Source organism: Nyctibius grandis, chromosome 20, assembly GCF_013368605.1.
Source record: "Nyctibius grandis isolate bNycGra1 chromosome 20, bNycGra1.pri, whole genome shotgun sequence".
Lineage (NCBI taxonomy): Eukaryota > Metazoa > Chordata > Aves > Nyctibiiformes > Nyctibiidae > Nyctibius > Nyctibius grandis.
The window spans coordinates 9,389,650-9,461,738 of NC_090677.1; positions in this window are offsets into that span (position 1 = coordinate 9,389,650).

The following is a 72,089-nucleotide window of genomic DNA, read 5'->3' on the forward strand; positions in this document are numbered from 1 at the left end:
GTTTTATTTGAATCGTGGGTCACGTTTTGATCTGACTAATGTAGAGGCTGTGTACTGATGAATACTAATTTATAAATTATGGTCTTTTTAATTAGCAGAAAAAATAATTAACATTATACTGACAAAAACAACTCTTTCTTTCTCTCTCTCTCTTTTTTTGTTGCCTACAGAACCCCAAGTCACAATCCCACTGACGAGCACCACGCGTGAAGGCAGACCCTGGGAGGAGGCACTGGGAGATCGTGAGCAGGGAAGGAGCTGCCACGATTTCCACGAGCCCACAGGTCACCTGCTGTTCCCACGCCAGTCCCGCTGGCCCTGGAAGCCCCCTTTGGGTGTGACACTAACCCACTCGAGCACTTTCTCAGGGGCAGGAGCCGTGCCCACTCTGTTTTCCATCACTGCACCACGCTGCACAGGCACTCGTTACTCCTCTCTTCCCATCTCTCTCCCCATCAGCAGCTTTCATACTGCCGGAGAGAGCAGCCAGTCTGTCCAAGGCGCTGATTAAATGATGTGCTGCATGCAAATCTGCATGAAACACCAGTGTATCCAGGGCAGGAACCAGTGTTTGCTCTCCCACGTCACACTCAAAGGCAGGAGCTGTCCCGCTGCTCTGCCACGGAGAGCTGCTGCGGGACATCACGTTCCACGCACAGAAATTAAGAAAGACACAAACAAGGATTTTCATAAGTGTAATTAAAGTGATAACTAGATTTTATCAGCCAAATATAACAATTAGATTGCAATCATTTCCCTAAGTGAACCACATTACATTACTAAGCAATTAAAAGGCAATAAATCGTGCTATTAAATCCAGGCAGGTAGCGTTCCTCTACAGAGCGCTTTTTGCCTCTTTTTCAATCTTTTCCAGTAACATTTTTCATTAAATAACATCCTTATGACCACAACAACTGGAAAAAACACATCTTGCCTGGATAATACGTGACAGGGAGCACAGAGGGACAACTCTTTGCAGCTCCTCACCGCCCGGCGCTGTGCAAGCCCAAGGTCCCACTGCAGGTTCCTCAGGCACCCCGCTCAGCCCGTGGGCAATGGGTCCCAGCGGGTTCTTGGCCGGTGTGTGCAGGCTCCTGCCCTGCAAATAGGAGGTGGATGGCTGGGGCCAGCACTGCTCTGGGAGAGGTGCTGCACGGACCAGCTCTTTGGCCAGGTGCACTTCAAGAAAGATGTTGAGGTGTTGGAGCGAGTCCAGAGGAGGGCGACCAAGCTGGTGAAGGGTCTGGAGGGTCTGACCTACGAGGAACGGCTGAGGGAGCTGGGGGTGTTTAGCCTGGAGAAGAGGAGGCTCAGAGGTGACCTTAGTGCAGTCTACAACTACCTGAAGGGAGGTTGTAGCGCAGTGGGAGTCGGCCTCTTCTCCCAGGCAACCAGCGATAGGACAAGAGGACACAGCCTCAAGCTTTGCCAGGGGAGGTTCAGGTTGGCCATCAGGAAGCATTTCGTCTCAGCAAGGGTCATCAGACACTGGAAGGGGCTGCCCAGGGAGGTGGTGGAGTCACCATCTCTGGAGGGGTTTAAGAAAAGCCTGGACATGGCACTTAGTGCCCTGGTCTAGTTGCCATGGTGGTGTCAGGGCAATGGTTGGACTCGATGATCCCAGAGGGCTCTTCCAACCTGATTGATTCTGTGATTTACCATCATCCTGAAGCCCCCCTCATCCATATTTTATGTGTTTTAAAATTACATGTTTTGATAACTGAGCTCACGGTAAGAAAATAAACCAGAACCACTGAACCCATGCTTTGGGGCTGATCCCCTTCAGCAAACAGAGTAATTCTTGAGGGGAGAAGGCTGCTGTGCAGAGTTTTGGGGGGGTTCAGTACAAGAGAAGCCCCTGGCAGAAAGCACAAAGGTGGCTAGAGCATCTCATGAGTGAAAATGAAGGTGAGCTCAGTGTCTACCAGAAGTGGGGCTGATGTCTTCATCGTGAAGGACTCAAAGGGACGCTTTGGCCATGCCAGCAGTTCAGCACTCCTGGCCGTGAGGCAGGGGCTGTCTCTGCTGCGGGGTTATCCTGCAAAGCCACCTTGCTCTGAGGAGCGGCTGTGAGGGTGGGCAGGGTGCAACGCAGGCTGCAGAATGGGGCCTCGGAGGGCACCCAAGCAGCGCGGGGGAGAGCCTGGACATGGCTTCCAAGAACACAGAAACACAAAAAAGCTAAAATGAGATAAACAAATACCATGCCCAGCAAAGAGATTGGTTTCATATTCCATCTTTCTGTATTTTTTGCTACACTTGTTTGCTTAGTGAACAACTGAACACTCTGTCTTCATCATGGTTGAACAGTTAGAAAAGCTTTGCAGTTAAATTGCCCAAAAAGCCAAACTGTCGTGAACAATGATATTTTGTCATAAAATATTTTCCTGCTTTTTAAATTGTTCTAAAATCCCAATGACTTCTCAGAGGTTTGAAATCCTCTGCTCGTGGGAGGACGGGCAGAGGGGCAGAGATCAGGGGAGCTGTGAGCATGGCTGGTTTGGGACTGAAGGCTGGGAAGTGCCTAGAGGAACACAATGACTGAGGCCAAGGGGCTGCTCAGCCTGTGAGCTGTCATCTGGGAAAACAAATGTGATATGGCCAAGGTTTAGCGAGGAGAGGAGTGACAATTGATGCAGACCCATAGCTGAGGGGTGGGGTAACCATCCCACTCCAACACCCTTGGGTTAGTGCAGGCTTATCCAGATACAGAACCAAACTGGGAATCCCAGTGGCCAACAGCCCGTACTTTGCTTTAAGTTGCTACACAGGTTTTTTCTGCCAGCTCGTTTCCATGGGTTTGCTAGAGAGGAAAATAAAAAGGCATTGTTTGTAGCAGGCTGCCTTGTGCCTTGACATTCCTTCCCCACCTTACCTCTGCGCCTCCCTGAACCATTTCCACAACATTTGAGCTTGCTGCAAGAGCACAGCAGTGAGCTCTTGGGGCACTGTGGGCTGCGGATGTGGCCAGGTGGGTCCTGAGACCCACACCAGAGAGGACAGGCAAGAGGGCACTGGGGGTTTGTCACTGGGAACCTGTGCTCTGGGGTGACCAGATAGTGGTCCCTTCTCACGTGCCAATGCGTGCTGGGCAGGGCAGGTGGCATGGGTCTGCCTGTCCTGGTTCCACCCCGGTGGGCAGCTCACCCCCCCAGCCCTCGCTCAGCCCCCCCAGCCCTCGCTCAGCCCCCCCAGCCACTCCTGCCTCCCATCGCAGGCAGGGGTTCAGCCATCCCCAGGACAGCAGGGCACAGATCCCAAACACAGCCCCATGCCAGCTGCTATGAAGAAAATTAACTCCCTTCCAGCCAAAACCAGTACACTGGAGCAAAATAATATTGAGCATCCATTTGTGCAAGTACCTGACCAAGCACGGTGAACCTACAGGATTTTGGTGGTTGCCCTCAGAGCCGGACCGTGCTGCACTTCCCTGTCAGATGTCACCTGCACAAGAACGTGAGGAGCCCTGTTTGTAGACAACCCTTAGACACTGTGGGCACGGCTGTGCCTGTGAGTAACTGGGAAATGAGGCTATGTTTCCTGAATCCAACAATGGTTTGATGTATTTTAATCCCTCAAAAATCCCTTTAAACACCACTGGATCTAAGCAAGACCATTCTCCAGGGTACATGAGGTGAGCAGCCTGAGCAGCGCTCAGTAAGGACTCGTTCAGCAGTTTTGCCAGGACTGTGATTTAGCTCAGCTCTGGCATAAGGTAGCACAAGCAAAAGTGCTTTTCTGAACAGTGGTAGGCAAAATACTTCAGAGAGACATAGGGACAATACTTCAATAGGACCTAAATTAACAGAAACATCCTCCCTCTTACATACGTGTTTTGATTTAGGTCTTCCCACAGGTCCCGTAGAAATGCACACCAAGGACCACCCTTCACCCACATGGGCCTCTAAAAGGGCTTCCTCAACAGCTATTTTTTTATGTGCCTTATGAGATAACTTCTATGAGAAGTCATATGTTCTTTTTATAGTCCCATATACCCATGTATTGGACTGGGGTGGACTGAGTCCCATATACCCATGTCTTGGGCTGCCCAGGGAGGTGGTGGAGTCCCCATCTCTGGAGGGGTTTAAGAAAAGCCTGGACATGGCACTTAGTGCCCTGGTCTAGTTGCCATGGTGGTGTCAGGGCAATGGCTGGACTCGATGAGCCCAGAGGGCTCTTCCAACCTGGTTGATTCTGTGATTCTGATTCTGTGATTCTGTGGATCCTTAGGTGCAGGGCACCTGAGGGACTCCCAAACCTGACGGATTTATTCCTGCCATCTTGCCAGCGAAACAAGGGAAGCCCAGGACCCACATTGCCTACATGGGGACAGACTGAAACGTTAACTGAGCAACTGCAGCCTGCTCAGGAGCTACTTCTTGTCAGTCCCTCGTTTCACAGCCAGACCATCCTGACGTGCTTACAAAACTCATCGTCTCCAGCTATACAGAGCAGGGAAGACAAGCAGCTTTTCTCAGAGCTGGATCGAGTCTCTGCACATTTTAGCAGCGTGCCTGGGCGTCGTGTGCTCCCACCACAGGAGCACAAGTGTCTGGTCGCGTTAAGTTGCACACAGCCTGACGCAGCTCCCCGGTGGCACTTACAAGCAAGGACTGTTAGTTCCTTTCCTCTGGAAATAATCCCTGTACCTTGTCCTCCATTACATAACCTGGAAGCGCTGATAATTTTAGACACAGGAAGCCAGAGAAGAGTCACTCTGCAGCTCCCACTCAGCTCTGGTGTGCTGCGCCTGCTGTTGGGGTGTCCACAGGTACCTCTGTCCCTAGAGCTCCAACCATGGCTCAGGGGAAGCCCAGCTGAGCTGGCACTTGAAATCACACCTCCTGGGGAGAGGCAGAGGTGGACATTAAATATCTTAAGAGAAGTGTAACTTAGCACATGTCAAACAAGTCTCAGGGTGTTTGCACAGCGTGCCAGGATGACAGCATCCATCCATCCTGCGTGTTGACATGATCTTGTTGTCTCTGAGCCATAGGCACAAACCACAGAACAGCTTGAGTACATCCTTCTATAATTAATGTCCCTCATGAGGTTTTCTGTTCTGGGGATGTATGTAATCTAAGTATGGCAGGTGATTCAGAAGACTTTTAGAACATAAAACACTCCAAATAAGGCAGGTAAATGTTCATTGTGAAGGTTAAGGATGTGAGGAATGATAGGTGGAAAGGAGAAAACTCAGGACTGACGGAGAGTGAGCAATGAAATAACTTGGGATGAGTAGTTGCAGCTGGGAAACCCTGGAAGTGGGAGGGCTGCAACCAGAAGAAAGGGCTGAGAAGGTGAGAGCGGGAAGGAAGAGGAAAGCTGATGTGTTGCATATTGGCTTTGGGATACTGCCCAGATTAAAAATGAATTCCCTGTTTCGTCTTAGCTGCTCCCTGTAGCTGTAAGAGAACGACACAGAGAGTGCACTGCCTGGTCTACGTTAGGCACTCTGCAGTGTTACACAGCTCGTTAATTTTGCAGTGAATTCATTAAAGATAACGGAGTAAAGCATGTGCTAGTGAAAGAAGCAGACCCTCATATTCCTAATTTATGCACATCATGTATCTTGTAGGAAAACACCAATACTGTGACAACAAATTTTGGAGGCATGTTTATGAGAGCAACATAAACAAGGGGCTGTCAGTGCCATTTACCTGCTCAGAGATAACACAAGCATTACAATGCTCCTCGCTGCTATTCAGATGCAAAAGGTGGCATTTGTAACCCGGCCATTATTTTTAATTTCCCTGGCAGACAACAGGTACAGAGCCCACCTCCACTCTCACTTTGACATCTCAGCATCAGCACTGGGTTAGTGTTGGCCTGCCCTCCCAAAGCAGGACGGTTTAAGTGCGAGCTGGTAGATATTTATTAAGTTTGAGATAATATCTAGGAGCCCAGAGCAAACACGATTTACACTTTCATGTGGAACCAGCTGGAAAAAGACCAATAAAAGCACTAATATTAATATTTCTGTCATTCACTGAAAACAACGTTTTGATGTGGATGTCATTGTTAACTCTGCCGACCACTGTCGTAGAGAAATAGACATTGCTTTAGTGAGCACAGACCTGCTCAGGAGAAAGGCCGAGGAGCATCTGTGCACTCGTGTGTGCCCCTGGTCACGTATGGAGGGGAAGGGAGCATCCCCGCTCGGTGCTGTGATTGCTGTGACATCCAGGACAGATGTTCCCCCTCCGTAATTCACTCAGCTAAGCCGTGACTTCTCCCTGCGCTGCTGTGTAATTATTACAAGTGTATCCAGATAGAGACTGTAAAATTGAACATCTCCAGCAAAGATATTATACTTGTAATCTACTCTCACAGTAACACGTGCCCCTTTTTTTTTTTTTCAACTTCATGTTTTTATTTCTAGCCTTAATGAAAGCTCTGGGTTTCAGCTGCTGGCTGTCGTACCAGCTGTGCCCACAGCTGTGGGCAAAATCACACAGTGCTGAATCCTGTGTCCAGTTCTGGGCCCCGCACTTCAAGAAAGATGTTGAGGTGTTGGAGCGAGTCCAGAGAAGGGCGACCAAGCTGGGGAAGGGTCTGGAGGGTCTGACCTCCGAGGAACGGCTGAGGGAGCTGGGGGTGTTTAGCCTGGAGAAGAGGAGGCTCCGAGGTGACCTTAGTGCAGTCTACAACTACCTGAAGGGAGGTTGTAGCGCAGTGGGAGTCGGCCTCTTCTCCCAGGCAACCAGCAATAGGACAAGAGGACACAGCCTCAAGCTTCGCCAGGGGAGGTTCAGGTTGGACATTAGGAAGCATTTCTTCTCAGCAAGGGTCATTAGCCATTGGAAGGGGCTGCCCAGGGAGGTGGTGGAGTCACCATCTCTGGAGGGGTTTAAGAAAAGCCTGGACATGGCACTTAGTGCCATGGTCTAGTTGCCATGGTGGTGTCAGGGCAATGGTTGGACTCGATGATCCCAGAGGGCTCTTCCAACCTCATTGATTCTGTGATTCTGTGAATTGCCTGGAGGGGGTGATGGGCCATGGTGTGCCCTGGGCTTCCCACACCTCATCACCTCCAGCACGGCTCTCCCACCCCAGCTGGGGACACAGCCAGCTCTGCCGCTGGTGGGACAATGCCACGGTGTCCTGCACCTCACGTGCTGCCTGGCCTGGCCCTGCTCCCCCCCGGGGACCCGCCTGCCTCGCAGGGATCTCCGGTGGCTGAGGCACGTGGTCCAGGCAGCGCTGCAGGCAGGTAAGGTGATGAAACACGGAGTGAGGGAGAAAGGGTTGGCTCTGCCCATGAAGAACCCACAGGCGCAGATGGAGGCATTATTTCCAAACCGATCTTTCTTGGTTTTTCTAACATCTCTTCACAGGTGAGGTCAATTAATTTTTCAGTATATTTGATGTGGAAAGCTGTAAACATGCCTTGAGTATCTGCAGAATGAATAAGCAGCAATTTCTGGCTTTACTTTAGGGAGCTGTGGTAATGCATTTTTAATTGATGACTCTTTTGGCAATGCAGAGAGAGTGATCTGCCAGGGTGGGAGGCACAGTTTTGAAAAGGTCAGCAGTTACCAGATGTTGTCCTCAGCAGCAGCTCAGCGTCCCCTGGCACAGCTGGGGCCATGTTTTGCAGCCAGCGTGCTTTTTTTTCCCTCTCCCTCCTTGCGAGGTGCATGATTTATTCCAGAGCCTGGCTGCTGAGCCTGTGCTCTGCTCTGAATGCACAAGAGTCCTTCGGAGCACCTGCCGCTGGTTGCGGGGCCCCATGCCCAGGGCGGCTGCCGCAGCTTCCCGACGCCTCTGCCTCCCCGCTGCAACGGTGACGGGAGGGGATTGATGAGAGCCTTGTGTGGGCAAGGCTACAGCTGTGCAGAAAACTAGAATCAGGAGCGAGAGGGTCTGAAGCCTGGGAGCAGAGAGTAAATCAAACACATTTTGTATTCACAGGCATTTCTGTCACAACAAAATAAGTGGCTACATTTTTGGACCTTTGCGTTTGGGCTTTGCTTTTTTTTTTTGTGACCAGCTCTGCCCTGGCAGAAATGTAGCAAAATACAGAAGGGGTTTGGCTTGTGTGATGCTGCTAATTCCTGCTCCTGTGTATAGGTCTGCCTCTTCGGGTAAACACCAGCAGAGAGAGCTCGGGTCTGCACGGGAGATGCTGAGCCCAACCAGGGAGCACAGACCGTGGTCAGCACAGCTGGTGCTGCCACTGATGTCCCCACAGTGGCTCTTCGGGGGTTCCTTCTGAGCAAGCTCTCACCTGGCCATGTGGGCTGAAAGCCACCAGTGGCTGCAAGACCGTAGAGACAGCCCTGGGGCTCTCCCTCCCAGTTTACCTCCATGAGGAGGAGGGCAGGTCCCCTGGGGAGGAGGATGCCCAGATGTGTCAAGACATAAGTGAGAAATAAGACTCGAAAAGCCACCTGGGGCTGCAGGGGACGATGCTCAGATCACAGGAGGTTTTTTGGTGCTGCACGTACAGAACAAGAGGTGCAGGAAACCCCTGGGAGAACGTGCTTGCTAACCTGCTTAGAAATTCGTGTCTGACAAAAAAACTCATTACAAAACAAAGCTGCCACTTGTTTGTCCTTCTCCAGGAATGTTATACCTCCTACAATGACTTTTCAGATTGGTCTATCATACACTGGCAATGAAGAGTACCTGGGCAGAGCTTAGCATGCTGCACAGCCATTTTATAATGTATATCTCCATTTTTCCACAGATTAAGACACTAGACTATCTCTAGAGGTGAAAAAAAGGATTCATGAGGAGTGAAAGGAAAAGAAATGGCAACGAGCTGCTTTATTACTGCCAAACAGCACCAAAGGTTGTTTGTTAGCTTACACACCAGGAATAGCGATGAAGGCAGCGGGGAGGCTCTCAGCAGTGGCTTCTGCAGCCCCCGGGGCAGCGCACGGTTAGCAGGGGCTGACCCAGCCCCGCGTCCCCCACCCGCTGCCTGCCAGGGTGGAACACACGGATTTCAGACACGTGGATTTCAAACCCAGGTACCAAAGAGCCTGGAGACTGAGCAGGGCTGATGTCTTGAGATAAAGCGTCTGTGTCTATACTAGGGGAGAGCTGTTCCAGCGGCACAGCACCCTCCTTTGCCGCAGAGTTGCCCTGGAGATAGAGCAGAAGCACAAACCTCTTTCATGACCAGAAGACATTCCAGATGGATATTGCATTAAAATTTATTCTGTAAGATTTAAAAGCGAAGTTGAGAATTAACCTGCAGATGAGACTGTGACTGAAAGCAGCAATTCCCGTGGCTCCTGCTGGGAGGCAGAGCCCTTTCCTGGGCTCCCAGCGAGCCCGTGTGTGGGGTCACACACCCCGTGCCACAGCTGAGAGCCACCCACCAACCACCAGCAGTCCCCAGGGCTGCGCTGCGGGGATGCTGGCCTGGGTGCAGATCCTGCTGCGGGACCCTGGACAGGGAGGGAGGAAAACAAATTGGAAAGTGGTAACTGAGTATGGGTTAAAGCAGACACCAGCCAGCTGGAGAGGAACAGAGGAGTACGGGATCAGAGTAAATGGAAAGGAGGAAAGCGAAGTGCTCTGCCCTCCCCTGCAGGTACAGAGAACAGGAGAACGTGCTCATCAGCTGCTTTTAAGATGCTGTGGTCAAAGCAGGTGACTTTGTTCCCAAAGGGAGTTTCTTGCCTTTGGCTGAGGGGAATGAAACGTGTCTCTGCATATTCTGCTCCTGGGACAGGTTGAGCAGGGAGGCACCAGAGCAGCACATTCAATCAGAAATAACTTCCCGGAGATGAAGGTGTAGGCTGTGGACGTGTGTTACCAGCAGTTCCTCTTCCCCCTGCTCAGGGCTGTGGAGAGGAAACCTCCTTTTGTTCAGGCAGAGGTTTTTCTTCAGCTAAAGAGCAGCCAGAAAAAGGAGCATTTTCTTTAAATGGGCCCCCGTGCATTTTGCTTTTCCATCACATATTGCTGGCCCTGCTTTTAGATCTGAGACGAGGGGGCCTAATTGGTCATTTATCCCTTTAGCTTTTTATTTTTCTCCTGGGAGGACTGCACAAACTGTTTGCTGTTCTGTAAGAAATCACTCGGCTGGGGACAATGGCTCTGGATACAGCAACCCTCGCAGCTCAGCTGCCAGCCACTTGCTGTGGCACTGCTGGGAGGAGGCAAGAAGAGATGATGTGGATGCTTTACGCTGTCCTCACTCGTGCTGCCTGGCTTCTCTGCCCAGCTGGCACATCCCTGCGGCAGGCGTGGGGCCAGGGGCTGGACCAGCACTGTGCCACCACGCTCCTCCTGCGCTGCTGCTGGGTTCTGGTGACCTTCTCTGGCCTCCCAAACTGTGCTTCCTGGTGGCTCACCTACACAGAATCATTAACACCTCATATCCAAGTCTAAACAAAAAAAAATAATAGCAATACAAACCAGAAAATCAAAGGAGGTGCATGTGTAGAGATCCTTTATTTTGTGGTGCCAATTTTATCACCGACATGGAAACAGCCTTTAGACACTTGAAGTACAGCGGGTTTTATCTGAGCTCAGGTCATGCAATATTTAGGTTAGAGAGTCATGGGTTTAGTAACTTGTTCCAAACTTTTCTACTCACTAGGAAGTGGCATTAACCCCACTCAGGATTACACACTCTATTTACTTTAACGACTGAGCTTTACAACCCCACACAGAAGTTTTGCCAAGTGATTTTGCTCTAACACAGGCATTTTCTTCTGCAGAAGGAACAGTGAATCGTTAAAGGTGAAAATTCAAGGCTCCTCCAATCTGCAATTCTCCTTTTACCTTCAGCTGAGAATGAAGTAGCTGGAAATCTGGTCCTGTAAATGTCAAACTGATAGTAACCCACCTGAGAAACTCTATTAAGTGTATAATTCCCTCAAAACCACTATTTATTTCTGATGTTAGTATCTTATTATTCAGTGAAAGACTATCTAAGAAATCTTTCATAAATGTAATAAATTGAAGATTTTTTTTCCCTAGGCTTTCTGGAGCTTATACCATTGCTGTATTCATGGGAATGTTCCTGATGCAATGTGTTTCTTATGATGATTACTACTGAAATGAAAGAATCTTTTATATTGATATTTTTATCTTTCATTGAGGACAAACTCTCCAGGAAATCTTGGCGTATTCCTTATTCAGGAGCATGACTTTATGTCCTTTTACCTGGAACAAAAATAGCAGATGTCATACTTAGGTGCAAACAAATTTGGAACAGTCTCTTTTTTTTTTTCTTCTCTAGATCAAAAGTTCTTTAGTAAAAATCTATACCTGGGCAGACCCCGCTGTCCGTGCAAGCTTTGGGCTGTGTACTCTTCTGTGCCCTCTTATTTAATTTGCTCTTGATCTTCCTACTTTTAAAAATCATGCTTCCAGATAAGAAGTTCAGGAGGGTCTCAGGAGTGACGGCGTTGTCCTGCAGCCCTGGAGGCTGAGCGTGGCGGGACGTTGGCTGTGCTGCAGGCAAAGCCTGGCCAAGGTGGGGCTTGGGGCCAGCAGCAGCAGGGTACCCAGTCCCACCCAGGGCATCGCTGTCCCTGGGCTCCGATGAAAGCTCCATCGCTGGAGCAGGATGTCCCTGCTCTGAGCAGCCTTATGGCCGGCATAGAAAAGGCTCTTGGGGAGAACAAGGGCTTGGACCTTTGTTCTGCTCCACCAGACAAGGGAGCTCACGGAGTCACTCCAACACGATTTAGTTCTTTGGATTTCACCGTTGGCTGCTGTAACCCTGAAGCATGGCAACCCAAAGCTTTCTGTCACTCTGGTGCAGAAAATTCATCTCTTCCTCGCTTACCAAGAGGACAATACCTACTGGGAGTAACGGATTTGTCTTCTTAATAACTAGAGATGTTTTCTCTTTTTGCCACATTCTTCATTATAGCCGAGGTTTTAGCTAGAAGAAAAGGTCATTTCTTGGTGAGAGAGAGACTATTGTTAATATAGAAAAAGCAAAAAAGATTTAAACCACATCCTACAGACTTATTCCATGTCGATACAGTAACATAAACTCACTGGAAGAGGCATGAAGAAACTTCAATGTTACTCTGAAAAGATAATTAAAATGCATGATGTATTTACTGTATTCGGTTGTAAACAGTTTGATGCAAGCAGTTCATTAAAAATCTTTTGGGAATACATTTTTCTTGGTTAAGAGCAGAAAAATCCTGATACCTATGATTATTCCAAAAAGACCTACACCCCAAAGTAGGCAAGACGAGGGATTAAAATAAAAAATGCAATTAGAAAGTTTCAGAACTTGACATTTTTATTCCCTGTGAAAATTATTTCAAAATAACTTTTGTTCTGAATCAGAAAGAATACTTGCAAACAGGAATTCGTTTTGGCTCAAACTGGAAGATCAGTTTTCTTTATGATTTTTAGTAAGCTCTGCATTTTTTTTCAGGAACATAAACTTTCTAAAGAAAATTGCATTTTGTCAGAAAATAAACATCATCAGAAACAGCTGACAGAAAATACGTGAGTGGCTCTGTAAATAACCACCCTTAATCACCACCTGTGTCCTCACACACAACACGTGCGATGTGTCAGTGGTTTCTGGTGGCCTGTCCCTGGTGTGCTGGCTACCACACCTGAAACATCTGTGGGCGTCCCCAGATGTGCCACAGCTGCCGGGGCAGGGGTCTGCGGGGGGACGGGCAGGGCTGCGTGCGGCAGAGGGCTCCTCCAACGGCTTCACGGGTGCCATAAAGCCACGACTGATGAGCAGTGCGATAATCTCACGCTGCAGTTCTGGCTGTGACTGCACCCTGCCGTTAATTGCTTCGTTACTCTGCTGCTGATTGATCGTCACGTTGTAATGACACAATGGATGGTCATAAAAGGAGGTCAGGGAACTCCACGTATTGAGGGCGGCCACTAAAGAGGAGTCCTTTCGGAGAGACCTTTGTTGGTGTTGACTGCACACGCCAGCGCTCCGTGGAGCCGCTTTGAAGACGGGAACCCTCCCTGGGCAGGGGGCAGCTGGAAACCAACACTTCCCATGGGCAGGACCCCCGGAGCAAACCCACCCCGCTGCCACCGACCCCAGCTTCTCAGGGCTCCGCACACCCCTGAGCCACCGGCTTAATGCGTTTTTGCATCGAACCGAGTCTGAGAAATTGGATCTCGCAGGTGCATTTCTTATTAATGCTGATGCAGTCCCTGGACACCGACAATCCATTTATCCCTCCTGTGTGCGTGTTCATCTTATTTTAAAAGCAGAGCACCATTAGGTTCACAGTTTAAAGTTGTGGGTAAATTCTAAGATGTATATATTGCACACAAATGCATATATGCAAATATAAATATAAATAAACATTCAAATATATATAATAATTTTTTATTTATTTTTTTTTATTCCGTTGAGTGATTGCAAACACCAGTTGGTTGACCTTAGTGCTATGTGTAATTGCAGAGTGAAACCCCCAGTTATCAATGCTGTGCCTGGGGATCACAAGTGTCTGCATTTAATCTGTCAGCCGTGCACCAAACCCAGCAGCTCGCATTTTACCGACAGCCACCTCGAGGCAGTGCTGCTCTTACCGGGCTGGTTCCATTCCAAAACAGAACAGAATTAAGGACTTAATGAGTCCCTGATTCTACAAACGATTTCAAATTCAGCAGCTCCATGGCACATCCAAAATAAACACTGGAAAGGAAAAAAAAAAATGAAAGAAATCAGAAATCTGCCTTCCAAAAGGCAAAAAAACTGTTGCAAAGTTCTTTCTAGCCTGTGTGAAAATATTTCACATCACTGCTCTGACTCATCAGAAACTCTGGCAGAAAGTTTTCCAATAGCATCCAATTTAACCTTTCAGAAAATGCTGTTTCATCAAAAAAGCATGTGCTGGGGATATGTCAATACAGGCAAAACCATTTGGGGAAAAATACGTGAAACAAACTACTTTGGTAAGAAGGGAATGATACAAATTTATAAATACCATGCAGAATCACAATATCTAAAAATATCAAAAATAGGATTTATCAGGGTCTTTTTCATCTTCCTTTGAGAAGAGTTCTGGGAGACAATCACCTAGTTAAAGAAGGAGCACCCATCTGATGCCTGGGGCGGGCGCGGGGCGGGATGCTCCCTCCTCCCAGCCGGTGTCGGGGTGATGCGGGGCAGGACCGAGCCGTTTACACGGTGGGTTCTTTGGAGCAAACCCATCTCCAGGCTGAGCGCGTCCCCATCCTGCCTGTCCCCTCTCTGTGGGCAGCGGGTGCCTGCCATGGCACATCCTCAGCCTTTGGAGAAGAGCCTGCTGCTGTACCAACAGAGACAGCTAAAGGAGCTCCAAAACATCCTCTTTCACACCAGGTTTCTCTCCATGACTAATGTCTCCTCTAAACCAAGGCAGTGCTCCGGTCCTGTAGCTGTGGTTCAGCCCCTCCTGGCAAGGACATGGCTCTGTGGTGGCCCTGGCACTGCAGGATCCCACCCTGCAGCCGTGGCAGCGAGGTGCCCAGAGCAGGCTGGCAGCAGGGGAATGCGGCGGAGAAACCGGTCCCACGTATTTAAAAAGTTCTAATTGCCGTGTTGTAACCGACCTCGATAATAGGAGCAGATGGCATGTTTTGTATAACAACATATTGAAAAATAAGTCTCGGAAATAATTAGTGTCATAAATAAATTTCTCTGCTTTGGGGCTCTGGGATTGATTAGATAAAAGCCTCAGCAGTAATGATTGCCACAACGATGAGAGAGCAAAACTTTACGCTCCCAGCAGTAGATACCAACTGTGTGGCCATAACTTTGTCCCCCAAATTGGGTTTTATTCCATCGTGGAGGCAGGAGTTTGGGAGCACTGACAGCATGCCAGCACAGCCACATGTGTCTTGGGCAGCCCATGCCCAGCCTGCTGGGTTCTGCCCTGCTCAGAGATGTTCTCCCGCCGTGGGAGATGTTTGAGGAGCATCTGGCAGAGTCCTGCAGAGGAGCAGGAGCACAGCTCGCCTGCCCTTGCCCATCTTCGGAGTCGTGCTCTGCTGGCCCGCAGAAATCAGAAACAGAGACCAACTTCCTTGTAAACACTGTGTTGTGTGTCTAGGAATTACTTTGGGACACCCAGGACATCCCCAGCAGCCCCCACCTGCCCTGGGCAGGAGCTGAGCATCACCCATGGGCAGGAGCTGAGCATCATCCATGGGCAGGGACTGAGCAGCACCCACAGGCAGGGGCTGAGCAGCACCCACGGGCAGGGGAGGAATTACATCTTAGATATTTACAGCCTTTTGGTTATTTATAAGCCACTGCAAGTTATTCATGTGTGACTGGTGACAATGACAGGTAGTTGTATAACGGAGTGGGCAGGTGGTATCGTTGCAGCTCAGTGAGTGGCTAATTGAAGGGTTCGGAACTTGTTTGTTTATTTTAGGGACAGAGTAAGTAATGTGTAACATCGGCACGTTGTTCCTTTCCCTTTTTGGGGGGGGAATAATAATCTGTAATAAGACCAGACAGGGCTCCGAGCAACTTGGTCTCATCTGGCCCCACTCTGAGGAGAGCTGGACATCAAGATGTCCCTTCCAGCCTGAATTATTCAGTGATTCTACGATTCTAAATTCTCATTAAAACTTAACAGACAACTTGAATTTACTAAAATCAGTAGTACACTCATTTTGTGAATCAGCTTTGTCTATTCATCCATATCTATCTATTTTAATAACATTCTTGTGAATTTTGGAAGTTTACAATATAACTAGAGAGAGTTTTTTTTAATTACTTTTGGTGACCTGAAAACTTTGGGATAGAAAGAGACAAGGATGAGACTAAAGGATTCATTCTGGTTGTATTAAATATGTAGTTATCCACACACAGCTGAAGATCATGATAATTTCCTTTGAAAACCCTGCGTTTCCTTTTAATCCTACATCTCTGACCTGTGTAACAGCATTTCCTAATCTGTTTGGCTTTGCCAAATCGAAGGTCCTGTAAATTGTGCTGGATTCTTGCAGCCAGAAATGCTGATTCATCCGCTGGTTTGGGGTGAAAGTTTCTGCAGCTTCCAGCGCTCGCGGGTCCCCGGGGCTGAGAGCTGCAGGGACAGGAGGAGGATTGTAGGATTCATGTGTGCTATAAAATAGCCAGAAATAACTCGGCACCAGCTTTTCTGTGTAGTAGAGGAGGCAGCTGTTAAAGAGCCCGGTGATATCTGTGTAAGAGAGAAAAATAAAAACAAAGAAGTAAAGGTAACTCGTGGTGAAGTGGGGGTGTGACACGGGGCTGCTGCTCTCTCCAGGACCCGAGAACCTCTAGAGTTCACTGGCATCTTTTCATCTTTCTTTGAAGCAGTTTCCCCACGCAGCCAACGTCAAGGACACGGATCTCCTTTTCCTTTATTTCTTAAAGGGTTACAGAAGTAGATGACCAACAGTCATCGATAACACCAATCTATTCCTGAAGTCCCCTATGACATCAAAGGAGGATAATTCCTTTTTCAGCACTTTGTGCTCTCCTGGCAGCGAGGTGCTGGGCAGGCGAGGGGCCACGGCGTGTCCCACACCCCACTGGATGCCTACCAGGGATGAAGGTTTTTATTTGCAAGTGGTCCAAGGAGGTCAGAGCAGAGGCTGTTGGCATGTCTGCAGTTTCATCCTTTCTTTAGAACAGAAGTGGAGCAGAGATAAATACGGGCTGTCCCCTCACTGAGCAGCCGGGAGAGCAAGCGACGGCGGTGGGGTTTGGAGCCGCGGTCTGGGGGGTGTGTGCCTGCCAGGCACCTCGCACACCGCTGCCTGTTTTCACAGACATGAAGTGTCATTAAGAAAGACACACACAAACGGTAGTCAGGAGGAAATAAAAAATTATTAGGCAGTTTAATATACCGACTGCTGTTCCTGACTAACACTGCCAGAGCTATTCTGCTATGTGGACACGCTAAAAAAAAACCTACCAGCATAGAAAATTGATGAAAAAAATGCAAAATATTTCTCATCACAGGTGGTTGCTTTAGATTATTTATCACAACAAGATTTCAGAGGGTCTCTTGGGACCTACCATCCTCAGATACTCACAAAGCAGTATTAATTCCAAACATTATTAAGACACATTCAAAGCCCTTATTAAATGCAATCAAATCTGATTTAGAAAGACTGGGAAGGTAAACATAATTAAAATTAATGCACTGCCTGGAATATAAATTATTTTCCATCCAGCTTTTGAGAGTCATATTGTGAGAAAATTAATAACGTTAAGCGGTACTTTTTTGTGGCCCACTGAGAAAAGAAAAGGTTTGGTTACCCTTGTTAAAAACTTTACAGAGTCTTTCAAAGAGGGATCCTGAATCCTAAATATGGTTTTAGTAATGTGGTGCTTCCTCCCTGGGATGCTAGAGCACACTGCGCACTTGAGAGGAAAGTTTTAGGGTGGCTTTAATTGAATACCAGTAACGAAGGACAGAGACAGGGCTGGTGGAAGGGAGTAGACCCAACCAGAGCCATCCAGTGCACAACTCCCTCTCCCCAGCCCCGTTCCCCTTTGATGGGGCAGGGTGAGCGGAGCACAGAGCAGAGGGCAGCAGGAGGAGCTGCTCCTCGCCATCGCTGGGCACGCGGGCAGCACAGCCTGGGGTGCCTTCTGCTTCGGTACAGCAGGGACCCTGTGGTCACAGCTCTGCCCCGCGGAGACCTGAGGAGAGAACTGGATCTGATCGCAAAGTGGAGCTTTATCAAGCCAAATGAAAGGCAATAGGTGCTGGCAGCTCTTGACCACCAGCCCGTTTCATGGCCAGGCCTGAATAATGAGTTTCAGCCAAGTTTTTCCCCAGTGATTTGTATTATTGTTTTAGTATTCTTGTTTATAAAATAGGCAAGAGATGGCAGATGGCAGTGAAGGCAAACAGATCTACTTCCAGTGGAAAACAAGTTAATTTCTTAGCTTTTCTATTTTTTGTAAAGTTATTTTCTTGCGAGCTGTTGGATACAAGGCAGTAATCCCTCCTTAATCCGTCATAATGCCATTTGTTGAAAGTCCTGTTTTCACCACTAATTGTGTTTCTGGAGCTAAACCTTGACACTTTCCGTCAGCCTGATCTTCAGGGGAGCACAACAAGTGCAGGGTTAATCTCCCAAAGCCGGTTTAACGTCCTCTGCTGTGGCCACCTGCTCCCCAGGCAGAGCCACAGCATCAGGGCTGCATCCCCAGGCTGACCCACACTCCTGCTGTCTAATTCCTTCCCAACTCCCTTGTTTACAGAGTTTCCCAAAAGTCTGAGGTGAATAATTTTACAAAACAAAAGGAAAAAAAGAGAAAATAGTTAATTCAGTAGTTGTAATGTCTGTGGGAAGGGAAGGGAAGGGGAGAGGTACTGAACAGCAGCCAAAGTTGGCATCCTAAAAGGCAGACAAAAAGCTGTGTTTTATGTCATGTTCCTTCTGGAGAAAAAGCCTTTAACTGTAAAGATTCTATCAAAGGAAAGCATCAGGAAAAGTGAGTAAGAGTGCAGACAAACCCACTATTTCTGTGTATTTAATCAAGAACTTAGGACTTTGCATTTGCAAATACTAATTTAACCTCCTCTTCAGGAATCAAAAAAAAAAATAAGATCCTCATGTGTAACTGTCCTGCTACTTGTAAAATGCTCATTTTATATCTTAAAATCTACATTTTAATCATACTTCTCCACGTATCTCACTTCTGTCTGTTCTCATCGTGCTGATGCAGATGATGAGACAACCTCTCTCAGACTTTGCTCTACCTCCATCCTCAGAGCTCAGCGAGCGTGCCCAGGATCACGCATCCAAGGCTCGTTCTTTACATACTGCTGAGATACCATTAGCACTTTTTTTTTTTTACAGATGAGACATATCAAAACACTGAATACGTACATCATAGTGTGCATGATTTACCACACAGGTTTCTCAGAGACGTGTCTGTATTCTTCCACATTTTTATTTTCTCCTCTCTGTATTCATTTTCTCCTGTTTTTTCTACCTGTCTTATGCTTACATTAAGGACTCAAGAGATAAAGAACTAATAAGGTAAGAAACAGAATTTCCCATCAAACCTGTAAATAAAAGTTTGACTTGAAGTATTTGTATTAAAAGGAAGATATTAAGTTCTCTGACAATCCCTTTCAGATTTTATTACGAGATATTATGGTCACATTTTGACTATCTACCTGCCTCATCCAATTCCTAATGCCGTATGAAGTTCTAGGTGGGGATCCATTGCCATTGCATCCACCAGCTGAGTATGACAATGAGGAACACTTTTATAATACTGACACATAACATGGCCGGGAAGACAGCTTTGGAATTAAGAAACAGACTGCCTCTGTGGTGATGTCAGGTATGACCTGTTATACTAATGAGAGAAGGGCTGGAATGACAGACAGACAGATGTCTGACAACCCATAGAGGACTGGACTTCCTCACTCCAGGATTACTCAAGGTCAGCAGAATGGATTTCATTGCTGGCTTCACAAAGTCATCTCACAGTTCGAGAATTTGGTCACATTCCAGACGACAGGGAAAGGGATAACGTAAATCAGTATTTCCAAAACAGAAGATCAATCCCCTTTCTCATTCTATGGAAAAATGGGATTTTTATTACTCCCAGTTTGGGAGTAACACTCTTGGGCAGCCACAGCACACATCAGTCCCCAGATAAGAGACAGCTAGTTTAAAGTCTGTGCAGGCTGAGGCACAATCTGCAGTCTGTGTGCATTTCAGTTTTTCAAAGGAAAATGACTGGGAGTAACAGGAATTTATCACACAGCATTTGCAGGTGCTTCTGGCTCAATGCATTATTCACCAGGGCGGTACGTGCTACTCTGGCGTAGGTGTCGTAGGACCGCGCAGAGTGTTATCTCAGGCACAAAATCCTATCAGTGCGTTTATACCGATTCTGACTGGGGCTGCTGCATCTGAAACAAGGGCAATGAAGCTTGCGCTGACCTGCAGCTGCTCGCACACACTCGGTGTAGGACGTCAGCTCAGTCTGAGCAGTCATTACTGGGGCTTCTTTGCAAATCGTTTCTCAATTATTTTTTTCATCAACATTGCTCAAAGTTGCCTTTATTCTTCTTCGATGTTTTTTCACAAAGGCTGAATGCAGAGCAGAGGTTACAGAGGGTGTGACAGAGGTTGTCCTGCTTGGAGGAAGCAGCAGTCAGTCACAGATGGGTCTGGAGTAGCAGAGTAGCTGTGCTACGAGGAGCCCTGACGCTGGCCTGGACTCTGGAAAAAGCAGTAGTTACCAACACTGCAGACAGTGGGCAATGGCTATGGATGTATTCGTTATTTTTTACATATGGACAGCTGCTGCCAGGTGGGTGAGGAAGAAATTATGTCTCAGATTGATCAAACTTTGCATCAACAACATTCCTCTGTCTTTTGGAGCTGTTTCAGTAGTAATATCACAGCATCACACTTCGCAGTGGTGGCTTGTTGTAAGCGTGTTGAACGAAGGATCTTTGCAGAGGTCTAGGCACAGGCAACACGTTTTAGAGAAACTAGTAGTTTTGGAAATTAGACAAGCTTTCCTGGAAATGGTCTTGCGTGCCCTGATGTAGCTGTCTCAAGCAGAGTAGTTTACTAACGACCTTGGTAAGCTTCACACTGCTGGAGCAGGTGGAGAAAAAAATGATGGTGGTGGTGGATATGTTCCAGTTGAAGAAGGAGGAATGGCCCCGTAGGCCACCTCCAGAGATAGTGCTGAAGAAAGCAGAGCATGAGGACAGGCAAAAGAAATTAGGAAAAACTGAGGAAAAAACATCTCACCTAAAGAGATTCATCAGTGGTTGTCCTAGAAGATGTCTGTCCAAGGAGAAAGACTTGCAAAAACTGCGTCCAGCTCTGGGGCCCCCAACAGAAGAAGGACATGGAGCTGTTGGAGCGAGTCCAGAGGAGGCCACGGAGATGCTCAGAGGGCTGGAGCCCCTCTGCTCTGGAGACAGGCTGGGAGAGAAGAGAAGGCTCCGGGGAGACCTTCTAGTAGTCTTCCAGTACCTGAAGGGGCTACAGGAAAGCGGGAGAGGGGCTTTTTACAAGGCTAAGTAGTGACAGGACGAGGGGGAACGGTTTTAAACTGAAAGAGGGAAGATTGAGATGAGATATGAGGAAGAAATTCTTTGCTGTGAGGGTGGTGAGAGCCCGGCCCAGGTTGCCCAGAGAAGCTGTGGCTGCCCCCTCCCTGGCAGTGTTCAAGGCCAGGCTGGATGGGGCTTGGAGCAACCTGGTCTGGTGGAAGGTGTCCCTGCCTGTGGCAGGGGGTTGGAACTGGATGAGCTTTAAGGTCCCTTCCAACCCAAACCATTCTGTGATTCTAGGATTCTATGATAACAAGAAAGAGAGAAGCAGCTGAGACTATTCTTGTCCTTGTTGTCTCTTGAAATTTAAGTGTGGTTTACCAGGAAAAATTTCTTCCTCAAAAGGGTTGTCAAGCACTGGCACAGGCTGCCCAGAGCAGTGGTGGAGTCCCCATCCCTGGAGGGATTTAAAAGCCGTGTAGATGTGGTGCTGAGGGACATGGGTTAGTGGTGGCCCTGGCAGTGCTGGGGTAACGGTTGGACTCGATGATCTTAAAGCTCTTTTCCAAACAAAATGATTCTGTGATTCTAAGATATAGTACTCAAGAAATGAAGCCAAGGTTGAACTTTTGTCATAGAAGCAATCCCCAATGACCAAACATTCTGTTTATAGAGAGAATAATCAACTTTTCTTACTCTAAGGACTGCAAAAAGTAATTTCTGAGCCTTCTGTTCGAAAACAACATCCTTTTATGTCATTTTTCCAGCATCCACAGGCATCCTTTGAAAAATAAGATGGAAATAAAATGAAATAAAAAGCCTTAGCTGTTCCTTCGCACCAAATTTTGGGTTCTGAAAAACAAAACACAAAAACACAATGCAAAAAGAGCTCCGATGCTGGTGAAACATCCTCTTTCAAGATTTTGGTAAGAAGTGTTCCAATCTTTTTGCTTTTGAATTATTTTTTGTTTAATTTCAAAATATTGTAGAATATAGTAGGCAGTGAAAATAATTCAAAATATTTTTGAGCAAGAAGTTATTATTTAATGACAAATCACATCTTTGTGGGATTTGTCAGGATTTTATTCTCCAGGTGTTATTATCAGTTAAAATGAAGGCAAATTTGAAATGTATGGATTATTTGATTAGTAAAATTATTAGTATTTATATTTCTAACAACCCCTATGTGTAGCCAGAGCTATATCCTTTACTGTGCTTAATTGTTCTGCCAGGTTTTAACCTTCTTTTATATTGTTCACTTGAACCAAGACGTACATGTTACAAAAATAACACGAGGCAGAGGTTTTCTGAAATCCCTTGTCCAGGAAAGGAAAAACTTCTCTCTTTCTACTGACATAGGGGAAAAAAACCTTCCCTTTTTGCAGGATACTTGCCAAGAAAAAACATCCTATCGTTTCTTTCAATTTTTCACACCCATTTCGAAGCAAAGGTGACTTCAGCTCTTTATTGCTTCTTTTATTTCAAGAAACACTTTCTACAGACTTGCTCCTGGCTTCTTCTTTTACCCCCACTGATTTTCCATTATTTGGCTTGAACCATTTCTTGTTATCTGAGGTCAGTGGTGAGTTTATATCACTATATAGCTTTCTTTTCTTTCTGGTTTATATCCTGTTCCACCTGTGTTGTTGGAAGCGTTTCTTCTTCGCTCTTTCTTTTTTCTCTATTTCTGTGTTACTTTTGTTTTGTTTTCTTTGTCTTCATTGTTTCCTTTGTCCATCTTTCCATCTCTGACATTGTTTTTCTATCTTTTCTTTCTTTTTCTTTTTTTACCTTCCATTTTCCTCCCTCTTCTTCCTTCCTTGCTTCCTAATTTTGAAGGTGAAGACACACTCTTTCCACCCAGAAGCAAGCCCGTTACCCCCTAGTGCCCACCGCCCCAACAGGACCCTGCTCCTGGTGCGGGTGCTGTGGTGAGCTGGGCAGAGTGGTTGGTCTGGAAGACGTTGGGAGTCTCTGCTGTGGATAAAGTGGGGCTAAAACCTGACTTCATTTACCTGGGAAAATCAACCAAATTGCTTTGGGTTTCATTTGTTATAACTAAGGCTGTATTTGTTTTTTAACTTTCTGTTTATCCTTTTTCTATCTACATATTTATGCTTGCGACCACTTGGAAAGCTTAATAGCACATATGAATCACCTTGTATTCATGAGGTCCCAGAATAGCATTTGTAGCTATTAAACTTGGATTGAACCTGACTCCTTTCTTTTGCCTATGGCGAGCTGAACCACAGATGCCAAACAAATTTGCATTAATGAGTTATTTTCTTGTGAGGAAGAAAATTTAACCTTTTTTGGTTGTTGCTATGCACGTTTTGAGCAAGCAACAGCTCACACTGCCTAATTATGCCAAAATAAAACAGGGAGGAGGAGCACACGCCAATTAACTTTATTTAACGCCAGTTATCAATTAGCAGTGGAAGAGCTGGTGCTGCAGATAGGCTTGTGCACCAAGAGATGCCTCTGGCCGCAGCTCCACGGGATGGAGGGGCTCCACGGCCGGCTGCTGGCACCGCAGCAGCTATGGCCAGTGCCGAGCAGGATCCGGGCTGCCTCTGGGAAATTAAAAATGCATTTGGAGGTGGTCACAGAGTGCAAGATAATGTGGCACCAGTTCTGAACCCAAAGATCCCACTAGCAGGCTAATTAGCTGCTGTATATGTTCCAAATTAAAAAAACCATATAGTATTACAATCATGCTCATTTGATTTCACAATGAGAAGGTATTTTCGAAACACAATTACATTTTAACAAGTTAAGGATATAAATACACAAAGTGAAAATTGTCAGGTAACAAGGTTTCACCCATTCCTGCAAGTGAGAGTAGCTGCATAGCACATGGGAGTGCTGCAAGTATGAGCTCATAAGCGATTTCCATTGCCATGGCCATAATGCTGCAGGCGTAATTAAATGCATGAAAAACAGACACAGCTGAGACTGAAGAAATATTTTCCATATGCTTTGGGATGAGCCTGCATTTCCTCCATATTGCTCCTCACATTTTCTTCCCAGATAAACAGTTCTTGTGGTCAGTTGTTCCCAGTCACAGGTTGTCTCTATTTGGTGAATATTGATGCCCTGTCACTAGTTCTTGGAGTGTCTTTTCCTGTAAATATCAAACCTTAGTACTGGATATTTTTACTAATGAAAGTGATGACTTGTTATTGTTGTCATTTCTGTGTTTGAAAAAAAAGAATAAACAGAAGGAACTATTTAAATCTCTCACTGTAGGGTAGTTCATCAACCAGACAGGATTTGTTTGTATTTTTCATCCTCTCATTAGATTTTTATCAGCCTTCAGAAGCAGACACAGACACAACATTGCTCCTCCTCAGTGATCCCCTCTCTATACAAAGATAAAATTGCCCTTTCTGTGTCTGAGTTTCCCAGCTTTGTTGTCGCTGTGGTCAGGTCCCAAACCCCCATTCTGCACCCACTGTTTGCATGCTTGATCCCTGACTCTACGAGCTTCTGTGTGGCTGTATGAGAATGAAACAAGGTGATAATATGTCCTGTAATGAGGATATATTGCCCCATCCTGCATCCAATAATATAACCCATCATCAGGTTATAAGTGATTTTAAAGCAACCACAAATTTCCGATGAGCAATGAATCTTCATCTGTCATAACAGGATCTATGAGGTAGGGTCTCTCAAGCCAAACCCAGATGATATCCACTGACTTTATCTCTTGGGTCTCATAATTAGCAAATCTACCGAAAATAGGGAAGGTGCCTTTAATATAAAGCACCACACACTCCTCCCCTCTTCCGTACATGATATCCTCTTCAGTTCCTTTCCACATAATTCATAACTAGAGGCCTTTATATTCTACCAAATCTCATACTTAAAGGTTTTAGTAAAGCCAGTTTTCAAATTGTTTCTTCTTTGTTGTTTCTTCAACAAAATTTTCCAGTCTTGCTTCCTACGTAGATACCTGGCTTGGTACGTTGGCAGTCAAATAAAAATGTATTTTAGGGAACAGTGATTTAAAACATCAGAGAAAAAGAGAAAACATGAGATTTCAAAAAAAAAAAAAAGAAAACACACGAGATGGCAGATCCTCATGGACACAATTGGGACCCAATTATAAAGAAAACTCAAAGTGTAGTTTTGCTCTTGAACAGGAAATTGAGGGATAAGATAACAAACAGGCTTCTCCACTGACCTTATCAAGCTGTGCGTTTTTACCTGGGTGATCTAAGGTCAAGAATAATCATTTCAGAATCAGTGACATATCTATCAGCTTCTGCCAGCACCTTCTGCCAAAGATGTTAGGTGTAAATGAGAACATCTTGCCTCTGCAACTCTGAGCTCAGACAGGGCAATGGGCAAGACTGTGAGACCTCCAGCCTCTGGGAAAAAAAAGAGGCACTAGAGGGCTGGCTTGGAAACACATACAGGGTCAGTGTGTGGATTCAGCTGAGGAAAGCTGAAGAGAACCAGATTCCTGTGAGGACTCAAGCACAGAGCCTGGTGAGGTCCAGGCTAGAGCTAGAAGACAACTCCACGATGCAGCTGTCTACAGATCTGTCTGTTTGCAGTGAAAGCTGAAAATTCAAGAGTTCCAGCAAATAAAAATAGCCAGGCTTGCTCTGATATCAACACTGGGTGTCTTCTAGTAGAAGACTTTGAGTTATGATTGTGTTAGGTGACACTGATAGTTCTGCTCATTTTGAGATACTCTGCCCCATCAGGTGCTCGGTGGACTCCTTCGAGAGCAATTTAAGTCCTTAAGCACTATTCTGCCTGAGTAAACAGAGAGTTTTCATCCAAGCAATTCCTGTGCCATAGGGGTGTGTTAGCAGCAGCTAATGAGGTAGGATCAGCCAAAACAAAGTGTGCTGTGTGTTTGGTCACAGTTATTCAAGTCTGAAGAGAAAAATCAATGCTACAGAGGCTGCAGAGGGCTGGACAGAAGAGACGGATGGGGTGGTGTCAGTGCACTTCCAGAGGCTCCTCCAGCGCTCTCGCAGCAGAGGCAGCTTGTGGCACAGAGCAGAAAAATGGGGAAATCCATTGATCTTTTTCCCTCACATGCCTCCTTAAAACAACACAGTGTAGAAGTGCAACTGCAACATTCACAAATAAGTTCTTGTCAAATTAATTCATGGAAGTCCCTAGACTATTCTTCCTCAACATGTCAAGTGTTTTAAACTCCTCTAAATACTAATGGAAGAAAACCCTTGTTTAGTGTTAAACTGAGCTGTCCCCTGCACATATTTATTTTTCTCACGTAAGAGTAGAAAAATAAAATAATAAAGGGGGCACAGGTGTTACTGGGCTTACAAGTCTCCAAGACTCCCTGAGAGTTGAAAAAGCTTTTCATTCTTGCTGCAAAGGTGTGTGAGTGATTCACTGACCTAATTTTTAATTTGTCCTTTGGCTCATTTAGGAATTTGGAGGGAGAGCAGCCAGAGTTAATTGGCATTTGTTACCCAAAGCTTCATCACAGGCACAGAGCAACAGAAGTGAGATATACTGATCTTACCTTTTTCCCCTCCTTTTACAACTCTTTTCCCCCACCAGGCTCCACTGCCTACTCTGCAGACAGGGAAATTCTGCTGAGAAGAGGTGACAGAGGCGAGGGAGTGTATGTGCTCAGAGGTGACATAAGGCAGAAAGAAAAAGAAGAGCTACTTGAGAAAAGTGCCATGTACTCATAAGTAAGGTCAGCTGTGGTCTTTTCACCACGCTTTCGGATTCGCTCAAGATGTTTTTGCTGATGGCTGTCTTAAATCCTGATTGATAGATGAGAATGCTGCTCTTCAGAAATCTTTATCAGTAACTATAGAAACCCTGGTGTGCCCTAAAATCGTACTGGTTTCTTGGCCTGAACAATTTAATGTAGCAGCAAGTTCCCCCAGCAAACTGCAGACTGTGCAAAATGTAATTTGAATTTCATGGATTGTCTTGGCTGCTGACACATCTCTTCAAGCCCTACATCTTTTAATCGCTTCTATCATATTCCCCTTCTCCTTGTTCCCTCTTTTAAAACCACATGGCTTCTCAGTCTCTGCTCACAGGAAAAATGTTTTCTTGTTGCTTCTTGTTTGCATTTTTGCTGTTGTTTTGGGGGCTTTACCTTGTTGTCATGAGCTGTCTTCAGGCTCCACCAAGTTCTCGTGTGTCCTTCAGACCTGCAGACATGAAATGCAGCAGCAGCCACGAGCAGCACACAGGGCTTGCATTTACATTTAGCTGGTCGTAGGATGGAAGGTAAGTTTGCATGCAAGGACGAGGGCTGAATGATTCGGTGGGGTAAGAAAGACCAGTCATCAGGCTGGAGGAGGCATCGGCATGTTGTCGAGAATGAGGTAGAGGGATGAGGTTTTGAGGAAAGAAGAAAATCAGGCTATTTGGCCTACTTGATTAGCACAGGATGTACGCTGTGTGTGCTTTCGAAACGTGGGAAGAGAAGACAGTGCAATCAGCTTCAGTAAATGGGAATCACACAGCTAGGTGTGATCCCCTCTGGGGATTCACCTTCTTCCTTCCTCTAACGTGTAACACAGAAGCACCCTGGCTACCTTGCGGTGTCAGCAGACAGCACGGTGAGCCAGCTACCCCCTCGTGCATGCAAAACGTTACCTTGAGGTGACTGACGGCATGCAGATTCCTGACAAGTCTCTATCAATTCCCACACGAAGCCTCCATTTTAATTAAATTTGTAAGCCACGTTAGGCTGGTAGTCACTGGGTTCAAACAGTAATCACTGGCTCTGCTGTTTGTTATGCAGCAAAGGCTGTACCAGGGAGGAAAGACATCGCAAGTGCTCTTTGAATTTCAAACGAAGAGAAGAAGCTGGTGGAGACACTCTGCAATAGATTCACACAAACACGCACAGGAATGGAGCAGGACTGGAGACCAGCATTATTGCTCAGTTTATAACCTTCCTGGCCACTTTTACAAATGCTTAAAATTCTATCTTAAAAAACAGCAGGCACACACGGTCCCACGCAGCCCTTGTGAAGTGCCAGTACGAGCACCAGCGGGTGTTATACTCTGAACCACGTGTTACAGACTAGGGAGTATTTTCCAAAGTCATCATGAAAGCAGAAAAATCACTGAGCGCTGGAGGTATGCACAGCCTGCTTAGGGCAACACGTTGGTTTTTGAAGGGTGCATCATCTTCCATGGGCTCCAAGGAGAGAAGTCATTGTCCTTGCAGATGTTTCACAAGCAGCTGCAGTGACCTGCAGCCCTGGGCACTGCCAACAGCCCCCGCGCCTGTGGCGCAGGGCAGGACCCCCGCAACGCTGCCCCTACCCCTGCAGAGCTGCTGGGGCCGCAGCAGCAAAGCTGTGCCTGGGAGACTCCTTCCCCAGGCAGTCAGTCCTGGTGCCCCGTGAAATCACTGCTGCCTTCGCTCGGGAACAGGCTCAAGTCAGCACTTTCTCCACCATGCTGCACGGTAATTTTCCTGATCCTGCCTATATTTAACTTTTCCCCTTGGACTAAAACGTTGTTACAAAAAATTCCTGTCAGCTGGAAAAAAAGAACAATGCCTGGCTCAGAGCCTGTGCTCAGCAGTGAAGACTCTGCAATTACAGTAAAAAAAAAAAAAAAAACAAACAAACCAAAAAAAAAACAAAGCCTTGAAACACCAGGAACAAAAACAAAGCAAAAATCTTGTTCCAATTTCTCTGAGTTTCTTCCTTGCAGTTATTTTTCTCACAAAGATAAGCAATATAACAGGGAAAGAGACCTCAGAATAGAGAGTGATAAAAAACAAAATAAATAAAATACAAATCCTGAAGCCTGTTTTGCCTGCCAGAATATCTGCTGTTACAACATGATTGCAGAGAGGCAGCAGCACCCACAGTGCATGGAAGTGCTTTGAAGGAGATTGAATCTCATTTGGAGTTGGGTCTTAAACTTGCCTGTCACTCTCCAGCTCCGGCCTGCCACGCTGGCTGGTGGGACAACCTGGGTGTCACCACTGCCCCATGCTGGGTGTCACCGCTGTCCCATGCTGGGCAGGCTCCTGGCTCCCACCAGCTCCTGCGCCGAGCTGGGCTGGGGTCTGCCTGGGAAGCATGGCTCCCATAAAAGCCCTCCTGGTGGCATCGCCCCCGCAGCTGGGATAACGCGAGCTCTGGCTGCACGGACCACCACACACAACCATCACTGCGCAGGGACATGCGTGAGCAAAGGCTGCTGCTGCTGCTGGGGGAAGCAGGGGTGACACCAGCCCGGCGCAGTGCTCGCTGCAGAACGCTTGGCACGCTGGAGTATATATTTCACTTCTCCAGCTTTTGGTCTGTCTTACCTCCTTCTCTAGGATTTTGGGGTAGACCTCTCCAGGCATCTCAGGAAAGGCAGCATGCTGCATTCTCCACTTGTTATTGCCGCTGAGAAATACTCGCTGTCACTAGGCGAGCCGTGGGCTGATATTGCAGCCAGGGGAACTGCAGGAAATGTGTTTTCATCAGATATAAATGCACAAGTAGAAAACAGGCCACGATTTCTGCGTGACTGAGGATGACAGCTGTATGCTTATGGAATCACAGGGAATAGTGTAGGAGGGACCTTGCATGTAAACTCATCTGTGTCCTGATTCTGGGGCACGATCAGCTGTACCTAAAGTATTCCCATGGATTTGCTTCTGTTTCCACCAGATATTTCTAAAGAAAGTCATATGTTTAGGCACAAAGTCTTCAAAACTCCAGGGCAGACAGTTAATCCCTGAAGAATTTGAGCTGCCATGTCCGAGCATCATCCCTTTTGCTCCCCTCAAGCAGCACACCACGCCAGTGTCCCTCACAAAATCCCTCTTCTTCCAGCAGTTTCTTGAGAGGTTTCCAGACCCTTCCTGCAGACCCTGCCAGCAGAGGCTGAGCTGGTGGGACCCCATGAGCACCCCAGGCATAGATACAGCCGGGCTGACGCCAGCTCCACAGTCTAGGGCTCCGCACCTCAGGTCCTCCTCGACAGCCTGGCTCACACATGCACCTGTGCCTGCACCCTGCACTCCTACCCACCAGCAACAAGTTCCCTTTCTCTGGGTTTTCACAGGAAAATCAAGCCCATTTGCTGGCCTGGAGGACTGGGGCGCACAGTCATTTGGGAAAGCAGGACCTGATTTCTCTGGTGCAGCACCAGCTGACTCCTCTGACTCACCAGTGGCTATAGGACTTTGCTAAGCTCACAACACCCTGATTTTTTCCTTCCATTTTGAATCTCTCATCCACATCTCTCTTTCTGATGTTATAGACCAAATCCTCACACAGAGTCATGAAACTGTCTGGTCAATGCTGCACAGGTTTTTAGTCTCTGTTTCTTCTCTTTTGAAATCCAGTTGAATTGATTATTTATGTTTTGTAAACTGAGATATAGATCCCGTGAAATGTTCCCTTTGGAGGGGAGCAAGCGTGGGGCTGGGCTCTGCAGAGCACTTCGCTTGATCCATTTTCGCTGCAAAACCTTCAAGTCCGATTTAAAAAAAAATGAAAGGGGAAACTAAATAGAATGCAGTAAGTTGATTCCCAGCTGGCTTGACCATGCAAGCACAGGAGCTCATCAGAAGCATATTGATCCTCGCTGAAGGACTGGAGACTTGAAGCCTGATCCGGGATCCCAGCAGAGTGTCGCAGCCAGATGAACTCCTGACATTTTTACCTCCTCTAAACTGAGTCAATGACAATGAGGCCAGAGTGTGCAGAAGAGAAAGGAAAGCATTTTAATGATGTGCTTTTGTTTAGCAAGGCACTGCGCTAGTTAGAGTAGAAATTCTGCATGTATTTTAATTAGGAAAAATGATATCAATAATTAAGGCACAAATGCTTTTAGGTACCATTACACTGAGGATCCAAAGCAAAGCAGCAGCAGGAGAGGTGGTAAAACAAACTCGGATTATTCCGTACCCAGCCCTGCTCAGTCAGTGATCAGAACACAACTGGGCAGATTCAGAAAATGGAAAGTGCATTGGGTTCTGCCGCGCACGGAGAGGCACAGTCCCTCCTCCTGGGCACACTGCTCAGGGCCAGGAGGCCAGCGCCAGCGGCACAACCAGGTGTTTGTCAGTCAGGAGCACTGGTCAGCCTGCTCCACCCATGTCCCTGGAGACTGCCGCAGTGCTGGCAGGGCTGCGTGTCTGGGTCCTGCCTGGCTGTCCTGCTCTCTATCTCATGCCCCAGGGCTCCCCGTGTGCCCCGAGGGTCCATCGCAGTGATACCAGACAGTTCAGTAAGAGTAGGCCTCAGAGAAGGCCTCAAAGTAGGCCCCAGAGTAGGCCTCAGAGTAGGCCTCAAAGTAAGCCCTAAAAGGCCTACTCTGTGTAACCTTTAGACAGAAACGACTTTCTTTTCAGCAATTTTCCTTTCAGCTATAATAACAGTATGTTCTGAAGCTAACTGCATATTTTGCAGACAGAATCTGCTTCTGGGACTGATAACACTTAGAGTTACAGTCGTCACTGACTCTTGCTTGTGCTTAGTATTAGAGGATCCAAGACCTCTGTTAAATTCCTCACTAATTACAAAGAAGGGCCAGAGATAAACAAGAGTGTGAACAACATCTTTGTAGTGTCTTAACTGACTTGATTCACAGCTCTGACACCAGGAGAAGAGACAAATCCTGTAAGAACCAGAACAGGATCTTCTCCTTGGAGCCACCTGTGTGTGTCAGCAGAAAGACCTCGACCACACTAGCGCAGAAACAGGGTTATACAGCAGAGAGAGCATCACTATGGGGGGTTATGGCCACTAGAGCCCACCCCAGACCCCTTCCCCAACTTAGTACGCATGCGTAAAGACATTGCATAATATATTAGCATATGCATAAGGTTTCTTGGAATAGGTGGGCTTTTCTCAGGAATTGTATGAATATTCATTTTTCTATAATGTGTATAATGAGTGTGCTTTTGTGCCTCGGTGGACATGTTAGGTGGAGCAATCCCCATGTCCCTCAGCCAAATAACGTAATGCCTGCTTGTTAATGTTAAAAAGTGGCGTTAAGGAGCTTTATTCCCAATTTTGGTGACAGCAGCACTGGGCTGTGTTGTTGAACCTCGGCGTCAGTGCCACCACTCGTGGCAGAGGAGGTTGGAGCAGCTGGTCTCACGGGTCCCTGTCACCACACCGCCTTTGCGCCTGGGAAGGAGCTGCAGGTGCCTCCACCGGGTCATCCAGGCGTGGAGCCCGCTGCTCCGTCCCAGCCTCTCGGCACTGCTCAATCCCTTTCCCCGTGTTCCTTCAGCAACAGTAATGAATATTCTTCAACTGCTGAGCCCTTCGGTCTCCTGCTCCCTCCAGCCTCTCGTGGCCTTTGGCAGGAGCATCGCCTGCGCCCCGCAGCACCCCTGCTCGCACCCAGCTACAGGGAACCTCCTCTGGTTCCCTTTGGGGACCTGGTTTCTTTTCATATCTGCACAGCTTTTCTGCATACAGCTAAGTTAGCACCCCCACTATAACTAGTATTTTAGTTCTGTTATTAATTATAGCTCGAATCACACTCATTAGCTGAATGAGCAATAATGCACGTTAAGCCTCTATCTGTTGATAATATTCTCCAAAGAACTGAGTATGTGTCATTTGACACTGATAAACTAGGCAGTATTATGAGCTGAATGTCTTAAATGTTACACAGATGGGGAATATATTAATTTAAGAAAATGTTATTAAGTGTTTAAGGAGTGTAATTATGAGCAGCCTTCTCATTTGACACCTGTGTGCAGTCTTTCCTTGTGAGATAAAGACGGAGAAATGAGAACTGGAAACCAGCCTTCGAACATCTCAATTTTATTCTCTTTTTAACGTCCTGCCAAATTAATTATTTTCAAGATACAGCCAGTATTGTAAAGAAATTTTGACTGAAAACAATCGCAGTGTGCAGGCCAGAGAAATTTCATTTTAATACTACATATATTTGGCAATACAAGACGCTTTCTGAGAAAAACTTCAGCGTTGCAGCGTGTAAGATGGACAAGCTGCCCACGAGCCGGCAAAGCCCCTCGCAGCACAGATGGCCACAGCCTGGGGGCTACGTCAGGCGGCGGCGGGGGGGACCTTGCCAGCCGCTGGTCAGTACTGCTGCTTTGCAGAATTCCCAGGAATTTTGGGGGTTGGAGACAGAAGGCAAAATTAGTCTTATTATATTGTAGACATTTCAATGTTAGTTGTCCAATTCCATCTCCCACATCTCGCCTGCAGGAAGCAGTTGCCATGCCCCATCCTGGCTCCTCCTGGACCTCCCGCAGCACCCTGCTGAGCTGGCCTTGGGAGGGACTGGAAGACCTCGCTGCAGATACTCAGTGAACCTCTGTAAAAATCAATTAAGTAGGATGCCTGCAGCACTGTCTTGTTCCCCGAGCCCCAACACAATATTTTGGCATTGTTATTCACACCGTGCCTGCCTGGCATGAGAGGTACCGAACTCGGGCAACATGTGAAAGCAGATCCTGAGGAGCTGTTGTGAGGCTGCACGTGGAAACTGCCTGGAGCTGCTGTTCTTCAGCACAGAGAATGCGTAGTGGAGCATCATCGAACTGGGGCGGGATGGAGGAATGCTGAACTGCAACGCACATTTCATGGGGGGCTGCTTCTGCAGAACTGCTGAGCTTACACTGCCGGTGTGTCAAAGGCTGTTGATTTAAAGTATATTTGTATCAGCTACTACTCACCGGGTAGCCCTGTCAGGTTCCTGAGTACTTTGGGAGAAGATTCATGTTAACAGAGGAGTCTTCTGTAAATAGAAAAAGCATTTTCTGAAAAGGTGGTAACTGGCCACCAGGACATATTCCCCTGTAATTCTGCTGCACAAATCACTGGAGAAACTTCATCTGGAATAATGTATGAACCTGTGCAGGGGGAAAAATCAGATGGAAAGTGATGTCAGCCAGGTACAAGCTGACAGGGAGAATGGACAGTATATTTTACTAGCAGCAACAAAAAGTTTTGACTTGTTTAGTACAGCAAAAAATGGTTGAACTGAGGATATGATTGACGTTTGTGAACACATCAGGAATAAACATGAGGAGAAGGACAAAACTATTGAAGTGAACAGGGCAATAGGCAGGAAAATTCCAAAGCGATATAGGCAAAGGTTGAGACTGTAATTCCCTAAAAACTGGAGTTTTTTTAACCATCACGGTCGCACATTCTGCAGTTAATACCAGGAGTGGATCTCATGGTGGTTTCTCTGGCAAGTCTTGGTTCACATCATTGTCTAGACTAGACTCCTCTTGGAAGAAAAAGCAAACAAATACACACTCTGTAAGCAAAGTAACGAGCTCTGTCTGCTAATGAGTGCTCAGACCATGGCGCCAGGCTAGACCCAGCCCCAGGGGATGCCCCTGCCCTGGGGAAGCCACTGTGCTGACGGACACTTCTGCTTGACCTAAGGATGAACTTATGGTCCTCTGCCTGCACTGTTTCATTTATGGGGAATCTAGGCTAAAATTGGTATATTTTGCAAACTGTTTATTGCCTTCCATGGAAAAATCCTAACCTTGCCACATTTCTTTTCAATGCAGTTTTTCCATTTGATGTTTAGATTCATAAATACAAATGTAACATCTATAATTGTGCATGTTATCATGGTAAAATATAAACTAATTTTTAAAATAGAAAATAAAATCGTATATCTAATAGCACCAGGTTATCACTATAAATACCCCTTATTGCTTTTATTGGGTTTTTTGGAGCCCTGTGGTTCCCTGCACCGTTTTGAAAATGGCCAGAGGATGTTCAGTGACGGTGGCCCTGTGCTGGCGGTGAGAGGAGGCTCTGCTCTGCGCAGCCCTTGCTGTGGGACGCTCCAGCACCACTGGTGATCCTTCTGCTGTGAAGGATACAGACCTTCAGCAGTTCGTTTAAATTCAGTTTTACACCCAGGAGGATCTCCCTGTGTTTGTACAAACACCAAACCCCCAGGTTCTCCTCCAGCATGCAATTTTATTTATAGAGCACCCAAAAAATGTCAATAAAATAGAGTTCAGGATTTCATTTTACTGGAACAGCTAAAATGTAGGAAATATTTAGTTCATTTATAGACTTGAATTTGCAGACACAGGTGCTGAGCCCCATCATTCTTTTCTGTTCCTTGGTGAATAACGATGGACAAGCAGAGGGGTCACAAAGACATTTTAACTATGGACTTTTTTAGCACCTGGCATTCAAAAGCAGTGTTTTGTTCAATTTTTTTCTTTATTTGTGTTTCAAAAACCTCCTCTGTGAAATAAACCACAAAAGAGTCAATGTTTCATCCTTCTCCTCTCCTAGGTGCTGATGTAAAGCTGCCACTTGGGATGTACATTTCAACTGGAACTCGCTACGCATTGTTTTGACAAGATACCTTATGTAAAGAACATAAATAAACATGTGCATAGAGAAGGGCTTCAATATTTCAACACTGTTTTTTTTCTGCAATTGTAAAAATGCAAGTCCAAAATATTTCCATCAGGAAATTTGAATGAGAGGGTATTGGAAGTATGAAAACTGTGCATTTTCTAAAAAATGTGTCACAGATAAAATTGCAGTATTTCAAGAAAACCATCATGTGAACTTTCTTCATTTCATTTGAAACTTTTCAAATAAAATAAAATAATTCTTAAAATCGTGCTTCCCAGAACTGACTGGACACAACTGCCCTTTCCCCACCAAATCATCTTTTATGAACAGTGGCAAAAGATCAGGATCCCGGGGGCATCGCTCTGGCTTGCTCTTAGGTGTGGGTCTTCAGAAATCAGGGCAGTGCCATTAACATTAGATGAGGGCAAAGCAGCCATAAACCATGCTCTGATTGCAAAGACCCCCGGGGTTTTTCAGCAGCTCTTCTGCTAACGTTGCTGTGCTCTGTCTCTGCAGAGCAATTCTTTATAAAGACAGATCTGAGGATGAACTGGCCAGTGTTAGTCTGGATCGATTTATATTTCCTCTCAAGGAACTAGTAGCTGAAATACAAATTCTAACTGAATAAAACATGAAAAAAACAGTAAAGCTGTGCCACTGAAGCATAGAAACCTCTTTTCTTTCTGAATTATGCTGGCAAAGTAATGAGAACTGTGCACTGGCTCCCAGTTTGCCCATGCATAGCCTCATCATGCGGGCAAACCCTGCACACTCAGCATGGGGGTGCACACGCTCCCCGGTCAGCACCCATCGCTCGCCAGCACATAGAGCAGGGCAGGAGAGCAAGGACAAGGGTCAGCAGCTCCCTGACTGCTTGAAGCTATTCACTAAACTCCTTTCACACATGACTGACCACTTCTCCTGGTTCACAGCAGAGGCAGGAGGGCTATGGAAGGTCGCCCAGCAGCCCTGCAACCACTCGTGTGCACGTGCAGGGGATGTCAGTCGATGCAAATATCCCATCTGTAATCTGATAATCATGTTTCATCTTCATACAGAGTTCACAAGAAGAAAGTGGTATGGATGGGCAGTGGTAAGAGCACTGCACATTCAGGACTTCCCATCCGCTGATGTATGGACCCTGGCGTGTGCTGCATGGAGTATGCAACAGGGCTGTGAACGCGGGATCCCTAAAGCGAGAAGAGGTGTCTCGGTGAGCAACTGCTGGAGTGTGCATCAATTAAAAACAAAAATCCAGATGGAAAACAAACAAAAAAAAAAAGCAAGAATGGAAATGCTCTGGGGTTCTGGCGCAGGCTGTGATAATTTAGGACCCTTTCAGAGAGAGGCCTCCCTGTCTCAGAGGTTATTAAACTGACACCCTGCTGCTGAGCAATATAGGAAATGCCCCAAGCAGAACAAACTGAAAAAGAAGCAGAAAGACTCACAGGAATGAATTTAAGCTTGTTTCAGACCCAGAGTCTGTGTAGTCCATAATGACTATGAGCAATGGATGCTGATGGAATAGGACTAGCAGGCAGGCAGGACACGATCTTCCCCCACGTGCTCTCCCAGATCAGTGTGGACCAGATCAGGAAGGTGGAAGTGCATTTCTTCTCCTGCGTCCTCAGCTCTGAGGGATGGCTGAGGGTTGGTGCTCTTTGAGACCAAGCCTGGCATGGGGGTTGCCCAGGGGGGATGGCTGGCAGCTGGGCATGCTCGCCTAACACCTCTAAAGTCTGGCAGCTTGGACGCGTGTGGTCCAGAGCAACCCTGCGTGCTCACAGACCCACCGAAGGGAGCACATCGCTTAGTGAGACCTGAAGGCAGGCACCGTGCAGTGTACACAGGGATACTGAAATAAAGGCAACAGCACTGAAATAAATGGCAGACTCAATTGCTCTACTTTATTAGATGCTGACAAGCGAACATAAATCCCTATCTGCAAAAATCGGTTATGTGCATTTGAACAACTGAATAAGGAGGACTGAAATATTGTTCTATTCACTTTCAAGGCACAGAACCAAGACACTCTTTGTTACCTCATAAAATGCAGCATAGTGAAGTTAATACCTTTTTGCCAGCAGCTTTTTGCTCTCTCTTGCCAGAGACCGCCTCTGTTTTCGAGACTGCACCATCAATCCAGAAACCATAAGGACATGAGGTTTTATGTATGCGCTTACTTGGTCCAAGGCTGGAATAAATGCATATCATCTCTCTCGTGCACTGGGCTGTCTTGCAGCAGGACTTGGCGAATACCAGCCCGACGAGGGTGCAAAGGGAACTTCAAGCCACACTGACCTGCTCTTCTTACTTTGCTTTTCCCACAAAGCAGAAGGATGAGCTGCTGGAAGGCAGCAGTGATGGGGACCCCTCCGGGGTGGGGAACATGTGGTAGAGGAGGCTCAGTCCACAGAGGCTTGGGTGGGAAAAGGTTGACCCACGTTTTGCCCTCACGGCGTCACTGGCACTTCCACCTTCCCTTCGTCACAGAGGGGTAAGGGGCAGAGGCTGTAGGACTGGATACTCTGGATTTGATCCCTGCCCATGTTCGTTTTTCAACCCAGTAACAGTTATTTTTGGAAAGCCCTTGGGACAGATTCAGACTGCAAGTTAAACAGTGGAGTCACATAAACGTGTCCTGTTCGTCTCACTTGGGAGCCGACACCGAGGAGCACTGATGAGCAATTCATAATCAATGATTTATTCGGATAAGTGATTTATTTTATTCTGCTTTTTTAATAGCCAAAAGCAAAACTTTCTGTCTTCAGAGGTACTTGATTCAAACACAAATAATCCAAAAGCATTGCTTGCTCGCAATAGGCAAGACAAGTCAGATAACACTAGCCTTATTCCACAGCGGGGCAAGCAATCAAAGATGCCAAAATTTGTTTTCAGAGCATTTCGTGCAAGGTGATGTTCACACAGATTTTCTTGGTATGCAAACATTAGAGAGTAGGCACTTGGCAAACTAAAATATTTATGAAATTCCCACTCTGAAATGGAAAATGGGTGTGTCTTGTTGCTGTACCTTTAGGAAAAAAAGTTCAAGTTGATCCAGAGAGCAAGAGAAGCTGTTTCTCATTGCCTTTGTACGCAAAATATACTCATCCTTTCCTTGCATGGGGAAGTTACACAAGGATTGTGTACAATATTTTCCACTTCTACCCTCACATAATATTCTGTTCCTACTTTTTTCCCATCAATAACAATTTGACTCTTTCTTAGTACTGAGCACATCAAGTCAAGTAAATATGAAATGCATGGATTGCCCCAAATGGCCGTTGTAAATCTCTCATTTCTCAGCGTTGTGTAGATGTTGTACACACATTTCACCATCATGAGCTACGTGAGGAACTGAGTCTCTGCTGCCAGATCTGACCCTTTCATCTGGGCACAACAGTTTCTATAATTTTTACACTGAAATTCTGTAAAACTTCACTCACCAGTTTTCATTGATACTTGTAGGCATGAAGCATAGCCAGTACCAACCTCCAAATTGCTATCTCATTAGCAGCTCAGCATGATGAATCTTGTGCATACTAAATGAAGCGGTATGCCTGTGTATCACACTTCCTTTCCATAGAAACATTAAAAGCACAGTTATTTTTGAGATTGCTTTTCTCTATTATTGTCTGTCCCCTCTTGCTACAGTTGCCGAGTCATTAAAGGCTGCTCATATACTCAATATTTCCCTGCAGCTGAATTCCAGCAGTGTCAGATCTTCAAGCACAAGTGACAAACAGAGAGAGGTCATAGAAGGTGGCGAAGACAGTCTAACAGAAAAAAAAACCAAATGATGGCATTTTCTTAACTAAAATAATACCCTTGAGACGAAGTCCAGAACCACCGCAGTAATTAAATATTTGAGCCAGGTTTTCAGACTTTGGATCCGTGCAAGGGCTCAGGGACCGACCAGTAACATTTCCAAATGTGCATCCTTGTGTGAGGTGGAGGGAAGTGGAGTCGACCACTGCACCAGCTCTTTAAAACCTAAAAGTCTAAGCAGTCTCCCCACTGCTTTAGGCACCTGCACACTGCTGAAGACACATTATCCTTCTGGTCTCAACACCACAAATACTCACTTATGTCGCTCACTGGTCTGTTTTTCCTGTGCTCAGACTGAAGGGGCTGCAGGATTACAGCCCTGTGCACTGCTCTGCACCCACACCTGCCTTGTCCAATGGCAGGGAAGTTTTCCCCATTTGTAGGCTGGACTGGGGAGGACATGATCTAATCTATCTAGGTGGCCTGTCTAGATAACAGAGTACAGACCACATCAGTATTTGTCTTTTCCCTCTTGCCTAAGGCAAGCTGCTACTTTGCTGTTGATATCTTCATCATCACTTGTTGAGGGTCTTCTTTCTTGTATGCTTGGAGAAGAAGATATCAGGAGACTTCAGGTACAGAGGCCTCCATCCCTCAACTCCATAGGCTGAGGCATGCCCTTGATGGCTTGAAGGGAAACACAAACCCCTTTATTAAATTAGAAAAAAATCATGGGTGCTACTGGCAAAGAACATTGGATACACTAACATACAGGTGATCTGATGGAACACACCACTGATGGGAGCAATCCCACGCTGTGTGGAGAGGCTCCCGTAGAGCACATCTCCCTGCGTACCCAGCGCACTCTGCAAGCAGAGAGCACTTACAAAAGCAGTGTCGGCGCAGTGCTAAGGACAGAGCCTCTCCGTGAAAGTGGGGGGGAAAAGCCTAAAGTATTTGGAAAATAAAAATATTACATCCTTAGTGGAATACTAACCTGAGACTTCAGTAGTGGATTGGCTACCAACACTCAAGCCTCAATAGAAAGTTAATTTGCTTTATATAAGCAGAAGTGTCATATTCAATAGCACTTTCGGATCCTTTTTTTAAAAGAGGATTAACAATAATTTGTTGTAATACAGCCCCATTGATCCTTGTTTGGATCTATAGATCAGGTAATTAGACACAATGAAAAGCAGAGAAGAGAGAGGGATGTAAAATTTCTAAAGCTATAGAGAGGTCGTCATCCATTGCAGTGCTGACATTGATTGCACAGAAACCTTGAATTCTTAAGAGCAACAACAATGGCACTCCAAGTGCTCTGAGGCTCGGGTAGCACTACACGAAAAAGGTTGTGTAGGGCCCGCTCGGCTGTGAAGGAGCAGGAAGGATGAGGAGGCAGAAGCGGTGAGGGAGGGGGACGCGGGAAGAGGAGGGCTGCCAGCCCTTCCAGGCCCGCTCTGCTGAGGAGGTCTGGAGGAGAGCAGCCAGTGGGTCGCTCAGAGTTGTCTTTTTCTCTGCCTTCCTGCCAGCATCTGAGGTTGAGTCATTTTAGTCCTTTTCCAGCTCTAGTTTGCAGCTGCTCTTGGGTACAGCTTCAGAGCTGGGGGAGGAGAGAGGAGCAGCATCGGATCTCTGCATCCCTCCCTCAGTGTTCTCCTCGCATCCTGCACCGCGTAGATGGAAAGTGACACCAGGGCCCTGTCACATGTGTGTCTCTATTTCTGGTAGAGAACGACAGAGGCTGGCAGCCTCTTGCTTCCCTTCTTTCTTTTTATAACTTATTTCTTCCAAGTGACCTGTAAAGCAAAAGGCTTTAATTCAAGATTTTTTCATATCTTTGTTCTTACACTCAAGCGCTAAAAAACCTGATCTCTGAGGAAGCCCTGAACTGGCTCTTTGGGTACTTCTTCATGCTTCAAGGCTTAAAAGACCCCTTCACAAGACGGCATTAGGGGAAATTTTCCCTGAGGCAAGATTTTCCACATTTTAGTCCCAAGCATTTCAGGCATCTTCCTCTGCTGTGTGTGCCCAGTCCACCGGTACAGAAAAGATACGGAACAAGGCATCTGCCTGTACAAACCCACCCAGCTACTCCTGTAGCTTAAGCAGCCTTTACACAGGCATTTTGGCTGCAATTAAACCTCTTTTCCAGTTAGAAACGCGTTGTGTACCACTCACCATTATCCCACACGAGAGAGCCCTCTCTTTGGTAGCTGCTCTTCAAGAGACCCTTGGTGCCAGCAGCCCCAGGGTGTGGTGAGGGTTTCAGAGGAGGTGAAAACAGTTTGTTTGTCTGAAGCAGGGCATGAAGCTCTGGGTTTTGGCAGGTGAGAGCTGATAATGCATATTTTCTCATGTATTGGGAAATGAAAAGGACATGAAAGCCAGATGTGAACAGAAAAGCACTTTAATAAGCATGTTCTTGCATAAATTCATAGGGAACTCCTTTGGAAACTTCCCTTTTTCCTACATGGGAACTTAGTCTGTGTTCATCAAGCACAAGACATCATAAAGTCTTTTAAGCAGTTTAAACATTCAGTGCTAGACTTCACATGGGGAATGCGGGATGTGTGAAACTGGCTTGAAATAGGACAAAAAAAAAGTCATTCTACTCCTCTGGGGTCTGTCATCGTGTTTTTGGAGTCTGGAACTTTTCAACATTTATAATATGGAGTATTATAAATATTCATACAGACACTCACAGGCTAAAATTAAATGAGCTCGTCTTAGTTATTTTTAGTATAACGGACGCAGGCAATAAGAAAATCCCAAGCAAGCGAACGGATGTAACTGGGGGAGCAGCGGTACCTTTTTTTCCCCATTTCAGGAATTAAAGTTGAAAATGCTCATGGAGAGAAACACGTGGCAAGGAGGCAGCAAGCAGAGGCTGAACGCAGCGGCCGTGTTTCTCAGCAGAGCCCCTGCTCGAACGGGAGCTGGGCCCTGCCCTGATGGATATACTCATCGGTTACACGGCTGAGGAGCTCGCTGTGTGTTGGCAGAAAGGGGTTCCCGGGGCTGCCGGTGCTGCCAGAATTTACCCAGACATTTTTTTTTTCCCTCTTTTTACTGATTTTATTTTTAATCTTTTACAATTTGCAGAAGCATCTTTGAAGACACGAACCCCTGGTATTTTCTTAAAGAAGTTTACACACAGCTCACAGCGGGCAGATGGCTCTGGCTGCTAGCAGGGAGTTTCTGCACGATCGCAGCGTACCAAGAGCCTCCCGGAGAAGGGGAAGAGCCACCTCTTGCTCATTTCAAAATACATCTTTAAAAACTGCCCGGTGAGTCCCGGGATGCCGGTGAGGCTGGAGCGCTGCTGGTGGCACTGGGATTCAATCCGCTTTTTCCCGTACCCGGTTATTTTCTATCTGCTGGATTTAGCACGTGCGCTTTATTGCCGTGTCATAAACCCTTCTGGTTTATGATTCAGATTTCTTTTTTGACATAACGTGACATAACGCACTGTACTAGATGCAATTATGTACTATTTGATTGTCACTTAGGGCAATTATTTCTTTTTTATGGTAGTAATTGATACTCCGAGTTGCCAAAGATAACCAGACCCCCGCAGTAAGCAGAGCCATTTGTCATCCGTGTAGTCTTGATAAATAATAATTGAATTGGCTGACGGTATTGACAAACAGAAAGGCATGTATGATCTGAGGGAGACGCCAAAAATCAACACGAAGCAGTGTTGTTGAAGGAATGTCATTTATCCATAAATAAATATACCACATATTTCTAATATTTTTTTCTTCTGAAGAGCATTTGCTTTTACTCCAAAAGCCAGTGAAGTCAGATGTTCTTCAGAGTTTTATCCCGGTTCAGAGCAGGCCCAGACCGATGCTCCTGATGCCGTGGAGGACATTTCTGAAGCGCTGGTGGGACGGGGTTGGTTGTGTGGTGAGCAGCCAAAGGCAGCAAGTGCTCCAGTGCCTCTGAACTCCCAACAAGAAAAGAAATACAGGGAGGAATTCTCCTCGTAATTTGGTGACTATGACTTACCTGTCTGAAAGCTTACTTCCTAAGGTAATTCAACGCAAAAATAAACACTGGAAATCATAAACAGAATGACCACGTCAGAAGAGGGTCGTTCACATGGAGGAGGTACATATGGCTCCTGCACCTCCTGCTCTCTTTACTCTCCCTCCCTGGAAAGGATCGCTTCTGAATGCCTGGCCAGGAGGATTTTTAGGGCAGCTGAGTTATTCCAGTGCAGACATTCCTGTGCCTTGGTGTTTGCAGAGTTAATCAGGATTCCTCACCTGTTTTTCCATTACAGACTGCACGTTCTGGAAGGAAGCAGGAGCTGTATTCGGTGAGGCAGATACAAGGCTGCTGCTTCACTCCGCAGCCTTGTAGACATTTTTCATACCCACGAGTGATAACAAGTGAAGATGGAGTGCCTACCATAGGGAAACATGATAAATATTTTATGAGCTGTTAAACATTTATTAATCATTCATATGCAGATGATTAAAAAATTAATACAAAATCTGAAAATTATTTAGGAACGAGTGAGCTTATGCTGACAGATGCAAGGAGCTGCTGGAAGAGGAGGGTGGGGGGAGGACATGGCACTGAAGTCCTCTGGGCGCCATCCTGTCTGTCTTTGCAAATATTGAGCAAGGAGTGAGCTGGAGGGGCTGGTAGGGGCGGACAGGGGTGGGCAGGGGCAGGCAGGGGCAGGCAGGGGCTGGCAGGGGCAGGCAGGGGCTGGCAGCAGCTGGCAGGGTTGGGCAGAGACTGGCAGGGGCTGGTAGGGGCTGGTAGGGGTGGGCAGGGGCAGGCAGGGGCTGGTAGGAGCTGGCAGGGGCTGGCAGAGGCTGGTAGGGGCTGGCAGGGGTGGGCAGGGGCTGGCAGAGGCTGGTAGGGGCTGGCAGGGGTGGGCAGGGGCAGGCAGGGCAGCACTCCCCACCCTGCACAGCCTCCCTGAGGCTGCACTTCTCCACTGCACTTCTGATTTTCCAATTTTTTCTATGAATAAGGAGAAGATTTGTGTTTTTATTCTACAGTTGGCACAGCATCTACCCGAGGAAGACTTTCACATAACATTATCTTACAAGATAAACAAGCCAGAGCACAAAGCCTGCAGTCTTTGTGCTTATTACATCACATTGCTTATCAGGAAAACATTATTCCTGATAATCTTATTCTTTGCATTACAACAAAAAAAAAAGCTGCATCAAATGGTCGTTGCTTCCTCAGTGAACTTTACCAACAAACACGAGGGTCTGCCTCGACCTCTCCAAGGAACACCCTTTTTTTTTCTTCTTTTTTTCTCTAGAAAAAGCAGCTGGATAAAGAGCTGAATGGCACAAATCTCCAGCCAAGATGGTTTCAACAGACAAGCCAGCTCTGGGGTTACGCTGTGGATGTTTGGTTCCCTTGGTGCCCCCGAGACGTGCATCAGCCACAGAAGCTCTCAGCTCCTGGGACGGGTGCTAGTTGGAAAGCACGAGTTCCTCATCGCTTGTGACAGGGTGTAGAGAAAGAGAAGCTGATCCTCTGCTTCTGGGGAGAGTCAAGGGTCTCTCTGCAGCACCAAGGCCAGGCCATGGTCTGTGCACGGGAGAAGCCTGACAAAGCTTTGCTGGCTTCATGAGGGCTGGATCTGAACCATGACTTCAGCAAGGCTGTGAAAGTTAAAAAAAAAAGAAGGAAAAAAAAAAAGAAAAAAAAGGGAAAAAGAAACCACAGAAGACAAACTCGGTAACATTTGTTGATTTTGTTTTGAAATATGTTTGATTTCAAAATGGAAAAAGTTCTGTTGACTCCAGCAAGACTTGCATCACAGGAAGATAAGTCACGAGATTGAGTGTCTCCCACCAACGTACCCCAAAGCAAGGCAGATGATCAAAATCGGGGGATTTCTCTCACCATGGCTGGCTGGAACATCCACAGGAATTCATTTTTCTCAGAACACAGATTTTGCAGGAAAACTCTCTACAAATAATACTTTTCTTGATTTAGAATATTTTAGCTGTTTTCCATGTCCCCTTGTTGCGTTGGGAAGGGGAAGTACGCCCATTTCCCCTTGTAAAATTTCCAGTCCTACTCACACAAAAGAAAAAGAGAGAAAAGGAGGAAAGATGCCACGAACAAGGCTGAAATCTTCCTTTTTATTTGATTAAATAATTGTTGTTCATGCTCACTTCACAGAATTGAATAGAGAGCAGTCCTGTGGAACACACTGGATAATTGCACCTAGTTACATGTGAAATGGAATCAAACTGCAAACCCTCAAGGTTTTGATTACAATTATGAAAAAAAAAATACTGCTGTCCATTTATGAGGGTAGCAATGACAATTTATTCTTCTTTAATCACCATCTCCTATCAAAATTTCTCCAGCGTGATATATGAGCATCTATTATAGCAGCTTTGCATCGTGTTTCTAGAAACTCAACAATAAATGGTTTTAATTGTATTTAAAATGATAGTAATAATTCAGGTATATACAATATGTACACAATATTATTGGTTGCACAAAAGGTATCTCTAATATCGTATTCACTTAATTAATTTTCCCCAGAATGGCACTGTTAGCACCCTTGTGCGTGCTGGTTTGGTTCGGTGTGGGAGCAACACAGAAAAGAAAGGTTGTGTCTGTAATAAAATGACACTGACCTTTTTCCTGGCTTAGTGCTTTTTCTGTCATGACAAATAGATTTAATTTCAGAGCTTTCTAGGAAATTGCATCAATATTTAAACTAATTTTGAAAAGTTGCTTTGAAAATGTAAATTCTCTTCCTCACCCCCACATTAGTGATGCACACCCCACTGAACTCGAGTAAGGGATGGTGCAAACCTCAGGAGACATTTAGATTATTAAATCCACAGCTAATTGGAATTACTGAAATGAACGTTCCTGAACTTTCCTTCATTTTTAGAACTTCGAAACCAGTGGGAAGTCCACATTTCAGACATGAACCATGTGGTTTCTTAGACAACAAAAAACTGGATTTTATTTTTCAGTGAAGCGTATTGCCCTTGTCATCCCCATCCCAGCACACGACTCTAATGAAGGGAAGTCACCATCAGATGATGCAACCTGCATTTCTTTCCTTCAGTCTCCTGGAGGTGGCTCCTTCAGTCTCCTGGAGGTGGCTCCTTCAGCTCATGGGCACCACCAGAAACAAGGCATGGGGGCTGTTGCATCGTTTGGGCCTCGGATGGTGACACTGTCTCATGCTGAAAAAGTCTTTCTCCTTCCAGTTGTGCCAGACACACGGAGCCAGCGCAGGGCTCCTGCCTCAGAGGGACGGTCTGAACACGGTGCCCTGCTCAAAGTCCCTGAAATTGCTCCTGTCCCCAGGCGAGCAGCATCTCATCCTGCTTGCACTGGGACCAGGGTGTGAGGCTTTGAGGAAAAGAGATGGTTTTGGGTTGGTACAGCCTAAGGGAGGTGAGTGAACATGCAGAAATACAGCATCTCGTTATGTGTGATGTTCTGCTCAGCCCAGTCAATAGCTCAGGTTCACTGGCTTCATCAAGCCACTGGTAACCACAACATATTTTGACACAACCTGAGGTAAGGCCACATTCATCAGCGTAATTGGTCTTTCCAAACATATGGAAGAAAATAAGATTTTAATCTTCCCAATTACTGTGGCTTTACAGAACAAGACAAATTGGTTGTTTGATTCTTTTGATTCTTCAGATCTTGAGACTCAGTGTTGGTTTTTTCTTTTACTTTGCATTCAAACATTAACAGAATCTGATCTGCTTTGATGGTGTGTTTTAACTATCATAGGTAGGAATTACAAAATTGTGGGGTTTGGGTATAAAAACATGCAACAGGAAGGTAATGAAAAGACAGAAGACCTTGATGCCCTTGGGCTGCCATGCAATGTTAACAGAATTGTGCTTTTATTTATTAGGAGGTAATACTCAAGGATGCCCAAGTCATTTGAGATAAATAAAGTTTAAAGTAGCAGAGTAACATAATTTGAATTTTGGCTCCTGTTCCAGAATTGCTACGAGAAGTGCAGACAAGAGACGTCCTTAGTGGTCCTACCAGCATGAGAGAGGTGCTGTCCCGATCACAGCGTGTCCTGCTTCCCAGCCTGACGGCACAGGGATGTGCTGGCACAGGGACATGGGAGAAGGAGAACCTGGACCGCCGTTGGCAGCGTATCCCTGCGAAGAGCAAGAGAGACTGTGGCTGTCAGAGGAGCAGAGAGGGAAATGGAGATACAGCAGCAGTCGTTTTCAGTCCCCTGCCTAGAGATGCTCTTTCTCATGGGTAAGAAACCATGGATACAGCTCCTCTGCATGGGGAGCACTTGTTAGAAAGCTGGATTTAAACCCCCAACTGCCTCTGTTCGTACTATCAAAAGCCTCAAACCCAGAAAAAAATGCTGCCTCATCCAGGACCTGAGATCCTTCCTTCTGCGGAGGATTTTTATTTCTTCCTTTTTGTCTTCTAAGGTTTGGACTGTCCATGGCAGCTCCAGACCATCCGTGCTGAAGTCACACCCTGGGCTAGCAGCTTGCTGCCTCCCTTGGGGGTCAGAGGAGGGATGTGCTCCTGAGAGCACTGAAATGGCATCTCCCTGCCTGGAGCCCTCCCTCACTCTGGACACAGAACCCCTGGGTCACTTCACACACAGTGTGAGCCGGCCCCCGCTCCACAACGCAAAGGGAAGGAGCAAAAGGGTCTCGTTACAGCGAAGGGACTTGGTATTCCATGGGTACCAGCATCGTGTGCTTTGATTATGTTGGCAGTGGAGTGTGCAGAGGGGTACGACAGGGCAGGAAATGCAATTTAAGCTTAGGCTTTTGAACTAAAGCTTAATTATATCCCAGAATTTACTCTGCCCTTCGCATGGGGCTCTGCATAGATCAAGATTAATTATGCCGTGGAGATCTTTCCCCCTCTGGCCTAAATTCCTCTATCAAACTGGTTGCTTATGTATTTCGACTGGGCAATAAACCATTTTCTGAAGACAGGAAAACTACAATTTCTTTTTGTTATTAGCAGTAAGGGTTTTTCTGCACCGGAAAGGTTCATCAATTATACCAACGTAATTACCATATAACTACACTGCGGTAATTATTTCACTATATCTCTTCCTGTAGTGACTTCTATTGAATAAAGCAGCTTTTTCAATATACCTTAAATCCATTCCCTAGCAACACAAACTAAATCAAAACGTGTTCTGTTCCTGAAGAACAAATATTTTGTGTTGGGAGTTACTCTGGAAGAAGCAAAGCCGTTCAGCTATAACATGAACGCGGGTTCATGATGGTAAAACTGTGCCAGTTCATCTTCACGCCTGCATATAGCCTTCGGTTGCAGAGGGAAAATCATGCAAAGGGCTTTCCAAACTCCCCAAAGCCACCTGGTTCTCCTGGTGACAGGAGTGCCATATGTCTGGGACTGCACCAGAGCCATTAGTGGCGTGTCTGTGCCACCGTATGTCTCAGTCAAGATGCAGTTCAGAGGGAGTTTAAGACTGTGAGGTTTCTCCTCAGCTCCAACCATTTCTCCTGACATTTACAGTTACCGTTATTGCAATGCTAACTTGCAATAAAATAAATGGTTTAAATCTCATTTCCTTTTGCAATTCATGACACATAAACCAAAGGCAAGTAAAATAAATTTGTCTGAAAAGAATAAATTAACTGTTTATTTCAGGAAACGTACACTCAGGTATTCTGACAACAGCATTTTATTGGTGGCAATATCCCACAGACAGTGCTTTGGCTGCTAAACCACAAATGAAACTAAGCAGGTCGTTTTTCTTAGTGCTGTCTCCAAGTGCTGAGCAGCTCAGGGGGTGTTCGTGGGTGCTGGGGGCTGGTGGGTGGAAGGAGCCAGCTGTGGGGTGATAATGACAGCGACCCTCTGAGCCCACCACGGCAGCACCAGGTCACCCATTCCCGTCTGGAGCATCCTCCTCCCTGCCTCCCCGGCGTCTCTCCCCTCTCCACTCACACATTGCTTTTTCCTTCTGGGTAATGCTGTGGGAAGGTCAAGAAATAGGGTAAGTGTGAACCTGCCCGTGCCTTGATAAAACACGAGCAAATCAGGATATAATTTGGGGGAACAGGACACGCTGGCCCTGCCGTGGTCGCTGCTCCATAAGCCTTTATGTTCACCTGGCGCCGCTGGCAGAGAAAGGGGCGTTAGAGGCACAGGTATTCCCCGAGCGCTCAGAATGCTGCTTTCAGAGGGATTGCCCTGCCCTTGCAGCGTGCAGCCACCTCCCTGTGCGCTCCCCGTGGGATGTCACTGTGTTGGATCTATTCTACGAGAGGATTTTCCTCTCACAAAGCATCCCACAGTAGGGACCCCGCTGGTCAGATCCCCTAAAGCATCCCTGGTCCGTCGTGGCAACGCAGCTCTGTGATGGTGAGCCCAGTCCAGGCACAGGAAGGCGTTACACACAATGTTTGCCCAGTGATAAAACCAGTGCACTGGTTCTCTCAGCAACTGGTGAAAGTCATAGAAAGCTGTTGTGGAACGGGAAGGATAAAAATCGGGATCCCACAGGATATGTGGTTCATGGTTTTGCTACGTCTTGGCCGCTCAGGTTTTGCTTTGGGTCATTCTTGCCCCCAAAACGTGGCAACACCATGTGTGTGTATACACGACACAACTAGTGCACCAAGGAGTCCTGCTCCAGACCCCAACTTGGGTTCACTTTGTAGTAAATTTTAAACTGAAGAAAGGACCCTGGTGCACACATTTATGCAGCTTTATCCTCTGTTGCATATTTGCACGATCGTGTTTGGTCTATCGGTGTTTGTCGTCGGTGACGCTGCTGTTGTTGGGTATCTCTAGTAACCAGATCAACTATATCTGTATTTTTAAATCTGACACAGGCTTCTGATGCAAAAAAGCCAAAGTGGACGGCGTGAAAAAATAATAACTGGGGAATGATTATTCACTGCTTCTCCCACCATAAGAACTAGAGGTCACTGAACAAATAGTCTAATGGTAGGTTTAAAATAAAGACAGAGTTTAATTAGTAGAACCTTTCTTCACATGATGCATACTTAAACATGGAACTGAGAGCCATGGGAGAGTTTGGAAAATAAAAATATAAATATACTCGAAAATAATTACACTTATTCAGGACAAAAAGATCCACAAGCTAATTGCGTTGCATGCAGAAGGTGAAATTTTGTCTCAATTGAAGCCGGTGTTAGTGTCCAATTTATTTTAATAAGGCTCAAATTTAACACCAAGTAGGCAGTGCAGAAAATATGGGGGTAAGTTAATAAAATGGGACAAACTGATTTTACTTTCTGATATCTATTTGCATGTTATATGTTTGGTATTAATTAATGAAACTGAATTTATGTTTATATACTACTTAATGACAGGTACTTTATGAGTCCAGAAAATCCTTCTTTAAGTATCACTCATATTCATCCTTTTTTCATCGCATTCCACTTAGGGAACTGTGTCCTTTGCTTAGACCTGACATTTTGCCTTTCTAAATCTAACTATAGTGCAAGAAAAGTAACGTGCTCACATTTTTCTGTGCCCACAAATGGGTAACAACTGCACAGATAAACAGGACATGAGAGGTCTCCAGCTGGGCTTTAAGCTTCTCCCATATTTTCTCCCTCCTATTCAGGCAAAGCTGGGCTGGTGCTTGGATTTTCTCTCAAACGTCCTGAGTACCACCCAGGGACCTGCGACAGCGCAGGCATCTCATCAGCACGTCTCAGGAAGGGCTCAGGGAGGCTGATGGGTGACATCAGGCTCTTCCCCAACAGCTACAGCCACAGATCCAGTGGGATAATGGGATAATGACACCAGCTGATGGGGAAATGGCATCAACTGGGAGGCCCAGCTCCAGAGGAAGACACCCCTGCCAAAGAGCAAATTACCACAGGACACCAGTCAACCAAGGCAGGGAAATGAAAAGCATCTTCCATGATGAGGTTAGACTTAATTGTGTCGGTAAAAATTGCCCTAGCTCTTTACATCCATCCTGTCAAAACATACACCCTGCATCTGCAGTGTTTGATTAAAGAATAACGGTTTGCTCTGCACTTGGAGGGAGTTTGGTGAGGCACACAGGAATATACGCATGCCAACTATTCACTCCCTGCTTTCAGGCAGCTTTTTAAAATATATGTGCATTTATATTGTACTTTATATTGTATCTTAAAAAGGAAAATTACAGAGATGTGTACACTTGAGAATAACGTTTGCTCTAGTTCACTGAGTACAGCACTTACCTTTGGAGGATCAGGACTGTGGCGTCTCCAAAGTACGAAAAATACACTTTGTTCCTGGTGTAATCGCTTAATCTCAGGGGGGTACAGGAGATGTTGAAGAAGCCATTGACGAATCCTGCTGGATTTCAGCCCAAGACAGAATTTCGCAGAGAAACGGATGGTGCTCCTGCCTCGGGTTCACTCTCCAGGTGAGTTTGGTTTCCCCTTGGAAAATCCCCCCCAAAGCAGAGGGCTCGGCCAGGGCTGCTGCAGCCTCCTGAGAGGGGCTGGAAGGAGCCACCAGCCCTGGCAGCCACCGTCCTGGCAGCCACATCTCCTCCCTGGCTCTGTCTACGAGCCTCCGAGGGACGTGCAGGGGGAGAGGTGCCAGCCCCTGTTGGCATGTGGGACACGCACTGCTGCCTGCAGCTGCTCTGCCTGCACACACTCAGGGTGCTGCACTGGGGGAGGAGGTTGTCCCTCACCCCCCCATGCCTGGAGGGGTCCAGCCCAGCCTGAAGGGGTGGATGGATGGATGGATGGATGGATGGATGGATGGATGGACGGATGCCTGGGTGCGTAACCAGGAGAGAGCGTTTGGCCCTAAGCACTACGCCAAACCAATAATTTCTGGTTTGTTCACATGAATTTATGAGGCCAGAAGGAGCGTTAGTAGCCTACACCAAAGCCAGTAAAACAAATAGCCTAGACAGAAATCTCCCCTGGCTCAGTTCCCTGATATCGTCTCCTTCTCATCCCAGACTCCTGTTGCTCACCCATCTCCACCCATCAGCTCCAGAGGTGCTTGTCCTGGCCAACACAAAAACATCACTTTTTCCAAACCAGACTAACATGAAGGGGCACACGAAACCCAGACCCGCTCTGGGGGTGCAGAAGAAGCAGCCAGAAACGGGTCCTGCAACTGGGCAGCCACGCAGCCAGCGGTGGCAAGTCCTGGGTGTCGTGGGTGCCAGCCCCAGCACCAGCATCGCAACTCGGGAGACCTTCAGGGCCCGTTTCTACCTCTGCTACCCAGGGACAATCTCTTTGAATTACTAAAATGTCTAAGGCTAAAAATAGCTGTCCTGCTAATTATCTTTACAGCAGCTAAAACACAGAAGTGTTAGCAGTGGTTTTTACTTAATTCCCTTGAGAAATACTTCAGCGTTTGGTAATTCTGTTTACCTAAACAGTATTTAATCAGAAAATTGCTAGCATTTAATGGGCTGTGACTTACAATAAGGGATATTTTTTAAACACGATGATGGTATCTTGAACTGAAAAGGGATTTTACATGTTTCCTCCAGCGAGTTATTCAGCTCAGTTCTGATTATTTGTAAAATAAATATACAGGCCAAAGATCCAGCACGGCTTAGCCTGTGCAAACGTGGTGTGCTGAGCTGAGCAGCTGGGTTTGGTGCTCTCCTAGCAAAAAATGACTGTGTTTTGCTGCTGTTAGTCTGAGGACAAATTGATCAGAAGTGAGACAGGAGGTTTTATCCTGCTGGTCAGTGTCTGTTGAGGAGCGAAATGGAAAGGTGGCTGTCCTTTGTGCTCCTACACAGGGGTGTCCCCGAGCTCGAGCTGCATCTTCCTGCTCCAGCCACTGAGAGAAGGCCAATTTTCACCCTTCGTCCTCAACCTCATGAAACAATTCTTTGCACAGAGTAAATAATTTAGACAATTCTATTCAATGGTCCTGAGAGTAGTTTTTAATTTTTCATTCTAAGCTATTGTAAAAAAAACTCTGCTTCAGATTGGATAAAAATTATGAATTTTAAATATGTGTAATGCAATTTATCTTCTGCTTGTTGAGGTTAGCACAGCGTTCATTTATAAGTGACATTTATAAGGATGAATAGAAAGAAAACTGAAAATAATTCATTTTAAAATAATTGTGCTCTGCTGATTAAGAAACTCTAATATTCATTTTATTTTCACATTCGTTATTTTAAATATGCCAGCAATTAGTTTTTCTCCATGTATGGGAACACAGGCAGGCCACAGGCGTGTGAAGGACGTGCTGCACCTCCCTGACACGGGCATACCAAAAACCCGAGGGCCTTGTGAACTGAGCGCCGAGGTTTCACTTGCACAAAGCGTGCAAAAATCTGTAGAAACGTGGAAAGCTGTAGATGTAAATCACATCTAAATGTTTGTAAATCAGATTTTAAATTTTAAATTTTTTTTACAGCAGCAATGTTAATCTTTGCCTGCAGAGATCTTTGTCCTGCTGAGGTGGAGGTGTGGCTAATACTCTGCCTCACGTTGGTGATCTGAAACTCATTTTAGGTGACAAGTGGAACAAAGAAGTCTCCCCAGTATGCACTAGAGATATAACCAGCATCTGAAGGAACGAACAGGCTCTAAAAATATCGCTGCCTTCATTTACCTGCTCCCAAGGAGGCACAAATGGGCGCAGGGATAAGTTACTGGGAGGACAGTAAAAGGTGTGTGGTGGGGCAAAAGCCCAGGTCGTGCCAGGAGAGGTGGCTGGTTTCAGAGCTGGTGGAGGGGGGACATTGGGACTGGAGTTGTCTGGCTCCAGAGGACAAAAACCCAACTAACCAAACAAAACCCCAAAATGTGAAGTTTTCAATTAGATCTGGAATCCTTACAGCTCTTTGATATTAAAAAAAAAAAGTCACAAGGATTTGCAAGAGAGAGAAAAGAAAAGGAGAGGAAAATCCACGTGTTCATTTCTTTCTTTGCTGTGTGGATGCTAGAGAAGAACCAAAAGATCTGATTGCTTTGATTGAAAGTGAGCCTACGGGTTAATTTTATCAGAGAAGACACAGAGCAATGAAATAAGATTATGCCCATAAACCTGGGGGATTTTTCACATGGTGCATGTGTGGCACCTCAGCTGTGGGCACGGAGGTTTCAATAACGTGGCGAGGAATTTGAGAGATTAACACAGGCATGTACCTGGGTTTATAATCATGGTGTGTTTCAGTTAAGGCAAAACTTTCCAAGAAAAACCCCTCAGTCAGAGGGCTGAAGGCTCCTGAGTGTTTGGGTGAAGGGAAGGCGAGTGCTCAGGGAGCAGCCCCCGTGCCGGAGGGTTCAGCCAGGGGGTCTGTGCTCAGAGGGGCGGCGAGGGACCAAGCAGGCAGCCTGCAGCCCCCTGCGCCGCTTGCCAAGGTCAGGATGCAACAAGAAATACCACATTTTCTGCTCTTCTGCCAGTTCCGAAGTTGTATGAAATTTTTTACTATTCAAAGTATGATTTTAATCATGAAAGTTGTGATTTGTAATTCTAATATTTACACAGAAAGCCCTTTTTCTTATGTCTTCCCTCATAAAGTAATATTCAAATCAAAGTGCGGGTTTCATTTCACACAGCTTTGAAGTTGATCCTTTTGACATTTCACGTTTTCATGTCACGCATTTAATTATGGAGAAAAGTTTCACTCATCGTCACTTCATTTTTTGCATATTTCCTCAACTGCCTTTTCTTCACCTCTATCAGCAAACTCAGAAAAGCGATGGGAAGAAGGAGAGGGGTCTGTGGGCACGCGATGCCTGCACAGCCTGGGCAGCAGCCACACATCTTCTTGTCCAGGCTCAAGTGAATTTAGCACAGCACCCCAAAACGCACCTGCTCTCCCCCGCACCCCTGCCAGCCGGGGACACCGGCCACGAGCCCTCAGCTCAAATACCATTTTCCAGAGCCAATATAAAAGTGGTTTTTCTCCCTGAACACAGATACCAGGAGTTTAAAGTCTTTTTTCCTCCCCGGGGGACAAAGGGGGCTGTTCCCACAACCTCTTTCCCTTCTTTCTTGCCTTTACAACCAGTTCATTATACCGAGAAATTTCAGTACCGAACTTTTAATTACTGCTTCTACGGCAGAGCAAACCTCAAAGCCGAGTGAGGTTTGGTGCCCCACACTCTGGCTGAGAACCACGGGGCTGATTTTCCCCCCTCGCCAGCGACTCGAGGAGCTTTGCAAGGTTAGAGTCCCCGGTCTCACTTTTTAATTTATTTATGAGGTTATTTTCTATCCTGGGTCATGGCAATTATCCCGTAAGCTGCAGTCAGCATAACAAGACCCTAATCACGCACGGTTATTTTAGGCTTCTCAGAGATACAGTTATTTGGCCACAAAATGAGGGACACGTAGTAGAGAAAATACACAAGAATAAACCCCTGCAGAAGGCAAGAAGAGGGCAGGCAGAGGGGGGGAAGGCGCAGGGGGGATTTTCTGTGGCCGTGACAGCAGAGCGTGGCTGCAGTCGAAGCCTTGGGGCAGACCAGGGTCGTGTAACTGCGTTAATAAATGGCTGCAGACAGACCTCCCGACCCGGAGATAATGAATGGCCCAGCCCGTGCTCCGTGGTGTCCTCCTGAATTAAGGTGACCTCCATCAGTGGCAAGGAGACCCCAGAGGCCCCCGCAAGAGGCCCTGGCTCCAGCGCTGATCCCGAGCTGCACAAAGCCCCCCGCTAAGAGGGGACCAGGGGGTCCCCACGGGGCGTCGTGGCCAGCCTGGAGGTGACGTCCACCCCGCTGTGGGGCAGCCATGGGGCAGTGTGACCTGTGGGGCTTCTGCAGGTGGACACACAAGGACCAGGCAGGTGCTTCCCCCCCCGCAAGGTTTTAACACTTCGTTGTTCTGCTCAAACCTGCTGGCTCCCGTCCAGCCCCGCAGATGTTCTCCAGGCGTTCCCTGCTCAGCGGGAGGAGCCATTGTGGGCTTCCTGAAGGCAAGTTCTCCTGTACCTGAGTTGTAAATGGGTCAGGTACTCCCAGCTTGCCTTGGGAGCACGATGCCTGGGAGTACAGTGGCTTGCCAGAAAGTTGTGTTACCTGGCAGACACTTCTTATTCAAATTGTGTTTTTCCATTAAAGGGATAGTATTATATTAAAAAAAAATCCAGATCTCCCCAGTACAGAGGGATTTGATGTGATAAAATATATAAAGGACAAGAGGTACCTTCTCTTGCTCTGAGTTCGTATTTTCTAATCCAGCACTGCAGGCAGATGTAATACCTGCCTGCTGGAAAATGCTGTTCCCAAAATCCCCTCTTGCATTCTCGCTGGATTAAAGCTGTGTTAAAAATCAGGAGATTGATGATAAACTGCTGCCATTAATCCTCTCTTTAAAAAAAAATCATTTTGGATGACTGTGAAAGGGCAACAATGGAAGTTATGACCAGATTTGTGGTTTAAAGATATAGGAAAATAAACCTGTCCCCCATGCAGCCGGTTTGCTCAGGGTTCTCTGAGGACATCAAACACGCGAACAGACCTGTGGGAGCGTCAGAGATGTGATGCCGATACCAGCCTACACCCTCACGCCTGAAGCACTAACTCGTCCTGCTCAGGGCACGGATAAGAGCACGAGCAGCACTGGATTGTCTGAGTTGGGAAAAAAAAGAGAAAAATATGTTTGTAAAAACAAAAATAAATCCTTACCTGTTCCAATTGCGCAGCTCCACGTTTGTCTTCTCTGGTCCTACAGGAACAGGGCCATCTTCTCGTGGTGTGTGTTGATGACAGTGAAGAGGGATGTGACTTTAGTGGGCAGGTTCGTTCATAGAGCTCAGGAAAAGCTTCGTATACCAGAGGGTGTAATGACAAACTTCCAGGAGCAGGCGGTCACTGGGGACAGGGAGCAGCTCGACTCTGGGAACAGCTCGCCTTCCTTCTGGCTTCGGAGTCCAGCTGGCCGTGGTGGACAGTGGTGAAGAAGGGCTGGAAGAGCCTGGTGCTCCAGAAATAAGGTGTGTCTTTTGAGCAACCAGCAGACAAGTGAACATGGGGCAGCAGAGCCTGTGGGAGCAGAGGGTGCTGGTGGGTCTCACTCAGACCCCTAACACCAGCGTGGTGACATGGGTCTTGTCCCAGATATTCCCACATCAGCTGCATCTGCTTCAGCACGTTGTTTAGTGCCGTGAAAGTGCATCACTGGGCCAAACCAGGCGGAGCTGAGAGCCACCTCTCTACACAGCTTGTGACCTGGGAGTTTCCATCTTTTAGATGTAGTTTGGTTTGGTTTGGCTTAGTTAATTTAGTTCAGCTAAAGCATCCCTGCCACAGGCATGGCCTGAAGCTGTCTGAAGGACTAGTCCTTGCCTTGGACCCTTGTATCTGTTGGGAACTGGAGAGCATTTGATACACATCTGGAAGGGATCTTCTGGTTTAATTTCTGGTTTGCATGCGCCAACACCACTCTGCAACCAAATCACGCTTAGTAAGTGGCATCAAATAGGGAAGTTGCTTCGAAACCTCACTCCTTTCTGAATACAGATGCTGAAGTGGATGCAGCAGTTCACACTCTCTGCATGCAGTGAGGAGCTCTGAGGGCTCCGGCACCGCAGCAGTCATTTAGCATCTGCTCAGTGTATCTGACTCCAGGAGGAGCCGACAGGGAACCTTAATCTTCCTCGTCTCACAGATAAGCCCCTGAGGACAGGCCTGAGACCTGGCACCAGATGAAGGATGGAGTAGAAGTTATCTGCAGAGGGCTGGTGAGGAGGGCAGACAGCCCTCTGCGGCAGTGCAGCGGGCAGGGGCAGGACCAGCATCTTCCTCTGTCTGGCCCCTTCATCCCCCCGAGACCTCACCTCCCTTTCAGGAAGCCTTCCTCTGTCAGCAGCACCTCTCCTCTCCCCATCAGTGTGTAGAAGCATGAGCAGCGACCAGCCTCCCAGCTGCTGCCTCTCTCTCCTATCTCTGTCTGCTGGAGGCTTTGGGATGTGCCGCTTCTGTTTGCTCCAGGTGTCACCAGTATTTACAGCCAGCCCATCCTTGTGGCAGCTGGGAAGTAGCAGGGTCCTGGCAGAGACTTTGGGTTTGGGTTTGGACCTTCGCCTGCCCAAGCACAAGCCACCTGCCAGCGTCACAATTTCAGCTGGTTTTCACCCGTGAAAGCAGCATGCTATGCCACCTGTGCTGGCATCTCCTCTCCAGGGCATGCCATACTCTTCCCTGCCTTTGCATCCATGATATATTTTCATTGTTTGGTTGAATCTCTGGTAAAGCCCATCTGGGTGGCAGGACCATGGTTTGCTGTCAAAAGGAAAGCAGAACAGGACCAGGATTTAAGAGCTGTGCTGGAGGAGAGACGTTGATGGTGTTGGATCTGTTGCACTGGCCATCCCTGTTGGTCAGTGATATCTGGGGCAGGGGCAGCACGCCCAGCACATTAGAGATGCTGCTCCATGATCTACCTCTTCAGTCATTCTTTCCTACCCCAGCAAAAACATAAAAGATCTTTGCCCTTTAAATAAGGAAAAATTTTTCTTTCCACAGAATCCCAGAATCAATGAGGTTGGAAGAGCCCTCTGGGCTCATCCAGTCCAACCATTGCCCTGACACCACCATGGCAACTAGACCAGGGCACTAAGTGCCATGTCCAGGCTTTTCTTAAACCCCTCCAGAGATGGTGACTCCACCACCTCCCTGGGCAGCCCCTTCCAATGGCTAATGACCCTTGCTGAGAAGAAATGCTTCCTAATGTCCAACCTGAACCTCCCCTGGCCAAGCTTGAGGCTGTGTCCTCTTGTCCTAGCGCTGGATGCCTGGGAGAAGAGGCCGACTGTCTGCTCCACCCTCCCTTCAGGCAGTTGTAGACTGCACTAAGGTCACCTCTGAGCCTCCTCTTCTCCAGGCTAAACACCCCCAGCTCCCTCAGCCGTTCCTCGAAGGTCAGACCCTCCAGACCCTTCCCCAGCTTGGTCGCCCTCCTCTGGACTCGCTCCAACACCTCAACATCTTTCTTGAAGTGCGGGGCCCAGAACTGTAAGAGGCAGAGGCGAGTGTTAATGCAATGGGAGGGGAGATTAAATTCTGTACAACGGCTCGTACTCTTCCTTCCATACATCAGAAATGTGGAATAATAGGTCAGAGAACCGCCATGCATATAAAAGAGAGGAATTTCCATAATAAATTCATAAGGATTCATAACAAACATCGCTTGTTTGTTTATGCAGAACCATAATATTGACCTGATTACAAAAATAACGGGAGACCTCAAAGGCAGCCATAGGGCAGAGCGATCCCGGGCCGAGGTACGGAGATTAATACCATCGCTCACAAGATGTGACACCAGCTACCCTTGGAACATGAAGATATCTGAAAGTTAATGAAGAGATAGGAGTGTGATAATAAAGATAAACATGTCGTCTTAGGTGAGGCTGCCCCACTGCAAGCCTCACGCTGCTGGATAATGGAGCTCTTCGGAGCCATGCTGGTGACAGCCCTGCGAAGGCAAGATAATTTATCTTAAAATTGAAGAGAGGAACCAGGAGGCGCAGAATGTGGCACCAAAATATGGATGACAGTGTCCTTGCCAAGGAGGCAAACAACCTTATTAAGGGAGAAAGGGGAAGAGATGGCTGTATTAGCAATGAAAAGGAAGGCTGGGGGAGCATAATTACAGCGAGGGATTCATATCAGCGCTTGCGCTGCCGGGCGTGAGGAGCTGGCAATCAGCTTATGTGGGGAACGGGGGAAAACGGATGGCGCCGTTTGCAGTGCCTGGGCTGTGGGTATCGAGTTCATTAGTCCTGAAGGTACATTAGAAGAGTTAATTTAAAGGTAAGAGGAGCCCAGCAGTAAATCCTGAGCAAGCACTGCAGCAGGGAGGCTGTCACCACCCAAGGCGCTCTGCCTGGCCCCAGGAGCTGCAGCGGGGACAGCGGTCCCCAGCACAACCCACCGGGGCCAGGCGTCCATCCTGGGGGCGTCCCCTCCCGTCCCCAGCCCCACGCACACGCGTGTCCCTGCACACACGTGTCCCTGCACACGCCTCACGCCAAACCCAGAGCCTCCCCTCAGCCGGGCAGTGCCCTCCGGGAGGACAATTCTGAGCCGTGTGCCCCAAAACACGCTCTGCCTTCGAGGGGATTAAGGACTAATGAGACTCAAAAATGTTCTTTCCTCTTGGGTGCCCCTTTTCTGGCTGTTCAGCTGGAATTACAGCAGGGGCGTTGGGATGTCGGCACAGCAGCTTGTTTGAAATCCCAGACACGGTCCAGAGGCAGCAGCAGACGGGGAGGCTGCCTGTGAGCACGTGTGCACCTGCATGTACGTGTGCGCTCTGACGCCTCCCATACTTACAAATGTATAATTTTTATATAATGTGTAGCTTTTATAACTGCACTCCCAGATTGTGGAATGTGTATACCCACGTATACATAAATAGAAAGAAAAAATTTAAAATTTAAATGCAGAGAGATATGCACTGATTCAGGGAAATTGAGCTTTTATAGCCTGTTTTAAATAAAGCTAATTTTTCAGATGGTGCTGCTGGTCAGGATCTACCACCTGCTCACTCCGGGTTCCAGATTTTATGAAGTAAAAGTAAAAATCAATTTACATTTAAAATTCAAACTGTCTGATTATGCTAAAACAATTTGCAAATTTGCAAGATTTTGGTGAAAGGATTGAAAATGTTGACCTCATTTTTTACTGATAATGAATTTCAACATACGTATTTTGTGAAGATGAAATAGTTTTTTATTTCTGTCATTAGCGTTTTGCTGCATTATTCTCACAAACTTTCTTAATAAACATCTTAAATAATTGTGGATCAAAGATATTAATCATGCAGCGCAGTGTGTTTTTCTGTTGTGTTTGAAAATTAAATACAGCCGAACTTTCAGAAGTTTGTATTGAACATCAGGGTAGCTAGATTCTTTGTTTCCAGGATTATAAAACATGACAGAGCAAGAGAAAAAGAATTAACATTTTTCAGCCAATTAAATTAGACTGAATGGCTGAGATAGATAAGACAGCTGAGCTATTGAAAAGAGAGTAAATTAATGTGCCTGTTCAGGTGTAAGATCCCTTTCCTGTAATAGATTTCACTTCACTTTTTTTGACACATTTTGCATGATTTAGAGAGAAAGCAACAGAGTGAAGGCCAAGGAGCCTCTTTCTTTGGCTCGGTTGTTCTCAAGCGGTGACTCCAATCCAAACAGCTTCGTTTGGTTCAGTCTGTCTCAATCAAATGGAAACTGTGTTGCACATTAAGTCTTTTTTAAAAAGTGTGTTTAATGCAGTCTAATGATTTTGAATAAAAGAGTTAATTCTGAGATAGGAAAAGAACATTTTTTGTCTCTCCTGGATTTTCCTTGACCATATTTTTTTGATCGAAACAGTCAAAATTCACCGGAATTTTCAACAGTCTTTGCATAACCCCAACCAAGAGGGTGAGGGCAGCAATGGGAACGCGCAGGCATTGCCCGGGGCCCCCAGCGTCCTACTGGTGCGTACTGGGTCACAGCAAGGAGCCCCCAGCCCCCCCAGAGACCTCTTTTCCCATCAGTTTCCCCCCAGATGTACATTCAATTAGGCAATTAACGAATTATTCACCAAACTGATTGAACCACACTGAGACTGCACAGAGCAGAATTTTATCAGAACGCTGACACGGGAGGAAAGCGAGTGGGAACAGTTAATTAGAGAGGCTCCAAGGGCATGTGTTATCCTGTTCGTGCCCTTTCGGGCAGTGTCAGTTATTTCTAAGATTTACCAAAGCCATTTCAATTATTTCATCTCCGAAGCAGAGCGTGCTCCCAGCTGCAGCAGAGCCCAGGTTGGGGCTGGCAGGACTGGGGTGAAGCAGCACCTGGGGGAGCAGAGCCTGCACCTCCTCATCAGGAGCCACAGAGATGGGGGGGAAAGTAAAACTACAGAGCCTCGATAGAGACATCAAGGGGAGATGTTTATTTCAGAGAGACTCTGTTATGCGTGGTATTAGAAAACACCAATCAGTGCTGGAAGTTATTTTTGGAGAGTCTGAAGAAACAGCCAGACGCTTGCATGTTATTTGCATAACAATGAAAGTGAAGGTTGTCCTGGTTAAAAACGGGATGGCAGAAACACAGACGAGGAAGGAGCGAGGAGCCTCAACAGCAGCAAGGGATGAAAAATGCCTTTTTTCCACAGTGTCGCAGACAGGGCGATTCACTGAAAAATGGAGATGAAGCAGGAGAAGGAACAGGGCTATGAGATTGTACAGAGGGAGCTGAAAATGTCCATTCCCTTGGCTAGTGGGGCCAGAGGAGCGGCCAGAGCCGGAGTCACCAGGGCAGAGCCTGTGCCCCGCTCCGGCCGAGCCAGGCATCGTTGCACTCTGAGGTCAGTCAAGGTTGTGTTTGAACCAGAAGTCCCCTTTCCCATAACACCACGGCACGTCAAATGAAATTAAAAATTTTGTGCAAAGAAAAGTCCCCCGAAGGTGACCCTCCGCCAAGCAGCCCAGCGAGGGGCCGGGCAGGAGCGGGGCTGCCCTGCGGGGCCCAGCTCCATCCCGTCCCCCGCTGAACCCCCCACCACACAAGGCACATCATGGTGGGCTTTGCCTGTGCAGGGTCATCCCCACTCCCTGGGCTGGCGGGGTCCAGCGTGCCCCCAGCACCGGGCAGCCCCGGGGCACTGGGGCGAGCCCCACGCCTGGGAGCGGAGGGGCTGAGGGTGCTGCCAGGAGCGGGGAGCAAAGGGGCTCTTTGGGGCCTGCTCACCCAGGCCCAGGAGGTTGCTGGTGGCCCCATGGGTGTGAAAAGTCCCATCCGAGATGGCTCTGCCAGTGCAGCTGGTGCTGCCAGAGGCTGGCAGACGGGCTCGGGGACCTCCCGGACCCCTTTCAGCTGGCTGCACTGGGACCCTATGAGTCTGCTGCATCATTTTGCATTGTTTTTCTACAGTCGTCCTCCTGGATGGGAAAGGGGAACAAACAGACAACAAAAACATGCCAAGAGATGTTTTTTTTCTCAATTCATCCAAAAATCATCAGCCTGAGGGAAGAGCCTGATTTAGAAACCTTGGCAAAGTTATTAGCAGCTAAAAAGAGTTTTTGTGATGAGGAGTATCTGGCAAACTTCTTATCATTGTTAGCAGCGTCATCTCCAAGCATCCATTTCCTTAACCAAAGCAGGGCAAGTGAATATAACGGAGAAGAAATAAGGTTTTTTATATATTTACTGTTCACACTACCACGTCTAAGCACAGATCATTCGTTTGGGGAAACATGGACACTTGTGCACTTTCTCAGCTCTGATTTTTTGCAAAGGATGGAGGGCTGGAGATCTTTCATTAAAGCCTTAGCACTGGAACCCCTCGCAGCAGCACTACCCTGATGTCAGAGAGCGGCTGTGTTTGCAACCTGCATGCCTGTTAAATCGCACCGTATCAAGCACACCAGATATATTTTAGTTTTAACATGTGACAGAGACAACTGGAATGCCCCCGCTAATGGAATAATTTTAACTGCATTCAGATTGTGTGCACAGATCCTGTACGTTTTCTGTGGTATTTTTAGTCTCATCAGTTTCAGCCCTGCATCCCTTGCCCAGCTGAGTGAGCGCAGGTTTCACTGCGCTGCACCACCTCAATTAGCATTTAATGCCATTTCATCCGCCTGGTGAGGGCAGGTGGCCTCAGCTCAGGAACCCCCGTGCAAATGGCACAGAGCGGGAGGACCCGGGTGGGGGTCCCGTGGGGGGGAGCCAGGCTGACACCAAGAACGAGCCAGCCAAACATTTCATATCTAGACATTTAAAATATCTCTTTTGTTGATCAGCTCTGCCCCATCTTTTTGAAAATACACATTTTAAATAAAAGAGAAACATCTTAATTTAAAAATGCTGAAAAGATTTATTTTAGATATTTAGCATCACTAACCTTTTTGCACGGAAAGCAGCAGTTTGGGTAGTTGAGCACTTTTCTCAAACAAAAGAAAAAAGAGCAGAACCCCCCTGATGTGGTACAAGGCATCGGCTGCACCGTGGCAGATGCAGCCCCAGGTCCTGTCCCCCCAGTCCCTGTGTGATCCCCACCCATCCCTCGGGCCATGCCTCTGCGGGGTGAGGGTGCACCAGGAGACACCCTTGTCCCTGCTCTCGCCAGCCGTGGCTGTGACTTCGTTAGCCTGCAAAACAGCTCTGACTCACTTATTTAATTTATGCAATGCTGCATGTTAAAAAGTCTCTGCAATTAGCCAGTAAAGTCTATTATTTTGGATTAGAGCTGTGCAAATACAGTAATAGAATACATGACTATTTGTCTGAATCCTGAACTGATTTCGGTGCGAACACGCACGAGACATCTCTCTGTTCATGTCTGACTTCCATTTACATTGGAACTCTGCTGGTAAGAGTTAGCACACGGGACGTTCATTCTCAGCCACCGCCCACCCACGTTTGTCACAAGAAAACCATCCAGACTCTGCAGGTGAAGCTCCGCAGCTCGGCCTGTGCCGCAGCCCGGTCCCAGGTCGCTCGGCGCTGGGTGAGACGCTGAGCAGCACATGGCACAGGGTCAGAGCTCACCCACGAGGTGGGCAGCAATTCCCAACAGCGGGTGGGTGCTGTGGGGCGAGCCCAGCTCAGCAGAGGGAGGTGGATGTGAGCAGTGACCCCAAGGATCCATCAGCACTCTCTGCTGGAGCCTGCCGTGCTCCTCCAGCACCAAAGGCGTTCAAAGCTCCAAGGGAACGCTCCCCAAAGGGCCTGTGGCATGATGTGGAGGGTGATCCAACACAGGCCAGCAGCTCTGGTGGCACAGGGTCGGTGGGTCACAGCGCGAGCCCCTGCCCCGACGCCTGCAGCCGGGATCTGCCTCAGGCAGCGAACCAGGACAAGCCTGGGACCAGCTTTGGAGCTTCAAATCTTCCCATCTCTTACCCCAGCTGTGACTTTATTCTTAATCTTTTGTAGCCAGGTGAAAAAAATCTGCTTAATTAACAGTGGGGAAAACTGCCTTTCCTATGCCCTGTTTCCTGATGGGGTTCTGCAGGTTCCCACTGAGGACCCCAGGGCATCACAGGCTTTTGAAACCTCTTTTATCACTCTCACAAAGTACCATGGATAGCCAGAAGGTGGATTAGGATGGGCTGTGCTCACTAAATACCTGAGGAACAAAGAAAAGAAAAGTTTTATTTTAACTAAAAGTTAACTACTCTGATAATCTTTTTCCTGGAAATTACCTGGGTTCTTACTTGGATAAAATAACATCAGCTAACCATGGGCAGGGAAGTCATGTCCTTGGTACCCCTCTGCTCAGCCACTCACAGCCCTCACCAAACCATGGCGTGGATTCACCTGACCTGTTTGAGCAACCACAGACACAAACCGATTAATTTCCACATTAAAAATGAATTCCTGTAGCAGACTATGGTCATCCTGCAGTTTCCAGCAGTGGCATCTCACCATGGATGCCCCCGAGGGGCTCGTGACTCCCTGGAGAGCCAGCAGCTGTGCCGTGCCATGCTGTGCCGTGGTATGCCATGCCATGCTGTGCCATGCCATGCTGGCAGCATCTGTGCAGCTCCAGCTGCAGACAGAGCATTTACAGCCCTTGGAGCAGCCCAGTTGCTGACAGCCAACACACGACCCGCCTCTGCCCGTGCTCTGCTCTCATGGTCACTGCACGCCAGCCTCCCGCACCTTCCCGCGAGCTCGCTCCGCTGTGCAGTTCATCACGGAAGGAACACACCTAGGAAAGCACCGGCTTTATTATATTACCTCCTAAAACCTGTTGGGCAGGTTGGGGAGTTAATGGTGCTCTGAGGAAAGAAGTTAACGCCTGCGAAGAGAAAGAGAAGTTTCAAATAATACCTGCAAAAGCGACAAAGGGGATGTGAGGGGCACAGGCCACGGGGCTGCCACGCTCACCGGCAGTGCTGGCAGCCCAGTGCCGTGTGGTGCCCGTGGGAGACGTGTGCTCTTGCAAATCAAGTTATTTCAACTAAATGACACATCCAGTTTTGCTTGGCAGCTCGCGAGTGTGTGCTCAACTTCCCCCTGTCACAGCGCATCCGGCACGGTCTCCTCTTTGGCATTCTGGATTTGAGCTCTCGCGCTGACCTTTTCAGACATAATTATTCTCACTTCCCAGGGAAGGTCTGAGACTTTTGGACAGATGAATAGATTTGCCCTTATTCCTCCTATACAGAGTAAATATGATCAATAGGAATATCCTGCCAGTTTTCTCTCCCCACATGCCTTCATGGTTATAAATAGCCTCCTGAAGATGTCCAACTACAAGGTCTCCTTCTTGAAATAACAAAATTGAAGATTAAGGTTTTATGCATGAACTGACCTGAGTTTTATGCTTGGGGCTGTTACACATGTGGCTGTAACCAGAGAGAGACTGAATTATGTCACTGCAGGTGTGACCTTACCTAAGGCCTCCTCCTGGGACAGGCTCCAGTTGCCACCTGAGACACCCTAGCACATGCCATGCCTGGCTTCCAGGTGCCTCTTCAGAGAGAAGTGGTTCCCCACTCAGGGCCACTTCTTCTGCCAGCCTGTGGCTGTTCAGGCATGCTTGGAAGTTTCCAGTGGCCACAGGCACCTCCACCTTCTATGGCCATAGGCACCTGTAAGTACCTCCACCTCCGAAGACCATGGGCACCTCCATCTCCAGCCACGAAGAGCACCTCCATCTCCAATGGCCACGGGCATCTCCATCCACGAGCTAATGTCAGCCAGGCAGCTGCCGATGGGGGCTGCACAACCACCCCACCGTGTGTATTTGTACCACCCCCCCGCCCCAGCAGCCTTTGGGGGGGACAGTAAGGGGTACCCAGCCTTTCTGCTGCGGGGGGGGAACAGTCACGACAGGTTTTGCACAAGCAGAGACCGACAGTGACCAGACACGAAAATGTAGCAGCCACATATGGGAACTTCACAGGGGAAACAACCAGACGGTTGCAGCTGGATGCAGGAGCATCCTCCATCCTTGCTATTGCCAAGGGAGGGATGAAGTAAAGCACCTGCTAACGCTGGTGTCATATAGGAATGAGGTTTGTCAACAAAAGGGAAACAAAAGGAGCCTGAAGCCATCAGAGCTGCCCAAAAGCTGGAGCTAGGTAAGCTTTTTCTTCAGCCCTTCCTGAACACTTTCTCTGTGGGATGTGGTGGGTTTGTAGCACCAGTGAGAAGACAAACTACTATGAAAATGAAGAGTGAGCAGAGAAGATCAAGAGAAACGAACGCAAAAAATTTTCTGCCCTTTGAAAATCAGTGTAAACTAGTCCTGATGATGCAAACAGTGAGATACAAAACTTGCAAGAAAATTACAAATGAAACTAAATGTAAACACAAAAGTAACATCTTCATAATATCCAACGGCTGTATAGAAAACTGTGTAGGTCACTTGTGAGCACGGGTCAGAAAGCAGAGGACGGGCTCAGCCCGTGTAAATATTTCCTTACATTTCCATTCATGTGCATGTGTCTGAAATAACAGCAAGAGGCATTTGAGATCCAGTTCTGGAGACAAACTGATTTATTCAGGTAGCAGTGGTTACCTGACTTACCATTCTTCAAACGAGTTCAGAATTACACCACTGTTGTTACTGCTAAAAATAGACCCAGAAAGCCACAGGGGAAAACACCCTTGTTTCTAGAGGGGAAGAAACGCAGCACAAGCCCTTGGCTCACTGCAGTGGATATCTGCAAGCAAGAAGAGCCCACAGGGTTTGAGCAGATTATGTGAATTTGTAGCCTGAGCTCTGTAAACACCCTGGTTCTTACACCGCTGCCCTTCACTGTTGGATTACATGAGCACATCAATTATTCTTATTACTTTACAGTTGTATTTTGTAATTAATTTTTTGCTGGGTACCAGGAGACCGGTCTGCTCTTGTTGTTTGGAGTGTTTTCTTGTTCTTATTTCCTAAGAACAGGAGTGTGTCACGGGTAGGTCCCCTGTACAAAGGAAACCCTGGAAAGACTCTTGGCCTCCAGAGGCTGGTGCCTGGCTGACCCAGCACGAGGAGCGTGGGATCAGGACACATATTTTCTGATGAACTCAAGGAGATTTAGCATTTCTGTACATGTTCCTCATCCCCCACCGGAGCAGAGACCTCCTGATGCCCCGTCCCCAGGGCACCCTGGCCCCAGGACTGCTGTCCCTTCTGCAAAGAGCAAAGTGACCATCATCTCCACGAGAGCCCCCAGACATGCCCAAAGGCCATGACAAGACAAACACTGTGGCTCGGGGACAGCTCTCCCCAGGGCTGGTGGCGTCTGGCTGCCCGACCTGTGCACGCAGCCTCAGCTGTATGGGTGCAGGCACGGGGCAGGCTGTGCCTGTGGGGCAGCGGAGACCCAGGGCCTTTCTGCAGGGTCACTTGCAGATCAAGCACCACAGACCGATGCAGGAGGTTTGGCTTTCTGTATAAACATAGCAATAGGTTATAATGAAAAATGTGGTTAACACAACACTTCTGTCCCTATGTGAGAGGGAAATACAAGCAAGCATCCAGTTTCTCTTTCAGGGTGATCCTTGGCTCGTTGTTGTGCCACAAACCAGTGTAAGTTGTGAAGTCACTGGGGAGAGGTGGGCAGAGCGCGGGGTCGGGCTGCTGCTGCCCGAAGCCCCGAGCAAGGAGCCGCCGCTGCCGGCTGCAGCTGGGCACTGCCCGGGGGACAAGGGTGGGAGGGAGGTTCTGAAAGAGGGGATTAACGGCCTTCCCATTTGGAGACCTACGTTACAGAAAGGCACTGGAAAGCCTGGGGAATTGTATAATTAACAGTGAACTTAATATTAAACCTCTTTTATATCACAGTGAGCCATTGGCACAAAAATAGCCGTTTCCTTCACAGCAGGCACATCTGAAGTGCAGGTTAAAGGACCCTACATTTTGCATTTCCAAAATTCTGCGGCTTTTACCCCTCTAATTTATTAACTTCAGATGTGTATCTCCAGTCCCAGAAGAGCTTAGCGCGAGATGCAAGGCTGAGCCCTCGCAGGATCGGTGGCAAACCAGCAAGGTCAGCCCCATCCTCCCGTTTCCATGGCGATGGCTGTGCTGATATATAACATGGCAACGCCATCTTTCTACCAGTTCCTACAGCTCAGCTCTTGGCTCTGTCTGAGCTCCCTTGGAATGGAGGTAAGATAAAAAGAGAGCTAACAGCGAAGAGGGGGCGACTGAAGCAGCTGCCTACGAGCACGCTGGGTGCTTTGCTCCCATTCCCTGAATAAGGTGAGTTTTCAACAAGGATTTTCTTTCAAGGGCCTGGTGTGTGTCTAGGAAGCACCAGCCTTCTGGTGATGTTGCACTTAGCGATCTGGATCCTGCCAGAGATCATTTCTTTGGTTTATTTTTTTTATGAGGCTGTATTTTCCCCACAAGCAAAACTACAAGATTTCTCCTGCTGTTATTAGAACACACTCTTGTTGAAAGCAAAATGACCAGTGGGAGACAAAGCATTGTTTTGTGTTGGAAGAAGCAGTAGTGGGTCTGGTACCCAAATTATTCCAAGTGCCTGGAGAGGATGATGCTGTGACATGGCTTGACACAGCCCCTGCTCGCACCCAGCCACCCAGCAAGGGGACAGGCGGTGGGGCTGGGACAGCTCTGTTCCCATACGGGGGAGGCCGCTTTCCAAGGAAGGGTAACGGTTTTTCAGCAAAAATACTGCCTGTGTCTACAAACAAAAGGTTTTTAAACCTCAGCTCTTCGCAGTGAGAGCCAGCTTCAGTGAGCAGCTCCAGCTTCTGCCCATCCTACTGCTCCAGCTCCGATGGGCTCCAGCATCACAGGAACGTGAAACGGGGAGGGGCTGGAGCTTGTGTTGGGGCTGTCAAAGAGAAATGCTGGAGCAGAGTCACCACTGCCCATCCCCTGTGAGTTATGGGACTACAGACTGCCTCTTTCTTGTGAGTAGAGTATATTGTTCTGACAAAAATTGGTCAATGTTTAAAGCTTATTTACCTGTTAGGGGAAAGACTGCTCCTTGACCAACGAGTGCCATGTGAAACCTTCTTCTGAAGGGAATCATCCAAGGAAGAGTCAAATGCAATTGGAAGTAAGCAACAGCTCCCAGACACCTAAATATGGCTGTTACGAGCACCCTTGCTCTGCAATCTGGATGGAGAGATGTAAACATGGATATGTCATTGTGGTGCATTATATCATCATATTTGAGAGCTGTCTGCAGCTGTAACAAGCTCTAAGGTATTTTCTAGAGTGATGAAGTATTTAATAAAAATAAGACAAGGAGTCACTGGAGACCTTAGTGGCTTGCATGCCCTTTGAAATACATCACTGGTCCAAAAGATATTACCTTAATACTCTCTTCTAGTTAAAACTCTGATTCATCGTCTGAAAGGAGAAAGATTTCAATGGATTTGCAAACCTCTTTCAGCTTCATTCATCATATCTGGATAAAATTTCCATACAATTCTTGTTTCCTCTGTGTGGAAAAGGAGACAGACTATAAAGGATGTCATTGTCTGATGACAATGGCTTATCACACGTTAAAGGGCACATTAAGCAACTTCTAGACCCTCCGGTGTGAACCCAACTCCACAGAACCCAATATTCCTTTCCCTGCAGCATCTGAGGCTTGAGCAGTTGCCACTGGAGTCTGGGGGCTCATCGTGCCCCCGTGACGCAGTGCCAGCCTCCGGCAGCCTCACCGGCCTTGGCACCCCTGCCAGCCTCGTACCAGTGCCTGTGATGACTGAATTTAGCCTCCAAAGAGCTGACACCAGCAGTGAGGTCATGTGTTTGGTTGTGTCTGTGTGGTCTGCAGGTTTTTGCCCCCTTCTAATTGCTTTTGACTCACTTGTTCCTCTCTGCTCATCCCGTGGCCCAATGTGTCTTTTGGAGATCTTATTCCAAAGTCAAAGGAAGGTTTGCAGTGACTTCAACCCGCACCACGACCCTCATTGTGCTGGCCAAGGTCACACACCGATCCCAGAGGAGAGCTGGAAGCCAAAGGTGCGTTCCTCTTGGCTGCTCCCTTTCTCCTGCGGCAGGATCAGTCCCGCAGCACCAACTCGGGCAGGGGGTCTCTCGTGGCTCTCTTCCAATCGACCTGAAAGTGCCAAGCCAAGAGCCTCCCTGCACCTGCGGGCTGGATAAGTAACCCCAAAGCCTCAGTGTATGAAATCAAACTCTGACCCATGCTAGAGACTCACAGTCACTGGCTTTGGGGTTGGGGGCACGGTGACCCCCCCCCCGTTCACAGGTACAGGTGACTTCTCAGCAGAAATGTTCTGTTCCCTTCCTCTGCTCACATACTTTGTGCTGCAGCCACTAATGACCCTTTTCTCTCAATAATATGATATAATCATACGAAGTGAGCAGTGATTCAGCCTAACCTGTATTTAATTTGAATTTGCTGCTTCTTGCCAGACCTGATGAAACTTCTCTGAGCATCACACCTCCCTCACAACAAGTCTCTAGCTCAAAGCAGTTAACCTTTTTTTCTTCCCCTGTAATGCCTGGATTTCAGCTTATTTTATTTCCCAAAGAAATGATCTTCTCAGGCATGTAACAATCCTATAATTAAAATAATTTAGCCTTGTGGGATAGAGGTTACATAATTGGCAGGTAAGGGTACTGGATGCTTTAATAACTGTGAGATATATAAGAATTTTTTCTCACCTTCGGCTGCCTGTGAACAGGAGCTGCTGTGCTTTATGCCTTTGCAATCTTCATCAGTCCTTCTGACCTGTCATTTTCCCAGAACTTTATTTTCCAAATGACCCAGTAGCTCATGAATATAAGCTGAGTCCCTCTGCAAAGAAAATCAATCATGTCCCATAATATCTTACTAAGAAATGTTCTGTACTTGCTAAACTGCTATACCAAATTCCGTATACGATGGCAAAACCTTAAAACAGGTTAACATTTTAATGCAAGACCTGAGTCTGAAAATGGAGCGGGTCTTTGATGTCTGAATCTAGCTAGAAATGTCGTAGGACTGGGCCTTCATGAATGATTCCTTCTAATATCAACTTTGGCAGGGGCAAAAATTAAAATCTAACAATAGTCTTTCCAGTACCACCGTGACGGTCTGTGCCTGACCTTTTCCAGGCAGATGTGCAACTACCCGTGCTTTAATGATGGGGAAAAAGAAAATAAAAAATAAACAAAATTCCAAAAACTTTCTAAGTCCAAGGAGTGGGATG